The 72,089-nt window shown below is 39.7% G+C and overlaps 2 protein-coding genes, 1 non-coding gene and 1 pseudogene across 4 annotated transcripts; 2 read left to right on the top strand and 2 right to left on the bottom strand.

Moving 5' to 3' along the window:
* Positions 1 to 42,075: 42,075 nt before the first annotated feature.
* Positions 42,076 to 48,497, bottom strand: znf346 (zinc finger protein 346). 2 transcript variants are annotated; one of them, XM_022762488.1, is made up of 7 exons: positions 48,424 to 48,497; positions 46,497 to 46,600; positions 44,837 to 44,938; positions 44,138 to 44,288; positions 43,681 to 43,923; positions 43,453 to 43,552; positions 42,076 to 42,577 (listed from the first exon to the last, which is right to left on the bottom strand). In XM_022762488.1, the coding sequence occupies exons 1-7, from the start codon at positions 48,479 to 48,481 to the stop codon at positions 42,373 to 42,375; spliced, it is 963 nt and encodes a 320-aa protein (XP_022618209.1). In that variant the 5' UTR covers positions 48,482 to 48,497; the 3' UTR covers positions 42,076 to 42,372. The 2 variants fall into 2 exon arrangements, with proteins under 2 accessions (XP_022618209.1, XP_022618210.1); XM_022762489.1 differs by having other exon boundaries at positions 44,138 to 44,285.
* Positions 48,498 to 50,967: 2,470 nt separating this feature from the next.
* On the top strand, positions 50,968 to 51,040 carry trnav-aac. Its single transcript has one exon. It is a non-coding gene; the product is annotated as a tRNA-Val (tRNA).
* A 1,671-nt stretch (positions 51,041 to 52,711) lies between these two features.
* On the top strand, positions 52,712 to 56,457 carry LOC111234398 (annotated as a pseudogene).
* A 1,295-nt stretch (positions 56,458 to 57,752) lies between these two features.
* LOC111234399 (15-hydroxyprostaglandin dehydrogenase [NAD(+)]-like) lies at positions 57,753 to 63,847 on the bottom strand. Its single transcript, XM_022762473.1, has 7 exons — positions 63,447 to 63,847; positions 62,457 to 62,580; positions 61,476 to 61,582; positions 61,046 to 61,142; positions 60,209 to 60,285; positions 58,653 to 58,810; positions 57,753 to 58,454 (listed from the first exon to the last, which is right to left on the bottom strand). Exons 1-7 carry the CDS (start codon positions 63,537 to 63,539, stop codon positions 58,340 to 58,342), a joined length of 771 nt encoding a protein of 256 aa, XP_022618194.1. The 5' UTR covers positions 63,540 to 63,847; the 3' UTR covers positions 57,753 to 58,339.
* Between the last annotated feature and the right edge of the window lie 8,242 nt (positions 63,848 to 72,089).

Raw genomic sequence — 72,089 nt, 5'->3', positions numbered from 1 at the left:
AGAGCTTAAGTTGGATTTGCTTAAAAAAGTGAATCTCCAGGAGCCTCGATCCCTTGATCTCTCCGAATAAGAGCAGCCGCTAACGCTACGTCGTCAGGTGCCAGGGAGGAGGTCACGCAAACATTTGTCAAGCTGCCACAACCTCATCGTCTGTTGCATGTGTGTGTCGTGTTTCAGAAGCCGAAGAGAGAGAGAGCAAGGGACACAGTAAGCCTGCACAAGAAAATCAGCCTGAGGGAGTCTATAGTAGAGGGGAGAGAGAAATTAAAATATTGTGTGTGTCTCTCTGAGAAGGAAAGACCGAAGGAGACAGAAAAATGTGTGAATAATCCAATCCGACCCAAAACTAAACGGCTGCCTCCTTTTAATGGGGAAACATTTCTGGATCAGAACCCAGACGCACTGGTGTTGGCTAGACTGCTCCACCGGTCAGGCCAACATCTCTTTAAATGGAAAAATAAAGGATTTAATAACATAAGTGAAAAGTGCTTGACTAACTGGTTTTATTTTGTGAATGAAAGCCCTGACTGTGGAGCCTTAAAACAACTAAATGAGTTTGATTTGAAGTGTCCAAATGTTTCTTTTTCATGGGTAATTGAAAATGTCATTTTTTTTTTATCAGTGTGACATGAAAAGCTTTGATCTAGCCCCAACAAGAATTACTACTAAGATGAGTGCAGTGACAAGGACATGATCCCTCACTGGCTTCCCACCCATTTGTCAGATTGCACAGCCATGCCTAAGTTAAGAGGCCAAGTGCGTTCTGTCAGAACTGCTTATCAGATGGTGGAATGGGCGGATGGTTGTCATAGAGGCGTCTGGTTGCGATTAAGACACATAACACATAATTGCAACGACCCCAGTTCACTTCTGGAAAGCAACCTTTGTTGCATGTCATCTCCGTTTGTATCTTTCTTTCCCTTCATTTCCTGTCTGTATCTCCTCTATCACTGTCAAACAAAAGCCAAAATTTTAAAAATATAAATAAATTATCATGTCATATATTGTTATGTGAAAACCCTTTAACCCCAGATTTGGTCAGTACTATGCTCCAACATAAATTGCATGGTCAGATCATCTTCTGTGGTTTGAAAAACATCCACCTCTCCAAGGCTTAAAAAAAAAAAAAAAAAAAAAAAAACTTTTCAAAACTGGATAAATGTTCACGAGAGTTTTCAGCAAACGGCCATATATAATGTTGTGGCAGAGACAGGGAAGACAGAGAGCAGCGATGCCATTTCTTCAAGGTGTGAAAGAAAAATAGACAGCAGATGTCGTCCAGGCGGGGGGTCTGTCTCATCCCTCCCCATCCAGATGACTTACTACCTCTCACTGTGACGGCCTGTCTCTTTTCTCATGCTAACTGTGCCTGCGAAACATTTTAGATAACACAAGGAAGAAGAGCTCATGTCAGAGCTGCAGAAGCCTTTTGTGATTTTATTTCTTTTTTAACATGACACACGAAGTGTTCAGGGGTTCCCATCTGCAGGAAAAATGATATCTACGGTGTTGCTGCTTTTTTACTGGTTAACTGATGGCCCATCATGCCTCTGCCAGTCTCAGGTCAACTGTATGTTGGATAAGGTTGAATCATTTATTCTTGTTTTGTTTTGTTTTTGAAAATGATTACATCCAAATATATGTTCTCCGTATACTTATATATCCATGTATTATATAATCTCCATTGGGTTGTTTCAGATTGGGTCCAAAAAATTTGAAGAAACTTAAAATGTGTCTCCATTCTCACCTCTCTGCTTCGCTTCTTTTTATTTCACATATGTTATGTAGGCCGTCTGTCAGTTCAGAACGAGTATAAATACCGTTTTTCAGCACAATTTATTGCCTTATCACTGTGAATATGGATATATAAATGAAGACAAAAGCAGTAACCAAAAAGGAAAAGAGTTTAGAGTTGTTCATACAATATGTTGATGTTTCCAGCAACAGGTTTCTAGAAGATTTTCACACCTGAAAATATATAATCTGACATTAAAGTCTTCCTTTTAATGGTTAGTGATAAATTGGTTACAGTTAATATTACATAACTCCCCATACATTGTAAAGGTTTTCTTCCAATTCCCCTTAATTTTTGAACTCAGGAGCTTAAATAAACCGAGGGTGCATTTATTAAAACCCTCAATCATTAATCTAAGTGCAGATTGTAAGTAAAATTTATAGGACTTTACTTTAGGCTTTTAATAATTAAAGTCAGTTGTTGTAGCCTTTAAGGTTTCTTCTCCCATGCCAATTCCAATTTCCAATTAATATGAAAAGTCTTTAGGAGCTTTTCAGTATAAAAGTACAAAAACTTAATTGCACGAATGCAAAAAAAAAAAAAAGTGCAGCTTCAGGTTGATCCACACGTGGCTCTTCAGTCTTCGTGACGCCCTCGCTCAGCGGTTTTGAGGAACTCTGTGTCGTGTCTGTTAGTGCTTCAGCGACCACATCACAGGTCGATCCACACATGGCCGAGCGGGTTCTGAGCCACGACCATGTGTGAGCTGCAGTAATTGGTGGTGGGTGGTAATTGCCCAGGCGTCACCAAGTGGGTGTGTTTGTATGTATATAATGTGTGTGTGTATGTGCATGTGTCTGTATGTCTGTGTGTGTGTGCGTGTATGTCTCTGTGTGTGTGTGTGTGTGTCTGTGTGTGTCTGTGTATGTGCTGTGTCTCCACAGTGTCTCGAGGTCTCTGGTCTCTCCAAGCTGCTGACAGTTCCCCATTAGACACTTCATTACTGTCAAAACAGCAGAAACAATCCATCCAGCACTCGCCTTGTTCTCTCTGTCAAAAGTGGACATTAAAATTATTAAAGATGTGATTATAACGTGATGAAGACATCAATGGGAGGAAGGCAGAGCCTGCATGGACAGTTCACTGGAGGAATCATATTATTTTAAATAGCTATTCCTATCCCTGTATATTGCTGTCCCTGGTCTCTCCCTCTTATCTCTCCCTCTCTTTCTCCTCTCTCCTCCATTTCCCTGAGTACGGTTCTGTCAGAGGTTTCTCACTGTTTAAAGGGAGTTTCTCCTCCTCACTGTTGCCAAGTGCTTGCTCATGATGGTAACTGTCAGGTTTCTCTCTATAACATTGTAAGGTCGTGACCTTACAATATTATAGAGAGATAATACAATTGTGTGAAAGTCCTGTGTTCAAAATATGCAAAGTACATAAGTAATATCAGAACAATGTGCAGATTTATTTTACAGGTTTACAAAGGTACGAACTTTGGAATTATTTGTGAAAACCACTTTACAGGCTCAAAATTGTTTTGACCCTAATTTCAACCCATATAAAATTGGTTTTCAGTGATAAGGAAAACAAATCAAGTTTTCAATAATTTATCAATTTTGGCCCGGTTTTTATTGTGTTTTTACTGTCAGCTGGTGTGAAGCTCATACTGTCAGCCAAAAGTGAAAACAAAGAAACGCACTTGGCAAAAGTTTAACGTATCAACGAATATTCATACAACCACACATGGCCTCGTCTACACGGAAAGCACAGTGGGTGAGCAGTTTGTGGTGTACAGATATTTCTGTCTTCAGGAAATCCAAACCCACTTTAGGTCTGTTTTGTGATTAAACTGGATTGCTTGTCAGTGGGATCACGCAAAGTCAAAGTCGTTTATTCAATGGATGTGTTTCTATGACTGGTTAATATGCACTTCCATCCCTCATGAGCATGTTTGAGGTATTGAGGAAACTGAATATTGATTTCTGGTATTTCCTTTCACCTTTTCTAATTCAATAGACTATAATTCAGTCAATAACATTTAGAGCTATAGCTGTAATGTGCCAAAATATTTTCTGGAAGGAAATAAAGCAGCATTTAAAAAAAATATGTCTTTCAGTATAAAAATTAGCCCTTGCTCTAAGGTTACCCCTCTGCAGTCTTACCTCTTTGTTCACACCATGTCATTCTTCCTCCCACTGTAAATTTCCATTTGAAAGATTTATTTTAATGACATTTTCCTTCAGCGTAATTTAAAAATATTATAATATATTATAATTTGTTTTTGTTCAAAGCATAATCTTAAACTTCAACTGGCCATTACAAGTGCATGCATCAGAATTTTAAAGGTCTGTGAATGGATATTTCTTACCAAAGTGCACCTTTGATTCCTAGTTGAAAATGCCAATTTAAAATTCTCCCTTTCTAAATTATCTCTGCATGTTTAAGATAGATGGTTCAGACAGGTCTGTAAACGTGTCCATCACCCCGACCTCCACCAACCCTTACTTTCAGTCTAGCTACATGAAGGTCACATACCTTCCACAGTGTCATGGTTTGTGGCATTGGATGTACTGTAAATCATCTAATATTGATGTAATATCTGGGATGCCTGGCTAAAGTTAGAAGTGTTGCAGTTCTCTGTGTCTGTGCAGTAAATGAACAGCACCCCTAGTTTCTGAAAAGGGTTGATAAAAACAAAAACATTGCCCTGCATGACTTGAACACTGTCCTGTACATTCTCCTCCCTCTCTTCCAGGTAAACTGACTATATAACTGTTATCAGGCTAATTGTCTGATCGGCTCTTCCTCTCCGCCTCACTTCTCCTGCAGGAAAACAGGAAGGCAGGATTAGAGCGACGCGCTGCGCTCAAATCCGGAGAGACCGGACGAGTTGCCGGGTGGAATGCACACACGCACGCGCGCACGCACACACACACACACACACACACACACACACACACACACACACACACACACACACACACACACACACACACACACACAGAAAGAGAACGGGGGGGGGGTGAGTCAATCTGAACACAGTCTACACACAAACACACTTTCTCTCAATATCTACCACACCACACCGATATAAACACATAGACACACACTCACACTCACATCCCTATTAAATCCATTAAGTGATCATGAGCAAACAAATAGCACAAACAGCTCGAGGAAAACTCACTGGATCGTGGATCTAATAAAAAAAGTCACGGGGCGAGGACGACGAGGAAAGAGCCAAGAAACAATAAGGGCCTCAGACTGCAGCCAAGAACACCACAGTAACGTTTACGACCCGCATTAGGGTTCAGACCCAGTCATTATGAGGAAGAGGTGCTCATTATAGCCTTTTATGGGAGGAAACAAATAGTCTCCTGTGCCTAGCATTTTAGTTGAAATGCAAAGATGCAAAACAACGTAAAAAAAAACAAAAAAAAAAACTGTGGCTGCACTTGGCCAAGAAAACACGCAAAGTTATCTTGGACAGATATCTGTGACCTTGAGAGGCGGTAATTGAGCGGAAAGGGGATGTAAAACATCCGCTGGTGGGGTTTAGAGTTGTGTGTGACTGTGCACGCGCGCGCGCCCACACACACACACACGCACGCACGCACGCACACACGTACGCACGCACGCACACGCACAGAGAGCAGCAGCAGCAGCAGTGGCAGCAGTGTTAGTCCCAGGCTGGCCTCTCTCTGGCATTATCTCATAGCCTGAGCACTCCCGCTCCCTCTGAGGCCGGCCAGCTCCACGCACAGAAGCATTACGCGCATCTGCCTCGCATTAATCGGCAAATTATGGAAAAACTGCGCGTCAAAAGACATTACTGAGGGTGGTGGGGGTCGAGTGCTGTGACCTACACACACACACACACACACACACACACACACACACACACACACACACACACACACACACACACAATACAACCTCACATTAATTTTTCTCTCTTGCACTCCTTTTGAAATAAACTGCACTTCCTCCATATGTATGTTCAACACAGAGAAAACATTTTGGTTAGATAATTTATTTCTAATTTTTATTGTTTGTTTTATGTTAGTTTTCCTTATTTTAAGTCTCAAGGAAAAACAACAGAACACAATTTCTTATGTTTATTTCTGTGCTTTGTTATTTCACAACTGAACACTGATAACAGTATAGGTCACATGAACAGCCACCTATTTTGCTGTGGTGGCCCACCCCCAACACTTGTTGCCGTGGATACCATTCACCACCACAACCACCACATCCACCGGCAGCTGATAACAAATTCACATGACCTCATCCCGGTGCAGGTGGTTTCTGTTTTATCTCTTTACACCGACTGCAGAGTGACAACAATCAGCAGGAAGATGCAGATTCAGATTAGTGCTGACTAACACTGATATCAATACATTCAGTAAAAATTACGTTTTGTAGCAAGAGAAACCTGCACCATCAACCAAGTGATTCCATGTTGTAAAAACACACCCACTGTATGGGATTCCCTTTTTCTCCCCTGTGGCTGTTTCCAGGGGAACTCCCTTCTGTGGTTTTTAAAATTAAAAGTTTTTAAAATCAAGTTATTAATTTTCTCAGTCCTGCACCCCAAACTCACTTTTAAGTGATCAAATATTTTCTACAGCTTACTTTGTCGAGTCTGGTACGTGCTGGATCAGCTCTGATACTTTCTTCCAGGGAATAGCCATAGCCTCGTACATTGTGTCACTGCCACTACATTCAAACTTTCTGGCAATGTTCCACATTGACCCCCATTCGACCCCATCTCATCCCATCTCTTGACCCCTCTCATCCAGCCATCCCTGAATCTCATTACGTTTCCTACCACCTCACTCGCCATTCTCAGAAACTGTTTTGGATAAACGTAAATCTTTGTTGGGAGGCCCGTGCTCTTGACCCCCGATCAGTGCTGTTCTTACCATGTTCCCAAATATCTACATGGAAGTGATGAGTGAAAGGTTTCTATTACAAATAGTCTCAGAAAAAAAGTGACAATAACACCAAAGTTGACAAAACCTGGAAATTCTCTTTAATTGTTTTTTTTTCTTATATTTAACTTGAGATCTGAAATTGCTGAGAAACCTCGCTGCCTGCCTGACTACTTATTATCTGTCATTCTCATTTTGTGATGCATGTTTAGTTAAATTTGATGTTCATGCAGCGGTTTGGTTTTTTCCCACAATGCATCTTGAAGTATATGAAACTTGTCTTGTGTATGAAAATAATAATTTTCTACAAATCATGCAAAGTCTCACGGTGGTGACATTCTCCAAAGTCTTTGTCAAATGTCAGAATTTCCCAGCCTTTTATTCAGGCACCAGGACTTAGTCTTGGCTCAGGAGGAACCAGCATCAGGCTTTGCCACTGCTCTGTCGTCAGGACAAACATCCACTGTCTCTGTCCAACCACTGAATATTCTCTGTGGTCACCCCCCCCCATCTCTCAGATATTTCTGTAATGAATAAACCTTCTCGCCTCTGACATCCACTCTCCAAAAGTTTGGGCTTTTGTCAGCACTTATGGTTTACCCAGCATCCCCCTCTGGGTGGTGACTCATTCTCTGACTCTCATTCTCATTTAAGTTTGGACGCATGCAGTTGACCCGAGAGAGATGCTAAACAGTTTGTTTGTTTGCTGGGATGTCAAAGTGGAAGACAAAAAACTGTGAGTCACTCACAGTAAATGCCACCAGTATCAGGTGGATAATCTTTATAATCTCATGTCAGAGCGGTATTAATTTCAATTTAATTCATATAAAGAAATTAAAGCTGCACTACGTGATGTTTTTTGGCCACATCAGCTCATAAAGTTGAAATATTGGATATCGTGACAACCTGTTTAATCAGTAGCTGATATGACTGTTACAGGAACGACCCACGCAGCTCACTATTTTTAAGTAGCCCCACCTTTGCAGTCTATTTGCCCACACAGTCAGTGGCTTTCCATCAGCACATACCGCTGTGGAGCTGGAGGTCAGTGTCTCTCCCACTGTGTCTCTCAGCTGCTGTCCTCACTTGCTCTCTCTCTCTCTCTCTCTCTCTCTCTATAAAATATGAAAAAATTACTTCAAATTAATGTTAACGAATGCATAAAAATAACATTTCAGCACAATATTTCCCTCGCCCTTTAGGCCCATGAAAACTTTGGTGCTTTTCTTAACATCATTGTGGATTCACTGTCAGAAATGTCTGCTCCATCTGTTTGTGTTAACACTTTATACTTCTCCATCTTTTTATTTTCCATATTTTTCCACCTGTCTCTCAGTGATACTCTCATCCACATGTAGCGTCAAATTTTTAATTTAATGGCTTTTTCAAAATACGTCAGTTGTATTTTTGCAAATATTTTATTTTGCAAAATAAAATCCCCTGTTCTGTATCTTTTTCTTAGAGTGTAACTCTGCTGGGGAACAAACATCCTGACTGGATGAGGTACTTTGTTGCTTCTAGCTTTAGCACTAAGTCTTATTATGCAGTTGTATAAAGTGTACAGTGCAGTGTGCAATGGTGTGAGATGTGAACAACCGGTGTCAAATCACACAAATGAAAACACAATCTGGCAATTACTTAGAAATAAGATCCTCCAGTTTTAAAGTGACATTAACATCAGTCATTTTAACTAGTTATAATTAATTGAACTGTATAGTGATATAATCGAAGCTTTCTATGAAAAAAATAACATAACTAACTGAGCCAGATTAATAATATGAATATGAGTCTGAATAGCTATCAGGGGTGAGGTTTGATGATGCAGCAGTCAAAGCAGCTAATTACTGGTAACTAGTTGGTGTTGTGAATGTTGACATAATGCAAACTGGTCTGAGGCGCGTGTCTGATTTATGTCTCAATACTTTGTGCTAATCTGAACATCCAGGTTGCAGCAGCAGAGCAAAGACAGCAGGAGATAGTCCGATCCTGCAGGAGCTAAGTGATGAATATCAATACAGATATAGTGGTTGATAGGATTTAGTTTGGATTCTGCTCTCGTCTCTCATTCTCGGATGTCTTAAACCCCTTTTTCTCGCCTTTTCTCTTTCCCTGTCTCTCTCTCTCCCTCTCTGTTTCCTCAGATCTCTGAAGGTTATAAATCTGGACCTGCTTGGCTTCATCTCTCGCAATCTCATTTACTCCCCAACATCACAACACTCATTTCCAGCTGAATCAAAAACACAATTTAATTTGCCTCATTAAGGCTTAATGTGGAATGTGTGTAATGTGTGTGTGTGTGTGTGTGTGTGTGTGTGTGTGCGGGCACGTTTGGATGTTTTCATGCCAGAACCGCAATATACACAAGCAGCAATAATAAGAGACAGACAGACAGAGAAAGAGAGGGAGAGCGATACACAGAGAGAAAGTGAGAGGAGAATAGAATAACGCAGATGGATGGTAGACTGGTAGAGGGAGATAGACAGATGTGGAGGGAGACAGAAAGCGAGAGAGAGCTGGAGAGCAGCCAAAATTTATGGCCCTAACATTGAATTTCACACTCTTTAACTTTTCCTGATGGTGTTCTGCTGGCAGGGAAATACCTGATTAGTCAAGTTGTGTAATATGACTTCCTCCGCAGTAACCTTCAAAACCGCTCACCGAGTGAACGTGCAGAATAAAACCAGACAACAAAAATCAGAGATTGCACTAAACAAATTATTTATCAGTCTTTGAACTCAACGATACAGAGCCTAACAGTTTTTTTACGCTGTCACAGCTGAATGTTAAAGCAAACATGGAGGATAAGTTTGGATTTTTTTTATGACGATACCCCTCAGGTGTGGATTAATACAACAGTCACATGCCCATGTATATGTTTCAAGAGTTATTGCTCAGTATAATCGTTCCTCATGTTCACAGTGGCTGCGAAGAGATCCTTTCTAAAATTTTCAATGCCAATATAAGTGATGGGAGACCAAGGCAGTAAAAATGCATTTTTAAGTTTAGCCAAAGCTAATGTGAGACTTCAGCAGTCTGAGTTAGACAAAACAAGCAGATGCCTTCCAAAGTTCCAGTGTTTCCCTCTTTGCTTTACTGCCCCTCCGCTGCAGCTCGGCAATGAAACGCTGTCCAAGGGAAACACATTTTGTACTAAAAAGACTGTAACATTGAAACATGGCCACTTGATCTGACTGCTGAAGCCTTATATTAGCTTCAAGTGGATGTTAATGCATTTTTGCATTAAAGAGTTCTGTGGATTTTGTCCCCCATCACTTCCACTGGAGACAGGTAGGTTCTCTTCATGGCCAGTGAGATACACTTGAAAAAAAAAGTGAATTTATCCTTTAAAACCTAAATCTGTAACTCTGATTACTTAACACTGCCTCACTTATCTTTCATTTTATATTAAAAGAAAAAAAAATTATATTAAATGTATCTTTCCAAAATCTTTTTCACTTGCTATATAAGTTTCCTCGGTCTTCATTCGGTTCTGACTGCAGACAAACACAGCAATACATACGGTACAAACCCACACACATTTGCACACACAAAACCATCTTTCATGGCTGAATCATCCAGCGGTGTGAACTGATTCCCACCCAGATACAGTCAGCTTTTCAGCCACGCAGGAGGAATCTGACAGGAGTGTGTGAGTCGCTGTGTGAGGTTTAACGTCGGATGAAGAAGATTACTCAAGGGGAAAAGAATAAAATAAGCACTGAAACACACTGTACTACTGACTGACTGTACTACTGTTTGAGTGTGTGTGTGTGTGTGTGTGTGTACGTGTGTGTGTGTGTGTTGTGTGTGTGTGTGTGTATGACACAAAATACCACACATTTACTTCTCAGATGTGAGAATTTGGTTTGGGCTCCAGTAACTTATTTTTAACACTTTAACGACTAACCCATAAATTCACTGGATTGATTGATGCTCAGATTACTGAAGCTGCAGCTGTAGTTTACAGTGTGCATATTCAACAAGGTAATCACTGCCCAAAATCATTAGATATGTATTGAAATGCACGGTGTGTGTATGAATAAGAACTCTGTGTAATAGATGTCGAACACGTCAGAGAGTAACGGTTAATTCAGCTGCTTTCTCAGTGAGATGGAGATGTGTAAAAAAAAAAAAAAAAAGCTTTAAAAATGCAGCTTTATTGCTTTATGAGTGCACACATGCATCCTTTATAACAGAATCTCTATGCTGTGAATTGGAATGAAATAAGCTTGACTCAACTTGTTTCTGAAGGTTTAATTGTGCTTTGACTGCTTTATTACCTCCTGAGCTCCAGGTACTTGGCTCTCCTTAATTCTCTCAAGTGGTGTGTTGACAGTGAAAACAAGCCGGGGGAACAAACGCCAGGAGGGATCCAAGGATCTGATTGCAGAGCTTCAAACCCCCTACTTGGCTCCGGCTACAATGGGGGCTTGGAGGGAAAGATGGACACTCGTACAAAGGGTTCGGAGTTTTGTAAATGTGTAAGTGCGCCGGAGGTTTCTTTAGCTATGCTGGAATGCCACCACAGTGAGAGCATTTTCACTTTTATAAGGAAGCGTGGTTTGATTTTGTTCCAAATGAGAGCATGAAGGAGGAACGGACTTGAGCTAGTGTGAAAGTAAAATTCTTCATTCTGAAATGTTTTACAATTAGATCGCACACACCACAGACATGTTGAATATGGGTTGTTGTTATTTTTTTCCAATTGAAAGGATAAGTCTGGTGATATTCTATATTTTTCTTATTGTCAACTCATTCCATAAAAAGACCAACACCAACAATGATTCAGTCCTGCTAATAAGTTTGTCTGTGTATCCGAGGCCTGATGTAAATTAGACTATGTCTGCACAAAGTCATGTACTTTTTAAAATGCTGTTTTCCCAGCAAAAGACAAGCACCCACACCAGCATCTCCAGGTCACCTTTGTATAAGTCCTGCTCTCTGTGATGATGTATGCTGTGTTTTCACTATATTTTACCTAATTTTCCTGTTTCTGTCACCATAAATACTACCTGCTAACCAGGCAGTCATTCCTCAGCTGTCTAATCATTATTTACGGATTGTGGCTTCGTCTGACGAAGCATGTTGATGAAAATGGCTGTGCTGTGTATTCAGCCATATTGACACTTACAATTAGTGATCAGACAAGATGAAACAAAATTCTTCTTAACTTTACTGCCACACAGCCGGTGTAGCTCAGAGGACTGGCTTATGTAATTGTTTTGGAAAAGCTCTGTGTTTCCTATACACACTGAAACACAAATTCAGCGTTTGGATATTTATCCAGATCATTTTTACAAAAGCTCAGTTTTTTTTTTTTGTTTTTTTTTGTTTTTTTTTTTGGGGGGGGGGGGGGGGGGGGGGCAAACCCAGCTTTGTGAGGACAGACGACTGCAACCACAAGAAAAAGATGCATTTTTAAATCTAACCAGCTTAGTATGGACTTGTTCTTGTTTGTGTCACTGTTGTCACATCACTGTTAAACTGGGTGACAAGTTCCTTCCTCATCACGAACTGTAACACTCAACAACTGTGTCTTCAATTTGAGTCAATCCTACTTAACCTCGCTGCAGCTGTAAATACTCAATTAAGCACCAAATGTGTATTAATCCACCTTTGAAAATAGTCCCCTACAATTGCATCATTTAATCACATTACTGAGCCTTTTTAAAATAAAACTATACATTTGTCCAGTTTCAGTAGGATCCAATGGACCAGGGTAGGGAAGTCAGAAAATTCTGAGAACGCATTATTGGGTTTGTTATTTTTATGGGATTTTTTGACAACAATAAAAATATATATCATCGACCTAATCATTTAAATATCACAGCAGGAACTGATTGACTGACTGTTTTGTTGTGTGTGTGTTTATCAGTCGATTGTGGATCATCTCTTTATCTGTGCTTTAACTGAGATGATTTCTCACTGGCTGACTGAGTTTTGACAAATGCAGTTTTGAGTGACGATGAAAACATATATTTCACAAAGAGACACTGATCATCTTTAATCCCCTAATTATGTACAGTATAATATCCACTGATTTACACCACTGATATGAAACAGCTTGGGGCATCTCACCACTCCATCATTTGTGAAATCAGTCTGATAATGCCATGTCAGTACAGGTCACAACGAGGTCACATTTTTACCAGTTGCATCATCTTTTGATTTGAAAAGGGTACTCCAAAGTACCGTAAAATACAGCCCAGATGGAGGACTGGTGAAGCCAAGACCTGCAGGGGATTCAAATGATTATTTAGTAAAGACATTTTATTTTGACAGGGGGAAGCTAGCGAAGGAGGAGGGGTTAGGAAGACGGGGAGGAGAAGGGTGAGGTGTGCTGAAGGTTAGAGGCAGAGGTATGGATGTAGGTAGGCATGATGTGACGGAGGGTAAAATGCGTGATAGAGAGGTGGTAGGGGGGAGGTAATAGGGGAGGAAAAAGGGGGAAGGGGCAGAAGCCCAAAGCTCTTAGGGAACAAAGAGGCACTTATACAACTAGCAGCAACAGCTGAAAACATCTTTAAGCTGAGCCGGGCTGGCTGAGAGTTTGGTGTTTGTGTGCGTGTGCGTGTGCGTGTGCGTGTGTGTGTGTGTGTGTGTGTGTGTGTGTGTGTGTGTGTGTGTGTGTGTGTGTGTGCGTGTGTGTGTGTGTGTGTGTGTGTGTGCGCGTGTGTGTGTGTGTGTGCGTGCGTGCACGCGTGTGTACGTGTGTGTCCGAGAAGAACCCTGAACCTGCACTGGTCCTGTTTTTTGATAAAGGTTTCATTGATTCATTCATATACGAAACTGTGGGACAAACAACACACAGAAAATTTTGTTTTTTTACACTTTTACATTTTGATCTCCCGGGCAGCAAGAACATGCTCGCCAAATTTCAGGACAATCTGCCTCATAGAATATAAGATATATGTTGTGTAAAGTTGATGTGCATGAATGTGTTCAGTAAATTTAATGCTCCCCAATAAATGTGACCATTTCTTGTGTGAAAGTGGACATTTGCTACATGCTACAAGTATAGCAAAGATCCTGGGGGGTGGGGGGTGGGGGGGGTCATCGAAAAATTATCTGGGGACCACGAATAGTCATAGAAAATATTGTCACAATCCGGACGTTAGCTTTAAGAAACCTTGTCATGGACCTCAGCGTTGGTCAAGAGTAAAGCTGGGACACTCACACAAGGTCAAGAGGGTCGCTAAAACTACCAGGAATCATCTGCATGTTCATTTAGTCACATTTCATGCCAATCCAGCCTGCAGTTGTCGAGGGATCTTAATGTGAAAGTCTGATATTACCATCGACAGAGCTGAACCAACCATTACTCTCATGTAGAGCTGATTTTTATTCCCTCTGTTATTTAAAGTCCACCTCCACTCAACAATATGCGTGTTGTTTTTTTTTACCACACTCGAATGTTTGAGCGTCACTGTACAGAAAGGCGTATGTTCAGTGGCTGTTTCCATATTCATCTGCTGAAATAGGAAAGTTAAAGATGTTCTCATATTATAATCTGAGTGAAACACCTAGTTTAGTCTAGTTTGTTTGCAGAAAACCCATGAAAGACCAATTATTTTTCAATGCAGTTTTTTTCATATGTCTTAAAACATGATCTGAACACCACCTGGTCAACAAACTCTCAGCAGACGTCTGTGAGACCCCCACTGGCTTCATCCCCTGTTCCTCTCCCCATCCTCCCCGGCGTCTCCATCCTCCTCCACTCTACTCCTCCTCCCCTATCTTTTTCCCTCCCTCCCTTCTTCACACTCCCTTCCTCTCCTCCCATCCTGGCCTCCCTTATCTCCCACCCTTCCTCCATGCCAGCTGTTGTTTTGAAGGCTATGAGTGGAAGGTCTGAAGGTCAGGACCCGGGCAGGACCTCTACAGTGCTCAGTCCGGATCAATGCAGGCATTGTAAAGAGAGGAGAAAGTGCATGAGGCATTTTGAAACATCACTTGTTTATTATTACATGCTTATTATTTTCACTGCTTTATGTGAATTCTTAGCGAACCGTAACGAGGGACTGAATGGACGAGGAGAAAATCTTATCCAAAGCTTGGATTAATAGAGAGTGATTCATTATTATAATTTCATATTTGGGTTTATGTTCATTTAAAAATCAGTAATTCTACTTTTTTCTTAGAAGGATTTGTAAAGGTTTTTACGCTGCGGAAAAGCGAGAGTATTAGATCAGCACACACTCTGGCTCAAGTTCAGTTTGCCCCATAAGGCAATCTGTAGATAAGCCCTCTGATAAAGATAATACAATCACCACTCAATTCACAGTTTGATGGATCATGACTAAGGGTTTTTAAGCTGACTCACATATAAGAACTAATTTTCAGGTGCAAATGGTTTCCTCTCTCAGAGCTATGATGAAAAAAAGGTGATATACATACATGATTGTAGATGAGAACATGCAGGTTCCTGAGAAATCAATATGTTCTGCTGGTGTAATTATCTGATAATCTGATCAAAACTGATCAAAAATGCCAGATTCCTTGTGTGTGTGTGTGTGTGTGTGTGTGTGTGTGTGTGTGTGTGTGTGTGTGTGTTTAGATCTGTGCCACATGTAAATAAAGAATTTGGTCACCTATACCAGGAGTTGTAAACGTAGCCATTAAATCCTAAAAAAAGACACTTTCAGGGCCTCACAGCCTTCAGAGCTTCGACTCGCTCAATGTGAGCTTTGTCCTCAGCATCAGGGAGGGGAAGGTGAGTCTGGGCTGTGTGAATCTTGACCTTTGAACCCAGAGGTCACATGTCCCTGGAAGCCATTTTTGAGGCCCAAAACTACACACGGCAGCTGGGAGGTCTCAATCTCGAACAACAGTGAGAGTACAGAACTGCTGCGAAAATGTTCCTTGGAGGTCTAAAATTGAACAGTACAATGACCTGTTCCCACTTAACAGGCAGCGTTTCAGTTTGAAATGATCCCAAAGTTCCCACCCATCCGCTCTCTGCTCTAGGCTTTCTTCCTCTCAACATCTCACATTCAGTTTGAAACACGTTACCATGTAACTGGCCTTAAATGTCTGTAAATATTTATGTGTCTGGCCAGTTAGAGATCTACAGGAGGCCTATGTAGTTCTACAGTGTGGCTCGCAACCGTCTGGGTCCCGCTCTGTCTGCGCACCGGTTCCATTTACACTGAAATATCTAAACAACCTTTGGGTGAATTGTCAGGAAACTTTGCACAAACATTCATGTCCCCCAGAAGATGAATCCTATATGTGATCCCTTGATTTTTCTTCTACCTCCACTATTAGGTTTATATTTGTGGTACACATTCATTTTCCCCATAAGTCTGGTTATCCCTTTATTTTTTTATCTTTTTTGTGTGTGTGTTTAGTGCTAATCAGCGAATGTTATCATGCTAACATTCCAAACTAAAATAATAGATATTATACCTGATAAACATTAGCATGTTAGCACTGTCATTGTTAGCACGTTTACATGTTGAGGCCCAAAGCACAGCTGTTCCTTTTGCTATAAGAGGTTTTGTATTTCATACTGTTATGGTTATTTAAAATGGGTTAACACTGGTGAACATGGTGTCATTATTAAGCAGTAAAGACATAAAAAATAAAAAAAAAACTCTCTTGAGAGATTACCCCAGCAAGCCCAGTGATGGATGCATTGTTTCTCAAACTGCAGTCTCTGCAATAAAAGTGGCATGACTGTATAAAGTAATTCATTTTTCACTTTCCAGACTCACAAAATGAAATCACATCAGGAGGGGAAACAAGGAAGCACAGATATGTGATTGTCTGTTCATGGTTAATGTCCATGAAACATTCAGCTGTGGCCAGCTTTGCTTGGCTAACAGGCTTGTTGAACACATCATGAGTTTTCCTCCTCAGCTCTATAGAAAATAAGTGGACGTCCTGTGATGTAACTTGCAGCGTGAACACACTAATGTAAAAACTGCAACAGTTTCAGACCAGGAATGGGAAACATTGCTTTTTGTCATTCAGACATGGATGTCTTTTACGTAAAAAAAAATTTTTCAGCTTTATTCGGACATGATAGGACATTTATACTAAACTGCTTTCTACTCTGTCAGAGTATAAACTTATCCACAAAAGAGGACTGGAAATGCTTCATCGGAATTTGCACGGTCTCACCACGTATCATATCACGTGATTTCTGTCAGGAGCGCTCAAAAGAAAGCACTTTGAAGAGATCTTGAAGAAATGAGTTCGGATGTCAAATTTATAAAATCTTCATCTGCCAGAGTTGGTTCTAACACGACTCTCCTCTCCTTTTCTTGCTGTTGACACCATCGTCCCTGTGAAGCAGACAGAGGTGAGTGTGGTGTGTTTGACCTTTGACATACACAGAGGTCACATGTCCCCCAAGGCCAAGAACCGAGCCGTGTACAGCAGGTTCAACTAAATGGACATTTTTGGTTGCACACATTTATACATACAGTATGTATTCAGTCCGGCTACAAAACACAACTTTTTCCCCTAATTTTTCTACCAACTGTTTGTGAACCTATGTTTTTATAATATCCATCATCTGAAACATAACATTAAACATAAACATTTGTTTAACCTCGAGAATTATAATGCCTTAATCTGAATGTACGTATGGAGTTTAAATATGTTACTGAAAGTTGAAAATAAAAGAATAGAATAAAAGCTAATGTTAAATTAATAATTAATTCTGTTCACCAAATCAGTGTGATATGCAACATGGCTGCCAATTTACTTTATTGTAAATTTATTGTCCTTCTCTTTGACTGTCACATCCCAGTGACTCCCATCGTTTAAGCAATTTCTTTTTTGACTTCAAGGTTTTTAATTGCATGTCAAATCATTCCTTCTCTTTTGTCCCCCCCCACCCCACCCCCTCCCCAGGACTTTTTATACCACTACTGATAAATTCGTCATGTTTTCCTCTGGTGATTTCTGACAGGACTTCAACCTTCACAACGTGAGCTTTTTCTTCTTGGGGGGATATTTTTGTGAATGGAACTGGCGCACAAGTGAAGCATAACATGCAGCTTCATATTGTACTTTGGAGACTTCTGTTAATGTTGATGATCAAATCTCACAGATGCTCACCTGCTCCTGAACAGGTGGCATTAATCAAGTTGAAACGAGCAGTTTACAACAGGTGTGCGCAGCTGAAAGACAATCTGACTGAATCTGACCTTAAACAGGAAAGACAGAGAGATTAGACAAGAATACAAAATTGTTCTTGAATCAGGTCCATTGTGTGATGAAATGGTCAAAAAGTCTACTTCCATATGTTTTGATCAACAGAAATTTTGATTCCTGTGTTGCACCTGTTCATTTACCTGATTATTTTCATCAGGTTTCATTATCGCTGCTTTTTAGTCCACAGACAGTCCATTAGACGTATTGGCTCTGGTGAACCGTATCAGTCCCAGTGTGATCCTGTTCGCAGGAGAGTGGATTATAATCTTGAGCTGCGAGGTCAGTCGTGTCAGTCTGGCAGAGGGATCTGAACCTCAATCTTTAACCTCTGTCGTAGACCTTAGTCACATGTCTTCATCGGCTGAGGTACGCCGAAAAAAGGTTTACCCTTGTCTGCAGACACCTGCATTCAGAGCAGTTTGGTGATTTTTTGTTCATTTAGAGAATGTGTAAATAGATAGTTGAAGGGTTAAGATTTGATATTACCTTTTAGCTTGTACTTATTTAATGCTGTTGTAATTGGCTCATACTCTGAGTAGGCATTTTAGCAGCTAATAGATTGATTTCATTTCTACATTTGAACCTAAATACCTTTGTTGATTAAAGAGACCCTGCTGCATGTTTTTAAGCATTGTTACTTCATGTTCAAATTATTTCACACATCTAAACCCAAAGCCGCCCACTGAGACTGTCTTCACCGGAAAAAAAAGCAGATGAGATTTTAGTGCCTTGCTCAATAGAAAATTAATGCTCACTTTCTCACTTGGCCCATAAACCTTTGGAGTTTTGAAATGAAATGACATAGCACAGCCTATGCAGGATAACTAGTCTAACGTGTGGGTGGTCCAGGCATCACTGGTAGGAAGTAACCAGCAGCTAACGACAAAGTTCAACTCAAGCAGTTAAGTCAAGCCACGGGGCTCTAAGTGAACAATGAACAAAACCAAATCCCTCACGGATCCTCGTAATGTTTTAGTTCTGTGATGCAACTTTCCTTTGCTTCGGGCCTTTCAGTCAGGATACGGCCAAGTCGAGCAGCAAAACCACACCACTGTGCCCAGTGAGTTAAGTCTAAGCCCCATTCACAAACTCCAAGCCTGCAGTCACAAAAGTGAGATCTTCCCAGTTCTGTGGTGGAAGCTTCCTCTCTCTTTGCATCTGTGCAAATACAGAGTTAAAGTGCTTCCACTGCTGCATACACCTGCTGCCCTCTCAACACAGAACACTAATGTAACTAATAAAGCTACAGCTACATGCTCCCTCTGATCTAAATGACAACCTGTACCATAGTCTACAGGCTGCTGCTGTCCACCTACTCTGATCTCATCATCATTCAGCTACATAGAGCAGGTTGTAACTTAACTGAAACACGCTTAGCTACATAACTAATATCATTAACATTGTTTATGAGCCCAGACTGACTTCTCAAACTTCCTATACCTCAGTGTTGTGACTGCCATTGTATTTACATTTGCCCCATGTAGGTGACGGTCGCAACAGTTTGTTGTCTAAAAGTACTTTTAAAAAAACACAACTAATCTGCAACAGCAAATGCGCTTTCTGGAAAATGTGATTGTGATTGGATTCCATATTTACAAAATGAAAGTATGTTGTTTATTAAAGTATTTGGCAAGTCACATATTTTGGTACTGAATGTAAAAATAAAAATGTTCAAAGGTTATTTGTAGTATTTATTCGTATAAATGAAAATTAAATAAATTCGTATTTGCTGACTGCCAGAATATCTGACCGTGCTGTATAATATCCCCTTAAAGTGACTACTCACTGGTCGAGCTGTATTGTGGGTAATGTAGGTGTCAGGTTGCGGCTAGGAATAAGAAAATAAAAAAAGACAAAAACTTGCATCAGTTTTGATCCTGTTTTTGAAAATTGACCTGATTGATAGTTTCACATCAGTTTGCTGGCGTTTGAAGCTTTTGTTTCATACAAACATATTCAGAGATACACAAAATATGTACTCGTTTAACTGGATTTTTTGCAGTGAAGTAACAATTTCAGCACTGTGACACATCTGTCTTCATTGCGTGCTCCTGCAGCTTCATTTTTCACATTTTTCACCCTTTAGCCTGAAGCAAAACTGTGACTCCCTTTACATGGTGACATGAATTCTCTTCTTAATTCAATAACTGGGGCTGTTTTTAAAAGATTGCACTGTAATAGATTCTTTAGATGGTCGGCTCACGCCTGTATTTTAAAATGTTTTTTGTTGTATAGAAAAATCTTTCATTTTGGATTTTATGACTGAAAACTGAGACTGAGTGTCATCGACCCATTTTCATGTCAATACAAACACGATAGTAAAAAGCATGATGTCATCATCTTGCTTGAATAAACTCAATGTCTGAATTTCCATAGAACATTTTACTCTGCATTAAATCAAAGCTTTGTTGCAGCACACCTATAAAAGTCAAACTTTAACGGCTTCATCTCTGTTTCTTTGCTATAAGCTTTCACGTGTTGGATCCTCTGGTTTTCTCGGCATGTCATATATTTTCACCTCCCTGTTCACTGATCATTTTATCAGGCAACACAAACACTCTGAGGCGAGATGCCAAGAGGCCGTCGGTTTCTTCCAGATGACCATAAAACAGTATAGACGTCGTAGCTCATGCTGAAACACGAGGTTGACATCCTGCTGTGAATAATGTGCTAATTAGATTTGGCCTGTGGTTGTTGCCATAATCAAATCTATCCGGTGCTGCAGGGCCGAGAGGCTGAAACCTGATCTGAAATCCCAAGTATGCACTTGAACCGTCTCTCCAATATGTTTCCTCTCAAGTCCTGGCACGCTGCACTATCTGTCCACCTCAAGTGTGTGTGTGTGTGTGTGTGTGTGTGTGTGTGTGTGTGTGTGTGTGTGTGAGAGAGAGAGAGAGAGAGAGAGAGAGAGAGAGAGAGAGGGAGAGTACATGTGTGTATTTATTATTGTGAACATATGGGACCGTGAAGCGTCTCTTTTCTTTTCTTATTTTCTTTTTATATCCTACTGTGCTCTGCTCTGCTCTATTGTCTTCAATGCACAGCTGAAACTATTCTACTTTGCTCCACTCATTTCCTTTCTACTCAGCTCTATTCTACACAGCTTTACTTCCACTTCCATGTTTACTAAATTGAGCTTGAATAAAGCTCAAGCATCTTGATCAGACTCACAATGAAAATGCTAACATGCTGATGTTTAGCAGGTATAATGTCTCATTCGTAGTCATCATGTTCGTCATCATTTAGCATTTTAGCATGCTAACATTTGCTAAGCGCAATAAAACAGCTGCTGATGATGGAAACTCATTAGTTTGGTCATAAACCAAAGTATTAAACTTTTTTTTGTAAATTCTGAGCTGAAGACAAATCAAAATCAGTAGGCGTCATCCTCCGAGGAACATGAATGTTTGTACAAAATTGAATGGCAATTCATCCAGTAGTTGCTGAGATATTTCAGTCTGGACAGAAGTGGTGTACTAGGACTAGTGGAGTAGGGTCAAGTAGAACAGAGCAGAGAAAATAAGAGTTTAGTGGAGTGGAAGCTAAAAGAAGAGTAAAACAGAAGAGAGTTAGTGGACCACAGTAGATTGAAGTGGAGCTGAGAAGTCTACTTCATGCTCAGTAGGCTACACTACAGCAGAGGCCTTCCCATGCTTAGAGACTGTATCAGAGCGTCCAGCTGACTGCGCTGTGGATCCACCTGTTCCTTGTGCTCAGAGCTGCTTCCTGGTCCGGATGTGGGAACATGAGAATATGGATGACTCCACAAGCAAAACAAGCAAAGTTTTTTTTTCTTTTTTTATAAATCGGAAGAGGTCGGTCTTATTATCCTCCGGATGGGTTTTGTGGTGGAATGTGGCAGAGCTGAAATTTTGAAAAAGTTTTGATCTGCCTCAAATATCCCGGAACAAGGGACGTGCTCACTTCTTGTGTTTTTGTTGGCTTCTTTTTCTTGTGTTTTGCTGTTAAATGTGGTTTCAGGTTTAGAGCTTGGTGGCTGAAAAAAACCCAAAAAAACAGAGACAGAGAAACATTCTACAAACAATTCCTTTCCTCTGCTGCTGCACAACTGTAAGTGCTTTGGTCTGTTAATATTACAGTAACAGTAACATCTCTTTTTCCTGTAATTCTCCTCAGTCATTGTTTTAACAGCAGACAACACAAACACAGGCGGGCTGCTTCATTTGACTTGTTTCTGTTGCATGTAGAGCTACAGTGAAACTTTCCAATGATAATTTCCTATTTGCATAGATCTAGGGGATCTGTAATGGCACTGAGATACATTATGCAATTTTATGGCATTATAACCTGGGAACATTTTAAACACATCGAATTACATTGTATATTGTTAGATTATTTGCGTATTTATAGGTGAACAATGCACATTAATCAACACTGACATTTAACGTCAGCAGTGTGCTAGAGTTAGCTCAACAGCTAATCTGCGCCCATAGTCCCAACACTGACATTAGAAACTGATAAATGATAATAAAAAAAAAAGCATTTGTCAAAGCAATGAAAACAGGGGAGGAAAAAACTAAGAAATCACACATCAAACCTTAAACAATTGGACACTTTACACAAGTTAATCTATAAGAAATCAGATTCATTCATGAGAACATGCTGCATGTAGTGCAGCTCTTTATTTCCTTTGCTCTGTGTAGATTTACCTTTTCTCAAAGGATAATTCTAGTTTCATCAGAGCTCAGGTCTGATCTGGGAAACACCATCTCTACAAAGACGTCTGATGGGGTAAAAAAAAAAGATGAGCAGTCAGACAGTGAAACAGGTTGTAAATAAAACCCCGGGTTAGTTCAACTTTCTGTCTGATACAAACATCCATGACAGTTTGCAAATCGACTTCCTGGTCCAACTTCGACCGTACAGCCACCAAGATTTAGTTGTGCCTTCAGACAGTTTACCTGTGCAATATTGCAGACATTTCAGGTGTACTCACTTTTGCTTATCTGCAAATAAAGTGGTTTGGATGATCCATATAAACTGTTGGCTTCTTTACAACCAGTCTAATTATTGTTGCCCGTTCAGATGTTCCCAGATCTCAGTAATTACTTTGGTGAGTACAGTGTTATCGCAACTGATAGAAATGATGGACAAAGAAAATAAGAACCGTGCTTTAAAGGACTACACAGTTCTGCATGTCAAGTATGTGTCAGGCCAGATGTTGCAGCGCCTTCAGACTGAGAGACAAAGAGGGATGGACAGATAAAGAGGGAGACAGAGAGAGAGAGAGAGAGAGAGAGAGAGAGAGAGAGGGACGGACTGGTGTTAGTTTTTTCTACACTGGGGTTGGGGGGTGGGGGGAACAGATTATGCAGAAAACCACTTCCAGAGGAAGTGTGTTTTAATGCTGACAGGGTTCCTGCGGAGGCTGTTATGCTAATCTGCCCCCCTTGTTAAACACTGCAGAACGTCCGCGGTGGAAGAGGGGAAATGCACCATGAAAACCTATGGGTCCGGTGAGGGAGAGAAAGAGAGAGGGAGAGAGGGAGAGAGGGAGAGAGAGGATACAGTGCAGGGGAAGCGCACAGGAAGCAAACACGGCAGGTTTTTTATCCCTCCAATGCCAACGCTGCTGCACTCTTACCCTGCTCTGACCCATCTGAGAGGGTAGGGTGGGTGGGGGTGGGGGTGGGGGTGGTGGGGGGGTGCGAGAGGGGGGGGGGGGTGGTGACATCTTGTTTTGAGAGTGGACTGCATCCGCCCCCACAACCCCCACACGCACCTGCATCGCGGACACCAGCACAGCGGAGCACACACACACACAAACACATACACACTTCACCACCCCACCAGATTTTACAGCTGGATGAAGAGCATCAATGGGAGCAGTGAGCGAGCGGCCAGACAATGGACACGGCGTCCAGGCCCGCACGCCAACCCAGGATTTCCTGGCTTACACCACAAAAAAAAAAAAAAAAAGTTAGACCCTTCCGGCTGCACAATAAAGAATGAAACTCTTGTATGTACCACAAAAAACAGCATGTTGGGTAATCTCACAATTCAGACAAGTGGTGTTGGTATCAGTTTGCGGGTTGAAACGGGCAGTTAGTGGGCAGATATCAGGTGGTTTGTTTTTTGACTGCCATTGTGAATTTACTGGAAGACTCTGGCCGCCGCAGCGCCGGGCAGCTCGGCCAGTCTGACACAACAGGGCTTAAAAAAGCAAACAGAGGCGAAATAAGCGGTGCCTTCAAACACGGGTGCCACCCCGACATCAAACACTCTGAATCTAACCCGATCCTCCCTTTCACTGTCGCATGAGCCTGCATGGAAGCTGTCAGGCCTCGTTAAGGGAGAGACGCCCACCGCCAGCTTGTCTGCCGTCCCAACTGTCGGCTGGTCTGTGCAGCTTTCTGTCTGACATCTCAACCCCTTCCGTCTGACTGTCTGTCGCCGGCTTTCTGTTTGTCTGCCCCTCAACACACAACCTGTCCCCGAGGTTTTTTTTTCGGAAGAGTGGGGTGAAGGGAGCGTGAAGGTCAGCACAACAGTGAGAGCCGAAGGGCAGAATGTAGGGGTGAGAGGAAGTGGGGAGGATGGAGGGGAACTACGTAACAACTGCAAGGTTAAAGGTGCTGCCTGAAGTTTTTTTCAGTTTGTAGAAATACAGTACATCAAGCTTGATCTGGGATTGGCTGTTGGTGCAAACGTTAATCAACAATATCTATATTAGATTTTTAATATGCAACATGCAAATGTCTGGGTTCATCGGTTCTTGAAGAATTAGCTACAGCCTCACTGTAGTTTGCTTTATTGCATCAGGATGATTTCGCACTCATCTTGAACATCTGAACAAGACTTAAACTGGGCAGATGCTATTCGGATTAAATCTGATTGGTCACCACCGGATCAGTTCTGCCAGATCAGTTGGTGTTGGACAAGCAGTTTGAGGAGGAGATACCTGCCTTGACGATACCAGAGTCCGACTTCCCTCACGGCTCCTGCCAAAAGATCCACTTCCACTTCACTTGCAGGAGAGACAAACCATAGTGTCTGCATCTTCCAACCATTTGCAGCTCCATATTCTTCTTTTTTTCTTCTTCTTTCTTTCCTTTCATAGTGTAATTACACAAGTTATGCTTGTTTTCTTTTTGTTTTTTTGTTTTTGTTTGAGTAAGATTTGTTAGAAGTGTCACAACCAACCGTATGTACGAAAAGAAGTGACGTGCTAACATGTTAATCTTAGCCAGGTATCACGTTTACCATATAAGCATGCAAAAAAAAAAAAAAAAAAGCTAATTAGCAGTAGACACAAAGTGCAGCTGAGGCTGATGGGAAAGTCGTTAATTTTGCAAAGGGAAGGTCGAATATAAATTTTGACCTGACGATGGCGCTAAATGAAAAGCCTGAGGATCAATATATATATTAATACATCCAAATGTCATGACAATCCATCCAATAGTAGATAGAGATATTTCAGCCTGGACCAACGTAGCGGAGCGACCGACTGACAGAACAACATTGCCATCCATAGAACCGTGCTGCGAGCATGGCCAATAAAAACATATTTCTTTGTAAGACGGGTTTGTGCACATTTTTCTGCGTTCCGAACGTCAGCACAACCCACTCAAATATTGCTCTCTCAGCATGGCTCCGTGACGTATAGCCTCATACAAAAACTCACTTAAGTGGGAGTCACTGTTCCACTCACCTTTGATTTCCTGTAAACCCACTCGGAGTCCTGTGATCTCCTGAGGAGCAGAGCATCAGGGTTTCCCTCATCCTTCCTGCCCTCCCTTCCTCTCTCCATCCCCTCATCCTTCACTTCCTCCTCCTCTTTGCAGGGGGACATAAGCCTCTTATCGACAGGCTTCAGGGAAGCTGAGTGGCTCACAAACTGTTTAAAATGTATTGCTTTCACACATCTGGCTTTGAAGGGAGGGGGCTGCTTTTTGGTTCCGTACACAAGATTAATTTGGATGCGAATTTACATTAGTTGTGTGGAAACTTCAAAATCCAGAATTCTATCCCCAAAATTTTGAGCCACAAAAATCCAAACAGGTATTATTTAAGATCAGTGATAAAGAAACAGAGCAGTTTCTTCCTCCTGGAGCATAAACCCAGCCTTACAGGTGGCTCAGTCTCACCCCAGGGCGGTGAAACCTCTCCCTCGGACGGTAATGGAGGCAGACAGAGGAGGTTTTTGTGCTGAAGGGAAATGAGAGAAGCTGCCGATTATCAGCACCAAAAGCCAAGAGATCCCTTCATTCTTAAAACCCCCGAGCAAGTCTCTGAAGCCTAACATGCTCTTTTATCCCTCCTGATTTGAAACACAAAAGCTCCTCATGAGCGTGACTCTGAGGGAGAGGCCGAGATGTGGAGTAAGTTGTGAAAAAAAAAATCTCTCCTTTAATTAGTCAAAGTACAAAAAAAATACATGAAAGCAGTGCCAACAATACAAGACGTCGTTCTTCGTGAAAGACGAGCAACTTAGAGACATTTTGGGGTGAACGTGAAGAAGCACGATGCAAAACACATTCATTGTTTCCTACATTCAGAGAAACTTGCTTTTGAGGAAATGTCAAGACCAAAAACAAGATGAATACAAAAATACAAAATGAGTTCTTATTCTGGTTTTGATAAAATTAGGACATGTTCACATGGAGCATAAACGGATGATAAAATGTTATGACTGAAAAAAGTCTGCCTGCAGATTCCTCTCAGAATCAGCTGTATGTGTGAGCAGTGAAATATGATTATTGGAAACAAACTTTCAGGCCATCTGAGGTGAAAGAAGAAAGACTCCTCTTCAATTTGTACCAGTGTTGTGTTGAAGTCTGTTTCCCCATCGAGTGCATTTCCTTTGAAACCCTGAGCCCAACTTATCCATAACACTGTTTTCGTTTTAGGCTTTATGTTTAATCCAAACTCAGCCCTATCTTAACCTCAGACATGTATCTATAGAACAGCTCAGCATAACAGCTCTAACCCCAGCCGTGGTCAACAATATGAAAAACACCCAGTGAAGGAAGGGAATGGAAACACAGTTTGAGGCGGAAACAGACATGGACAAAAATGTATTCTTACAGATGTGAAAGAAGATCAATGGAAATGTCAGCACCACTTCTTCTACTGTCCCACGGCTGCGTACTTCACCCACCTACCAAACACAGAACCTTTATAATAGCCTAAAGCTGAAACATCCTGCTTTGTAACAGACAGTAAAAGTGCAATAGTAATCTGAGCCAAAGCATCAAAAGGTTCTCAAAATGTCAGGTTATGAGCAGCCCCAAGTTACGGGTGGAAAAGGGCAATGTGTGGCTGGAACCGGAGACCACCAGCAGGCTCCCGAATAAGCAAATTGCAAATTATTGGTGCTGGGTAAAACCCACATGTGACTTCATATTTCTAGGAACCAAGAAAAACATCCTGTCTTATTTAGACTTACTGGGCTTTTATTGAATAATTGTCATCAAAATGGTTTTGAAACTATTTTATGACCCTACACTTAGTCTCAACCCATGGAGAAATATGTCATCCTTCCATATACTTAAAAGCATGAACAATGCCCCAAATTAGATTAAACATGGTTTTCCAATGACCAACTTTAAAGTCTGGTATTTTGTTTGTCTTTTTTTTCCACTTACCAGGTTTTGAAAAAAGCTGAATTTTCTTTAACCTAATAATAAACCTGGATGTTTTGTTTCCTCAGTGTTTTCTCCAGGTATTTGGTAAACTGTATAATCCTTCTTCCTGTATCCTTGTACCCTCCCACCCCCAGGTGAAGGAGAGATGCCCAGCACAGCGAGCGGACATCCGCAGACTATCATCCTGCGAGGGGGGAGGGCGGTGACCCGTTTCTCCTTAAACGCCCAGAGGTCAGCCAAAACAGAGGTGTTGGATTTAGATGGGGGTTCATTTCAACACGGTGTTTTCAGGGCTCCACTGAGCTCTGACCTGCAGCCTCCTGAAAGGAAGCCATTGTACTGGAGGACTCTGGAAATCTCCCTGTCTGTCTCACTGTTTTCACTTTCATTTGAGGCTACTTGTCTTCTGAGGAAAAGAAATTAAAAAAGCTGCAGAGCTGCCTCTTGCAGATCAGTCGGGGTCCCTCCAAGTAATTAAAGAAAAGTGTGAAACTACATTCCTGCTGCAAATACTATTATCTGTTTAAATCTGGATTTTCATATTATTGATTTTATTATTTTTACACAGGTTTTGAGACATTAAAATGGACCCCTGCTTAAAAGCCGTGGGCAGACAGTTTTGAAACGTAAGGAATTGTTTTTATTCTGTTTAATGCACTGCAGGTGACTTTAGCTAATTAGCTATCGATCCTGCAAACTGACATTAACAGTGCAGTTTTTTTCCAGTGAATGTTTGTTTGGTCGCTCATTTGGTAACCAAGTCTACAGGACAACACGTTTCCATGTTTGAAAGTGGACTTCAAGTAAAAGTAGCAAAATACTCCACTACAAGTAAAAATGTTAAACCAAAATTAAGAGTACTCACTGTGCAGAGTGTTATAATATTATATACAGTGTAATTAGACTATTGGATTATCATTTGTAAGCAGCTTTTTAATGTAGCCGATTAAGTGGAGCTCATTTTAACTAACTCCGTTGGCAGTTTTTTGGGTTCAAAACCAACACAGTCTAATCCAATAGTCCTGCAATAAATCCTCTTCCATGAAGATTACAATGTTCAGAGAGAGGCTGAATCAACATTATGTTCATTTTGGAGACTGCAGTTTGTGCTGCCATTGAATTGTATTGCGTTGTATGGACTGGTGTTTTCTATTATTTTGCACACACATTTATATCAATGAGGGTAGGCTAAATAACAGAAAGACCTCCTCCGTAGCCTACCCTTATTGATGCACTTACAGTAGTTGAGTAAATGTAATTAGCTTGTTTCCACCACTGCTCACTTAACTGTTTTTATTGACTATTTTCTATTGAATTGTGGCATATACTAAAAAAAACTAAACAGTCAGCAACAGAGACCTCAAAATAAAATAAAACTAAAACTATCTGCATGACTAGGTATCCTGACGAAAAGGGGAAAGTAAGAAAATGTTTTTTTTTATTTATTATTATTTGGGTGAACCGACCCTTTAAAATTAAACACATGTTGATTAAGTTAGTACCTCCACTCACTCTCAAACTTCCACAGATACCTTCACATATCTCTCCTGTGAGCCACGCCAGTCGTATTAACTCCCATCCAGCCTCGCCTGAGATCTGCTTCACATTGAGAGGATCAAAGCCTGGAGGGGCGAGCTATAAGGCAGTAATGTGTTTCCACAGGGGAGTCCTCTCCCTGGGAAAGTGCAATAGGTTAGAATATCAATGAGACGTGCCTGAGAGCGTAACCGCTCACCTGTTGTCTGACTGCGGCTTTGGCACTGCTTCTCTGCGGTCAGGAGGCCGCCTCTTGCTTCCTCTGAACTCCGTCTGTCCCGTGTTTCCCAGCAAACATTTTGACACTGAATAAATCATGAAGACGACCTGCACCAACACTAAAGACCAGAGTACAGAGTTCATCTGCTTGTCTGGGGGTCTCCAATGAAGCTCTGACATATTACCATGTTCCACTAAACAGTGACTGCATACAGACTCCATTTAATAGCTCACAAACTAGAGAGATTACAACATTTGGTTCAGAAAATACTGACTGGAGTCTGGCCAATAGTGGATGTTTTAAGCTGACATGGATAATTGAGAATCAAAAAAATGGGCTGTAGAGCTGTAACAGCTAGTCCATTAAAGGATTTTTCTTTTCCATATGTGACAGTAAACTGAATACCTTTGGGTTTGGACTGTTAGTCAGACAAATCAAGCAACTTGAAGATGTGACCATGTGGTTTAGGGAACGTTGATGGGTATTTATCAGTATTTTCTGACATTTTGTTGACAAACCCATTAGTCATTTAATTGAGCATACCATCACCACATTAAGTGATCATGAATATAATTAGTTGTAGCCCTGGTAGTCTCATTTACATAAACATATGACATGAACAAATTTGTGAAGACATTTTTGAAACAGTCTTTTAAATTGAAATTGTTTTAAATAATAACAGCAAATCAAAACACTTAAAAAAAGCACTACCAACAAGGTCTGCTACTACACCTTATTTTCAGTATCAGTTAATCTGTTGATTATTTTCTTGATTAATGGGTTAATCGTTTGGTCTATAAAATGTCACACAAAGATGTTCACTATATAATACAAGGCTTAGAAAACCAGAAAATAAAAACAATTTGAGAGGCATGAACAAGAAGAATTTGGTGTTTATTTTGTTTTTAAAAAATTACCCAATGTAACTATCAATTATCAAAATGGTGGCCAATTAATATTGTGTCCATTTTCCAGTTCATTGATTACTTGTTGCATCTCTAAATTCATTTCTGCACTTTGCTGTTCTGAAATTTCCATTGGTTTATCTGCCAACACCAAAACCTGATGATGTTTGTTGTACAATGATTTGTTGGGCTATGGACAATGGATACGGCCACGATGGACAGACAACCTGGCTTCATATAAATGTCCACTGATTGAACTGTGCCGTTTGTACATATTCAGTTACTTAAGTTTCCTTTTTTGATTGTAAGGGTTTCAGTGAAAATCTAAAGCCTCAACATCTGGGGAAAAAAATTAAACAATCACAGCATGTCAGTGTTAATCATTAACCGCTTTGAGGTGGACAAAAGTTAAAATGTTTCTGATTTACCCCTTTAAGACTCTTGGGTCGCTGCTAAAAACAGTCCTGACAAATCTGAGACAGGAAACAGAAAACGGAAACATTCAGTTGATCCAGCTGTTTTCTCCCTTTCTCCCCTTCCTCCTCTATCTGTTTCTGTCTCATTCCCTTCTCCCCTCTCACCCCCTCTCACTCTTTCCCTCTCCCACATATCAGGTTTCTGGGGGAGAAAAGAGAGAGGAGGAGGAGGAGGAGGGGGAGGGGGTTCAAACAGGTGTCTGCTGAGTGTCCCAGCAGCCTGTTGGATACAGGTTTTACCTCGTGCGCCCAGCTGCTCTCTCATGCACGCACACATGCACACGCGCGCGCACGCATACACACACACACACACACACACACACACACACACACACACACACCTCTCCTTCCATGACATCTGAAAATTCCTATGGATTAGGGTTAGGACAAATGGTGGTGGTGGTGGTGGTGGTGGTGGTGGTGTGTGTGTGTGTGTGTGTGTGTGTGTGTGTGTGTGTGTGTGTACTTTCACTGGGGTTGTAACCCGACCACCCAGCCACCTGCAGCAGACGGCTGAGAAACCCAGGGAAAAAGAGGACGCGCGCTCTCTCCCACTTTCTTTCTATGTCTCTCGCCCTCGCTCTCTCTACGTTATTGACACGCCTGCCAAAGCAATGTACAGAATGTGCAGGGGATAGTCAAAATAATGTAAACACCTCATGGGAAAAGACATCCGCCGGCATACCTTCTTTACAGTCTCAAACACTGACACAAATGTGAGTCGTGGGAAGTTAAAGGGCCGTTATCTGTCAGCTTTAACACAGAGACCAGCAGGTTGATTCGTAAGAGATACGTGTGTTTAATCTGAGTTATGAAAGAAATGTAAAAGCACTCTTTGCAACTTTGTCTACTTTTTCTGCAGCTGCCAAACACTTGTCTTCCCTTCTTCTTTTTCTTATTGTCCATTCCAAGTTCAGCTTGGCTCATTCATGAAAATTGTGGTCCAAATATTTGTCGTACAGCTGCACAGTCGCGGTTATTATTAGTCCTGTAATATCTGAAAACAGACAGGCTTACTGTGCCTGCAGCCTTTTCACAAAGAGCATCTATAGCCGTTTTATTGCTCCCTCATGTTTTATTGTTCTTTCAGTAAGAAATATATTTGAATTTTCTATTGGTGTTATTTCAACCAGTCACACTCTGTGATGCCCTGATGATGTAGTTACTGTGAAAGACAACTCATTCTTCATATGGACACCTAACAAAACCCAGACACAAAGTTGGGGTTTGACAACTTGTCTTCAGACATCAGGCTTTTGTCATTCCTGCCTCTGTAGAGTCCGAGCAATGGCTAAATGAAGTATAATAAAAAACAGTGCACAAACTCCCTGTGCACAGACGACAGTGAATATGTTATGTAATTCCACAGACCTCAAACTGACAAGCTAGGCTACACAGTGGAAGGAGCCTCACCACAGCTCCGCTCACCTGTCACACAAGTCCCAGATGGCACCGCATCTGAGGCTGGATCCAGTCCAGGCGGTAGCCCTGTAAGCAAGCACATGCTGGTAAATGTACTAAACTGTCAAACTGAGGTCATTTCATATACTACACAATAAATGACTGATGTTTCTCATCTGAATGATTAACTGAAGGACTTGAGGTTGTTGTCTTCAAGACAGACATTGACCATGCTGACAGATAGTCTTAACTATTTGTTGCTATTTTCAGTACAAAGAGACATTGAACTCATAATAATGAGATGATTTAACTTAAATAACTGAGTGCCACCAAATTATGTACAAGACTCACCCATCACAATATTTCTGGCCAAGCCACATAACAGCTCAGCTATGATGGGTTAGCTTCATTTTGCAATTACCACAAGGAGCATATCATTATTATATCAGGCTAACAACTGTTTGTACAGCAAAACAAACATACCTCAACTCTTAGAAACACACATTCTTACACATGCACACACACACACACACCACAGAGACAAAATATCAACCCACACACACTGACATGAGTGATGAGACAAAGTGATGAAATTATCAATGAACAGACAAAATACACACACACTAACCAAGCGCTGCCTCTCTTCACCTAGCGCACACCTGCAGCCATCAGGGAGTGCAGGAGGCAGATGTTGGTGTTTCCTACCTGGCCAAGTGTCAGTAACAGAGTGGCTTGCTGACTGATGGTTGATGGGAAATGGGCCTGCTGAATGCTAGGGAATGAGCTGATGACAGCCTCATCCTCCTGCCTGCTTTGATTGGCTGATTCTGCTGCAGTCAGCTTTGTTAAGGCCCTGTTCACTGACAATGTTATAGAATAAAATGAAAAACTGAGTTTTCAGTAAGTAATAATAATTGGCAAAGATGTTGTTACAAAAGCTTGTAGAAAGCATTTGGCTTTATTCTGCTAATTTGCTAAACACTTAATCAACATCAAGATGAAGGAGAATCTTATTACTGTGTTGATCAAAGCAATATTAGTTGATTTATTCAGTCATCTGGGGTCAGTGGAACAAGCTGTAATCACAACAGTGACATATACCATTTTGGCAAATGTTGTGTATTTACACATCCAGGAGACATCTTTCATTTGGATTTGCTCTGTTTTGCTCTACACCAACTCCTGAAGGAATTATCTGGCTCTTACACTGCTAATGCTCCATTATGTTCGCCATTTATCTCCTACACTGTGTGGGAGACAGTCAGTGAGGGACAGAGCTCAGGAAATCAGCTGTGCACTTCACTTTAAAGGAGCTATTTGTGTTGTACAATTGCTACATGGCTAATGTTAGAAATGAAAAGGTTTTTACTTACCACTTTTACCAACAGCTTCGTTGCATTTACAATACGAGAGGTTATAATGTGCCCTCTGAGCAGTGCAACTTCTTCTAGACTAGATTCTACAGTGACTCGGTATCGGGAAGTGATGAGACGGTCCAGCCCAACCAGAGCTAGCTGGCTAACTTCTGTAGAAGAAGAGTTAACATCGATGTTGCTTTGCACATCTGGAGACAGCTCTTGGTGAGTAAAGGAATTAAGTTTGATGCTGAACTTGCAACATTTCTTCTAGACTGGAAAAAAACAGCTGTTAATGCTAACATTGGTTATGTAGTTACAGCAAAACTTAGAAATAGCTCCTTTAACAGCAGTGTGGAAGTAACCAAGACATACTGCCAAAGCAACCAGTTGTCACCTGTTCAGCTTTTTGTCCTATAAAACTCAAACATGTTTTGATAATTTAATGATTAAGTCAATTCATTAATTAATGATTCCTGACTAATTTCTTAAGAATTTAACCAATGCTTCAACCAACAATGTTTTGTGTGCTATTTCTGTGGAGCTCAAGATCTATTAGGTTTTATACCACTAGAGGGCGGACTTTGAGGTACTGGCACAACACAGGAAGAGATGGCCCCCTTTTTTGGTTGAAAACAGCTGAAAAAAGTCTGAAGAGAGAGCCAAAACAGAATCAGAACAAGTTAAAAGTCACTCCCTATAGATCGGAGGGGAAGTGTTTGTGATAATTCTCTGTGAGATTGTCACTAAGGTGATTACATCACCTTACAAACTGGAAAATTAGATGTGTCAGGGTTTAATTTAATCAACTTCCTGCATGTAGAATCAGATTTGCCTTACCATTCAATTCATTGCAGTGTTGGATAAAACCAAAAACATACTCAGAGCCTTCGCTGTTAGTGGGGCAATAAATATAAAGTTTGTCCCAAGGATAGTGCATGAGGAGAGACCATGCAGCCATGAAATTCATTAGGGTTCATCACTCCGGGAGCATGAAAATTGTGGTCTGCAAAGTGCTTGGTTAATGACCATTATTCTTTGCAGTGTGCAGCTCAGCCACCTGTGCCTCCATTTAAGGAGAGGAGGAGAGGTCTGGACGGTAGCAGGGGGAGGAGGAGGAGGAGGAGGAGGTGGTAGGGAGATTGTTTTGTTCCTTGCTCAAATACAGCGATGCCTTGGCCTCAGGATGTCTCCATTTCAAGACAATGATCTCCCCCGAAAGCTGTCTCAGACTGAAAGCCTAAAACACCATGCATGGTCTCTCTCAGTCTATCATTATCTGTGTTCATCATTCATTCTGTTCATCTTTTCTTCCCTTATCTTATTCATTTTCACATTCTCTCTAGCTGTTTCATTTCCCTGATCTCCACATACCAACAGAAATTTAAGGAATATCTTTAGATTTAAATCAAGTGAAAATAAACCCCTCCATATCACAACAGCAAACATTTTTACAGGAAACTCACATGCCTCCCTCCTCACTTTCGCAGCATGCAAACAGTAGAGTACATGCAAAATATGCAACGTGACACCTCCCCACATCATACAAACAGACATCAGCTGAGGGTTTAAGTCACGGAGACAGAAGCCTGATACAGTGAAAAATAAAAACGCTCAGCACAGGCACAATCAATTACATAATTACAAATTAGATCTAAGTTTAGATGCTGGAAGTGAAACATGATTGTGCAGGTTTGATGTGATAGGACACTGAAGGCTAAAAGTGGTTAGTTAAATGAATTTTTAATGATCTCTTAGAGGAAATTAGGTATTTTAATTAAAGCAAATGATGTTGGTGAGGAAGAAAACTGTACTGTGCTGCTTCCTAAAATACTCCACAGTAATGCTGGATACAAAGCAGCTGCACTTATTAATTTTCCAACATAACTCTTTCAAAAAAAAAAAAAAAAAGGAACCTGTTTCAAATGTCCTCAGTTGCATCAGGCATTTGCAGTGTTTTGTTCTGTGCGATTAAATAAAGCTGAGTCAGACACTGTGATGTTTTCTTTTAGATCTAAGATGTGAGTCAGAAACCCTTTTTTTTTTTTTTTTTTATCTGCAGACAGATGAAGCAAAGATCAGATGCCATAAAACCTTCAGCAGTTTCATGGGATTGATCTTTCTGATCCTTTGAACACATGGGCTACACAGTACAGGAAGTGGAACAAGACACCAAAGTCAAGAAAAGCTGTGGACTTTTCTGTGTTTCCTGTGAAGTTGTTCTTAACTGGATGTTTTAGGGGAAATTATATGGCTTCAAAAGGACAGTGCTCGACTGCCCACTGTACTGTACTGTATTTGTAGTTGTGTACCACTGGAAGCTGAAATCATTTTTTTTAATGAATCAACAACTAGCGCTGTGGGTCACCAATGCAGTGTTTATATCCTGCCGGAAAGTGACTTGAGGCTGCTGTTTGAGCATCTTAAAAACATATGGTTTGCTTTGGAAAGTGATCAGTGGCAAATTAAAGTTAAAGTGAGTCTGTGTCACTTTTGCTATATTTATTGCCTGTGTTGTAATGACTTACTATCATTTCCCCAGTTGCTCTCATCATGTCTCCAGCAGCCAGACGAACAGCAAGTGGGAACAGGATCAAAGGTTAGTAACAAATGTGTCTTCTGGAGAGGTACAACATGTTTACCTTCTGTTATTCCTCTTATAAAACACTGAGGTGTTCATCTGCAGCTACATGCTAACCCTGCATCAGATAAAGCGTCTCCACGTGGCACCTTTGTAGCCATAGCCCCGATCATATAGTTGCATTTTTGAGGAGCCCAACGAAGCCATGGAGTAGATTCATGCGTAAGCTATGTAGGTAAGCTGTAAGCCCTCAACACACAACTATAAACCTGTCTTTATTTTATCATGAGGAGAGGAAGGGCCGACTTATCGGAATGTAGTTTAATAATTTTGTGGGAAAACCCTGAACGGTGCAAAACCCCCCTCAATGAAATAAAAAGCACGACTGTTCGGAAAACTGCGCAATCCGACAAAAGTGATGGTATTAAATTAACTAGTTGTACCAATGAAGGTATAAACATTTGAAAATTGTCTCTGGTGCTACACTAGCTCGTGCACATGAAAAGTGGCAGAAGTAGTTGTGTGAAGAATGAAAAAAGAGAGATGTTCAAACTAATCGTTTTCACACTCTTGCACATCTGGCCAAACATCACACGAAGTGGACGAGCTTGCTGGATTGTTGGTTTTGAAAAAGGTGTGGGTGGAGGGATCCAACACGCGCTTCATTTGAAGCGTACTGATGCTTTTACCAACTGAATCATAGAATGCGTCTGTTTTCCTCTGAGGACAAGGAAAGCAGAAAAGAACATCTGGATACAATGGATCTTCTGTATTTATGACACATATCATTATAAACCAGCTGTAGGTTTACACACAGACAATAAGAAATATAGAGATCCGTGAGCTTCTCAGCAGTTTCTCACAAACACTGTCTGGCAACCAAAGCATTTTTCAAGGCAAGTAGGCAAATTTAACTGACAATAAAAGACAATTTATTCAGGCTCATCCTTTAGTGGACACTGGAAGATGATACTGTTTGTGCATAAACCCAGACTGGGAGCATTTTAATGCTGACATTCCTCTTTTAATTGAATTACAATAACGGTGAAGCCCATTCAACCTGTAGGGGACCAAGACAAATTGTCTTGTCTGGCTGCTCTTACAGACTCTCCTGATGTCACCCTGTGTGCTCCACATACTACAGTCCTGCACAACTGCACACACTGGATATACACACAGCTGCAATGCTACACGGTGAATGTCTTTTTGAGCAGGAGGCTGGACAGTTTCCAAAATGGACTCATTACGGATCTTTTACTGTTAAAGTACTAAATGGTGAATGTTTTGTGCTTAGTTTGGATGGCATTGACCTTGAAATTTTTTTTTTTTAAATAGTATTTCTATTAAATGCTATTCTATTATTACCTTTAATTTAGTTTAATTTTCATTTCTTCACCCCTGCAAGTTTTGTTAAAGCATTACAATTCTTTTTTTATTTTGCATTTTAAAATCCCAAATCTGTCTCAAAAAACTATTAAAAATTCCAAGTTTGAAAACTGGTTTTCCCTCAAATTCAAGGACAGGAACATACCTGTGCTCACACACACATGAACATACTTGTGCACACACAACTTTTATTTATGCCAAACTGGGCTCACTGACCTCCACTTTGGGGCCAGGAGAAAGATAAAGAGGGAACAAGCTGTCTTTGTGTCTGACAAACTACTTTCTGCACATTACACACACACACACACACATTCACACACACACACACACACACACACACACACACACACACACACACACAATGAAGTATTCACTGTGCATCCAAGAGTGTGTTCAAAATATAAGCATATGCATCAATCCTGAGATGTAACCTGGACGTTTTAAGGCTGTCTGGGAGTTCGGGGGTTTGGTGGGGGGTCAACGGCAGTGAAACCTCGGCCAGGAAATTCACAGCGACTGACTCGACACCGTGTCGACTTTAGAACAGTCTGTGTGTGTTTCATTTGCATTCATCTTTGTATTAGCTGTGGATAAACACTCAAGCCGCGCACACTGAACACCGTTTGTGTGTTTCAGATGAAGTGCTTGCCTGATTGTCGAATGTCTGAAACCCAGACCTCCACATCCTGAAAACACATTCAGCTTCTGACTAAAAGCAACAGAATGCTTATAGACAATGTTTCTGCGTGAACACAAAATCGGCTGTAGAAGAAACGGTTTCAGTTGTTTCGCATTGGGAGATTTGTGTATTTGACTTTTTGTCTTTTCTGTTTTCACTGGTTTTCTGTGGACTGGTCTCAGCTGAAGAAGGCGATGTCATTTTTGCACCAGTCAGGATTTAGCAACACTTAAATTGAAGTCTGACAGCAGTTGGGGGTTGTTTGCTTGATTTTCTAATGTTAATAAAGAAATATTTAATATTTGAGGCTAAGATATTACGGGCTCTAAGACATCACTGTTTCTGAAGAGACAATTTGAAGTTTGAGGTTTTGCCCATCCATTTTTCCTCTAGTTCTTCTATTTTCTTAAGTGTCATTTTCTCAAAAGTCAAGTGGATTTAGAATGTAGTGATTATTCTAGAGGCCAGGATGCACGCTGAAGAAGAAATACTGTGTGATTACTGAATCGGGATACATCTAGAAAATTAGAAATTGTACACTAAAGGCGGATATGAGGTTGAATGAGCAAGTGGGAACCAAATGGGATAAACCGGCACCAGTCAGTCAAGGCAAACTTGGCCTCAAGCATACCTCACTGTAAGCCTTGACATCTCCATACTGGACATCCAGAGGGTTTTCCATTCCACAGGTATTTTCAGGATTCACCTAGAAAAAAATAATCAAAATGAATCAGCAGAAAATCAGTTAGAAGAGGTCGAAGTTCCACCCACACATTGTGTTTGTCTAACAGGCGATGGAAAGTGCAGTGAAGATAGATGGAGATTCAGTAAAAAAAAAAAAAAAAAAGGAAATAAAATGGATTGGTTTGTCTTTGTGCTGAACTCACTGTTGACAGGTCGTGTGAGGTGCCACTTGAGCTTAAAGAAGCCTTTGTCATGAGCTGATCTGGCACTAGCAAAGAGTAAGTGCTCCACCATGTGGACTCAAAGATATCAGCCCGCATGAAGCTCACAGGGATGATTGAGGCTAATTTTCTCTCAAGCTGAGGTTTGAAAGTTTGACAAATGTTCCTTTTGCATTTGTATTGTCCTTTTGTGGTCAGAGCTCAAGCTTTGTCTTGTTAATGTGCAATTTTACTCTGGTCTGTGGTCAGACAGTAATGTCACTTTCTTCCTCATTTTTTTCTTTTTCTAACCAAATAAGTTGAGACACATTTCCCCCATGTGTGATCACTGAACATTTCATTCCACAACTATGGTCATTAATCTGCTGCTACAACAGCTTTAACAATGCTGGGAAGGATTTCAACATGATTTTGGACCGTTTGGTGAGTTCAGCCAGTGATGTCTGGTCATTAGGCCTGACTCACAGTTGGCATTGCACTTGATACCAGAGGTCACCAATGGAGTTAAGGTCTGTGCAGTTCTACACCAGAATGGGAAAAACATTTCTTTAAGGGCCTGGCTTCATGCATGGAGGCATTGTCATATTGAATCGGGAGAGGCTCTTGCCCAAACTCAAAGTTGGAAACACACCTATCGTCTTAAACAGACCGGACCAAAACCGTGGAAAATGCAGGTGACGATCTTATAGCAAAACCCAGATTCATCGACCTGACAGCAGCTGGATTCATCACTCCAAGCAACACCCTTCCACTGCTCCAGATTCTAACGGTGGTGTGCTTTACTCCAACAGGCACCTGTCAATGAGAATGGTGATGGTGAGTACAGCTGGTGTATTTGCACAGAAACATGACTAAAGTGACTTACTGGAACGACAGCACTCGGCCTTTTGGAGCACTGCTCAAGAGTATAGCCTAGCCTTGAGATTAAAAAAATCTAATATATCACCCAATATTAATTTATTTTAAATAGACACAATATGTACCAATGGGACTTTTTAGAGTTGAAAAATAATGTCGTCTGTGCTATCTAGTGGACAAACATTGTAAAGTTTGTCACTTTCTAAACAACCTCAGACGCACTGTTGGTGTTTCTGCACATTGATTTCTTTTTGCTTATCAGCTGATATATTCATTGATAATGATCTATATCTGTAATACGCTACTATCAACCAATTAATCAGATCTTCTCAGGAGAGCCCTTCTTTTTACACTGGAAAACATGTTTACAGTCTTGAAACAATAAGCCAGGGTCCAGACAGGGTCCATATCTTCTGTTAAAGGAAAAACAAATAAACAAAACAAGCTCTCTTAAAACATTTCTTTACTTAACGCACATCTTCACTTCATGTTTTTCCCTCAAGTATACATAACTTATATTGAAAGTAAATCTTAATCACAAAAACACCTAACACACAAAGACCGAGGATGAAAAACAAAAAGGCCATTTGTCTTGTATACACCATGTACTATACAGTATGTATGAGCCCTCTTCGTATAAATTACATCCAAAAAAATTTTTTTTTTCGTTAGCCAGAAAGTTGAAGACATTCAATACTAAAATAGTCAACCAATCATCTCTTATGAGGACAAATGGACTAAAAAATGTTTTTTGTTATTCTAATATTGACATCACTTTCTATTTTGACATCACTCTTGAAAATCTCTGCAGTAAATATTGTAATCTCTGCTATGGACAGTAATTACATCAGTCTCCCTATGGAGTTTATAAAGCCCCATTTTGGACCTCTCAAATGGAAAGTATTTAAAAATCTTTCACCCTTCAGTAAACCAAGAATATAACTTAAAAGTAGAAAAAAGCTTATATTTTCATGAGCCCACAGCTGTAATACATCCACTACGTTTGAAATGTGAGGACAGTATTAGTGTTTTCCATTATAATCCCTTTCCTCTCCATCCTGTAACTGAAACTGTCCTGACTCCTGAAAAATTAAAATAATTTCTTTTTATAAAAATGACATCAACCTCTACAAAATACTTAGTGTTGACAATGATTAACAGCAGCGGTTTCTGGTACTTTTTGAAGAAGCAGAGGATGTAATTTAGGCTCTGAACATCTGGATATTTCATCAATTAATGATGAGCATCTGATAAAGCTGTGCCTTGTCACAATGTTATTTAAGTGTCCTATAATAAAAATATTTTATTCCTTTCTTATGCATCCTATGAAAATAAAATGAACAGGAACAGGAAAACAACACATGGTTAAATAATTAGAAAAGATTGCTCGTAAATCCTTTGAGTTTTACCAAGCTTTAGGTTGTCTTCTTACAGTGAAAAATCACTGTGCTTAAGAATAAGCAAATAAGAAACTGTTGAACTCAGAGGAATTCTGTACCACCACAAGTATCATCTTGTCCAGATTACCACATTAAAAAAAATCTAATGAATTCACCATCTGGACTCTGATTTACACAGAACAAGCAAATATTTCCATGAAAAACAACAACAAACAACTTCGAGATATTTCAGCTTTAAATAAAAATAAAAAAGGAGGAAAAGAAAAACTGTTAAAGCAATTTCTCTAAAAATTCAACTAACAACAGATTTATCTGGGCAGAAAGCCTTAGACTGTTTTTTTTTTTTTTTAAATCTGTATAGGCAGCAAAGATATTATCAAAACTGGCTACAGTGACTGATCTGGCTCTGCTAAGGTTCGACTTCACTTCTTTTCCTATGTCTGCATCTTCAACATCACATTTAGAAATAATCAAACATGGAGAAAGTAGAGAAATGAGGTGAGGACATGTTTAGAATACATTCACTGGAGATGCAAACTAACTATATTCAGATGAATGGCGGAACAAGAGGTGTGAAGTGGAGAGCAGCTTAGCTTTGAATTGTCCTTGGTTATATGTGACTGGTACTAGATGTTAGTACTGGTTAGATGTTAGTACAGGTTAAACAATTAAATTGGCTTACTGTATGTGACTGATGCATTAAACCAGACTTTAAATAATGATTAATATGCTTTAGACTTTCTATTAGAATGGTTTTCAGTCAGTAAACAAATATGTAACGGAAGTAGCAGGCAGTTGAACTCTCACAGACATTCTTGATTGTGACTGTAGGTAAAGCTGCATCACCGCTGAACCTATGATCACACGTTGAAGGGTATAACTGCTGACCATCATTTCATCTCACGCACACGTGCACGCACGCACGCACGCACGCACACGCACACACACACACACACGGAAAAAAACAAAACTTTTTTTCCATTAGAGGAGAAAAAACATTCTTTAGCCGTTTCAGCTGGGAACCCAAAATGACAAACTAACGCGTTGGGGTTCAAACCTGTGGTTTAGATGATTCTGTTCCAGGGGAACACCTACTGACGAGAGACTCTGACAGGAGCTGAAGGTCCATGGAGGTTGATGGTTTGTTAATGTGTTAAAGGGGCTGGTTGTTGTGTGTCATTCCAAGTCCTGACTGAAACCTCTGCAGTCCCTCCCTGTCCAGCCTCAAGTATACTGGTACTCCTCTGAGTACTCTGTGTCCTCGGGAGTGTACTGGTTTTCTCCGGCTGTGTACTGGTCATCCCCAGGGGCGTACTGGTCATCTGCAGCTGTGTACTGGTTGTCTTCGCTGGTGCACTGGTTGTCACTCCCATATGATTGTTCTGCTGCTTGTTGGTTCTCTGTAGTGTTCATGCCTGATTTCTTCATTCTTAAGAGAAAAAATAAAGACACATTTTGTTGCTAGTAATAAGATGGGACACATTGACACAAAGCATTTCTTTTTAAGTTTAGAATATTCCCTCCTTTATTTAGTTTTTTCAAGTGAGATCAAACTGACAGAACTGTGGCGAGGGTTAAAGAAAGCAACACTAAAACATGAGTAAGAGATGGTATCGGATGACATCTGACATCATAAATATCACAAAGAACAAAGTGGCTGCGGCAGCCATCTACGGAACATTCAGTACACACATTCTTTGTTTTTGGTTGTGTTAGAAATTCAAGCAGCACTGTTTTAATTTAAACGCACAGATTCATGAACTTAAAAAATCACCAGCAGGGGGCTCCAATGGGGAGCATTCCTAAAATGCACTGATAGCTGACTTTGTGAAATGCAACTGTTTGTCACATTTGGTTATCTCTGATGTGCCAGCGGAGGCACAGCAAATAAACAGAACACGGTCAGGACAGGAGTTCGCCTTCGTCAGATGCACTCTGTTCAGGCAAGCAGCCCCCCCTCCTTCTACGCTGCTTGTGTTACTTTGCCATGTAGTTACATCACATCTCCTTGTTGCATGGGTTGCTATAAGCACACTTGTCATCCACTGCTCCTAGTGACCAACACTGCAGCTTCCACTTCACCTGAAGATTAGGTTAGTGCAGCGCACACCTGACTAGCTCCTGATTTTGAGGTCAAAACTAAATAAAATAGCCGCCATCCCAAACAGAAAAAGACTAATGTGAACACAGTGTTGGGCTGAATAATGAGGTGAAACAATACAGCAATTCAGTGTAATTATCAGGTTGACAAAATCTATTCTTCTCCTTAAAAAAAAAAAAAAAAAAGGAGATGCTTGTACTTACTGGTTCTTATGTTTGGCACCACTGATATGAGACTGGTACTGCTCCACAGAGTTTAGTTCAATGTTGCAGACAGTACATGGGTAGCCCTTAAGTGTAGATGCTGTAGACACATACAAAGGGAGAGAAGTTAGACTTTTTGAAGTCTGTAAGACTAAATTCTTAAAGTACAGTGATTAAAATGGCAGTTCTCCACATACAATACGAGAATTCCCGATTCTGTGGTCTGACCTGGTGCTGTGGAGGGACCGTACGTCTCCATCAGTTTGAGCTTGGTCATCTGTTTTCTATGCTTCTTGCCAACGTAGTGCTGCTGGGCCATGAGCGGGTTGTTGAAGGAGGCCTGGCAGATGGAGCAGAAACGGTCTGGGTTGTTGTTGTTGTTGTTGTTGTTGCCCATTACTGGCACACTGCTCAAATCATCTGCAGGTTTCTTCTTCGGCTGAACTGTTGGTGCCGTTTGGCAGGCTACCGCTGAAGAGGAGATACAATGAAAGCAAATGTTATTCAATGTAATTTGTACAGCGTTTCAGAAAAAAAAAATCAGGTTTGACCAAAACTAAGACACAAATTGAAAAAATGTAAATCATACACTCATTCCGGAAAATAAGATAAAAGCAATAGAGAAAATTCAATAAAGATAATGGAAGGTAAAAAGCTGCAGATTTTGAATACAGTCCAACAATACCTGGGGTCTGGGGACCGACCGTCTTCAGTCTCAGGTTCTTGGCATGAACTTTCCCCTGGTAGTGAGACTCGGCCACCACAGGAGAGGAGAAGGTCATGTTACATACATGACACACCTTAGACCGGTCAGTGTCTCCATTGTTACAGTCCTGCTGAAAAGGACACACGCAGGAACATAGATCATTTGTCCGTTAAAAAAGAAAGGGCTTTACAGTATGTGATTCCTAAAACTGAATAAAAATGGCTTTTCTCTGACATTTGAGATGTTAACCAGGGCATTAATTATGTGCTGGAACAATAGGCCTTTCTCAATAAAGACTATGCAACATTCAAACACTCCTAGAAGTTGACAGCAGAAACAAAACTCCACAGAACAACACATCTCAATATGCTCAATTTTCACTTAACAATTTTTACTTTTTCGAAGTACTGTTGTTTTTGATTCAAACGTGGCAAATGAAAAGCGACAGAGCATTTGGCGTCACACAGAGTACAGTTTTTAAGTTGATGAGATAAAAAGTAAGAGAGCATTCACATTTGAAGACACGCTCATTCTTTAATATGTCACTTCAAAAATCAACAAAATATGTAACTTGCCCATGTATGCCCAAACCTTTGCATTGAACTGTAACTTTTATTCATTTTGGGTGACTTATGCTGTTCAGGTTCAGATTACATTAACTGAGTGCTTTTTACTCACACTGTCAGATGATGATGATGATGTCTTTAACTTTTTGAACGCTGGCTCCTTCTCATTTTGGATGGAAATATATCGCCGCACTTTGTTGGCATGTTTCTTGCTCTGAAAGGAGAAGCACAAAATGTTAATCACAAAGTGAACAACCAATATCAACACAGTCCCATTAAACACATTTTCAAGAAGCAGCTTGTGCATTTTCATGGCTGGTGTGTTTCTTCTGAATGACTTTAAGTGAACAATCATTTTTGCATTTAGTCCTGAACAAAAAAACTCATCTTAATTATGGCTGCACAGTTTCATGTATATACACTTCTGGTAAAATGATGAATCTATTAAATTTAACCTGACCATCTATCAATAGTTTCTGTCATCTGTCTACTACTAATATACTACTATATCTACTATAAATGTCAAATGTGTTTTGGTTACAACTTCTTAATGTAAAGATTTGCTGCTTTTCTTTGTTTCATATCACTACAAATGATTAAATGAATGTATGAAATAAATGATAAAATAACTTTCTTGACTACTGTTCAGACACAAAGATTTAGGAATCATGTTGGCCTCTTCTAACTTGTGGTCAGCACTTAATCTTAGCTGCTGAAATTTCATCGGCAAAAAGGTATAAAGAAAGAAAATAAATACAATAAAGTAAAAGCCCTAGTACTCAAACATTTAGACTTTGTCCTCGCTAAGCTAAGTCGTTAACTGTTTACCTGTGAAAACAACATTTTGTCAACACTAGAGTTTCCAGGAAATGCCTGAACTATAGGAAAACAGATACATTTCTTCTTCGTCATCCTCTTTTCAGTCTGCAAACTACATAAAATGTGGATTGCAGCCAACATCTGGTGAGCAGTGGGGCCGCAAGTCTCCTTACTCTACTGAATCTCAGCTGGTTAAACTTCTGCTCTGTCCCCTTCTGCTCTCTGTGATCATCTATGATGTGATTTCATACAACCAAACTCAGATTCCTGACTTTTCTAATGTCACATAGGATTCAGTTTAATACCTGTCACAATCAAACCGACCAAAGTGGGAAAATATCAATGACAACCAGTAAGGATGATGAGGCCTAGAATTATTTGCAAAGTGCCAACTTCCTAATATGATTAATTAATCATCAAACATGACCTGGACCTGGATAAGCAGCAGGATATGGATGGATCAATGGATTTATCTAAGGTCCACATATGAGTTTTACATAAGGTGTGGAACAATTGCACTGGGGATTTTCCAGACAGTGTTCGCGAAAAATCACATACAAAAATATTTTTTAATAAATTTACTGCCAATGGCAGGAGAGGAAAAATATCCAAGACCACTGTAAATGAAATTTAAGGTTGAAATTCAAGATTTAATACCTTCAAGATTTGCAGATACCACACAGTTGCTCTCATTTACATAATTTTCTGTTATACTTAGTATAAAGAAGTTATTTGATGAAGATTCATAAATACTTCCTACAAAACCAGCTTAATGTAGATATACTCCTATATCAATAATAAAGCCATTTATATGCTGTTAAGTATATTCAATAATTACACCTTTTAGCTAATAATTATGCACCTTTCCCCTCATATCACTGAGCATAGTAGCACCGTCAAAAAAACTGTCCCTTGACATGAACACAGCCGCAGCAGACTGTGGGCTCACTGACCTGATAATGAGTCAACTTCTGAGACTCAGAAATTAGGACAGCACTGCAGACTTTACACTGGGAGTCAGAAAACAGGTCACTGTGCTCCTTTATCATCTTATTTACTGCAGGAAGGGTAAGAAAAACAGGAGATTTCAAATCAGGTTACATCTTCTGGGAATATGTAACTATAACACATTGTGAAAAAAAAAAAAAAAAAAACCTATCCATGGCGACAGTTCAAAAAAGAATTCGGCTCAATAACTACTCAACATGCTCTTTCATTTATCAAGGGCATGAGACCGTTGTGTCCAATTCCTGCCTGGTAAATGTGAGACGTTTACCTTGTGCACGTTAATGCCTATGCAGACATCTGTGAGCAACATACTCACAGAAACAGAAGCATGTTTTAGGCCCAACTATGAGTCTGAGTCATTATTCTTGGCTCATACAATCTGGAAAATTAATTTATCTTAATGCGTCAAATACATACACCAAAAATAACTGGTGATATATTATACAGATATGATTAGGCCAAGGAGAATATATTGGTTAGATAGGACATTGTTGGAGTAAGACAAGTCATAATGTCTTTTATAGAAAGTCCATAACATAACTGAGCCTCCACCATGTTTCACAGTTCTATTTTTGAAAGCTTCCTTTTTTCTTCTTCTTTGAACACAGAGCTGATGCAACTCTAAAACTATAATTTCATTGCATCTGGCCAAAGGACACTATCCCAAAGGCTTTGCAGCTTTTCAACATGCATTTTAGCAACTGTTGTCCCAGGCACATCAAGCTGTTTGGTGATTTTGTAACCTTTACCTAGACCATGCTTGGCAATTATAGTCATCCTTGTCTCCTCAGACAATTCTACCCTTTTCTTTCTCTTGTGCATGTTAAATAAATAATAAAAAGTTTGATGAGCACATTTCACCATTTAAATAAACTGAATAACTGATTAGAAGACTGACACCTATGATCCTAACTGAAGACAATCTGCTTGGAATAGGAGTGCAATCTACTTATTTACCAACACATGTTAGGGGCACCAATAATTTTGTCCAGGCCATTTTATAAGGTCTTTAAAAAAATAAACATGAATTTGGCTCTTTTCGCAGCTTCTTTATTTTGCTCTATGGCAACCAGGGCATATAGGTATGTATGACAAAAGAGCTTTTAATTTCTGTAGCTGTATTGTAGCCTCTACATCAGGGAGGGAAAACATCTTTATACTGCGATAATCCAGAATTCAAGATAATACTACTTTATCAAATCATCTCAAACCACAGACCCTTTATTAGCTGCTGAGACTGCATTTCTTACTGATGTGCTTTTTGTTTTGGCATCACTGTCACCATCGCATCAGTAGTACGCCATGGAAGATACATAAATAAACGATAGTAGCAACGGTGGTCCACGCAAACAGAGCTGACAGCACTACTGTGAGGAGCAACAATCAGTACACGTGTCAGATATTAGACACGTTTGCATTTACAAATTACATTCAGACAACTCATACAAAGTTTAGCTCCTGTGGTGTCCATTCAAAAGTTCAGGAGTAATAACTAACGCTAAGTACAAGAGCAAACCTGGATTATAGTGCAACCCGCATTTGACCTCAACCATGCACGTCTGTGGAACCAAACCTAAAAACGCCTCTCTCAGTCTCCACTGGTCCGCAGGCAGACGCACAGTCACTCTGAAGCTGTATCGGATGCAGACTTGCTCTCATCGACCTTGGGAGCCGAAACGGCTACAGCTAGCTCAGTTTAGCTCAGTTTAGCACAGTGAAGCAAACCCGCTCCGCTCAACCTGCACTGGCGGCTAACGTTAGCTTCCAGGCAACACTGGTATTTTAAGACAGATTCGTCTCGACTGTGACCGGGTGCACTGACATGGGGCTCTGTTGCAATAAAGGTCAAATTAGTAAAGAAACAGGTCATACCCTCCGCCGGCCCCGAAGGTAAGTAAGGAAAGTCTTCCGTCTGCATCACGACAGCCATAATATTTCTACTTACAACCAGCGGCGTCGTAATACGCATGCGTAGCAGATGGACACAGCTTCTTCTTCTTTCTCCTTCTTCTGTCCCGCACAATAGGTATGGTTTAGTGCACTGCTGCCTCTCACTGGTGTGGTAACGTCATTGATACTTTTGCCTCTGAGACCTACATTTGTGGTCCTGAGGAAGTGTACTACTTCCCTAGTTCTATTGAAACACCCCATCGCTCAGTAGTACTGTAAGGGAAACATTTTAATTTACAGTTTGCCTAATTCCATGAACAAAATCCTCCTTTACCAGCACAGAGTGAGAATACATCAAGACATGTTGTACTGACTCCAGGAGTCCTCAGTATTCACAATTGCCATCTCTGTGCTTCCCCGCCAGCACCAACCCACTTGCTTGTCTGCAATATTCAAGCCCTAGCCTTTTCAATTTGATCTCATCTTTCAAAGTCATGTTCACTCCGTTGCCAGGTTTAACTCATGGTTGGATGTTGTATGTCTTTGTCCCTATCTGCATCCCACTGTTGCTACCATTGATGATTCAGTCTCTCACTGATGATGCTGCGACACTCCATCCTGCCAAATCCTGCGGTACTCCATCCTGCCATCTACACTATCCCTGCCTAAACTTGCCCTAGCTAACCTATTCACCACCTCATTGTCCACAACCTCAACATGTGCTGGCACCCATAGAAAACCCACATTACATCCCTGCCTCTCCAGTGTCAAAACCATCATTTGGATCACCGTAACAATATCTGTTTACCCAAACCGACTTCTTCCACCCACCACAGTGCCCACAATAAAGCGACTAATTCTTCTACTATTTTATTGATAAGTTGACATCAGCCTCAGCCCACAGCCATCAAGGGATAGGAGGTCAACATACGGACCCCACCTTTATTATACCAAATCCCAGTTCGTCTGAGAATTTTCTTGCAGAGCTGCCCCTACCCCTCTCCAACTCCCAACACTTCACTAGCATATAGATTGATGGAAGAGCTTGTTAGATCATTTTTTATTGTACTTGTTGTTGACATTATTAACTGTATTTAATGAGTTTGATTTTGAAGATTATTGTACCCTGTTTATATAAAATGCTTCAGAGGCTTATAATGTGTCAAGTGTTAGAAATCAATATCGACTGTTTTGTCAGAAGTGTGATGATGAATTGGTAACTGTACTTACCATAAAGGCTATTTGGCCCATGGAAGCATTCTGGGTGTTAAGATACAACCCAGAGGAGGTGAATGCACATATAAACAATGATTGGTCAATTTCTTTCAAGTAGAAGAGGAGTGTCATGATGTGCCCCTATAAGAAGAATGCAGAATTGGATTGAGGCAATACAAGTGAATGGGAATATAGATTGTGAGAGCACAGATGAACTTATGAAGTTGGATGGAAAAGAGACAACATGGCAAATAAACATTTTTATAGCAATATATCCTTTAACTGAAGCATACAGCACAAGGCACAACTGAAGGCAATGCCAGTCAAGGTGGTGTGTCTCTTGACTGGTCTCCTAGCAGCAGTGCTGGTGTGGCACTTTCTGAGGCTGCTGTGCTGCAATCCAGCACCTCCCTGTGTGCTGATGCTGCATTGTCTGACATTGAACAAAAATATCTTAATGAGATGCAGAGTTCTGTTTAGAAAAATGCAGAGGACAAATATGAAGGCTTTCTTAGCCAGACTTTCTTAGACAATAAGTGAAATCATTGACTTAACTTACAGTAACAAAGTTAGCAGTGCACCTTTAAAAGGTGTTGTGTTGCAGCCAGGCACCTCTCTGCCTGCTGATTCTGCTATTTCAGAGAGAGAGAGAGAGGCAGAGCTGTCACAAGGCACATACACAGGGACAATGTGAGGACATGACTGGCCCAAAATCTGTTTACCTTGGATTTAAAGATGCAGCAGCTTCTCCGCTTTGTCCTACAGAGCCCAGTTTCACTCTGGCTACATTGCATCAACATAATTCCACAGGCATGTCAGTTATTTACTCCATCACATCCAATACTAAGTGAGAGGACACATTGTAAAGTGCCATATACTACAAATGCCTTGTCTCTCTGCTGCTTCTGAAGTTGCTTGCATATACTAAAGCCAGTCAGACATTTGCTGATCCTAGGAGATTTGTGTGACATTACTGAGTATTTGGCAGATAGGATGGTGAAAGATGGTTTTGGCGCTGACACCTTCGCAAGCAGCAGTTTGGCTCTGCAAAGGCCCTGCAGGCTGCAATGCTGGTAGCACATTATCAACCTTTTGACAACGCCATTGTCCACGCCTTGAAACATCACCTAATTCGCCCCACTGCTTTTAAGGGTGTCACCATGGGTGTCACCCACCAACATATTTCTTTTTGAAAACTGTCATTTTCAAACCTTTATTTTATATCGGCAATTTCCTAAGGTTGGCAAAAATTGTACTGTCTACCCACTGTCAATGGTATATATTTTATATAAACTACTTCTACCTCAACCAGTTTCCGTAGTGTAGTGGTTATCACGTTCGCCTAACACGCGAAAGGTCCCCGGTTCGAAACCGGGCGGAAACATTCTTTTCTTCCATAACAGACATTGAATCAAGCTACACAGTAAATACTGTACAATTGAGATATTTAACACAAGCATGCATAATGCGATGGTTAAATAATTATATTTTCACGTTAATAAATTTAATGTTATATCTATTTTATGAATATAAATGTAATGTAATCATTCCTCAGAGGAATTTGTAGTTATTCTTGATGAAGTATTTTAAGCACAGTGTTTAAAATAGAGATATTTTAAATATCAAATATATGTGTTCACAAAAATTGCTCTGCTTGTATTCAAACAGCATTAATCAACCGAAGAACAGTTTTTGCAAATGGAAACAATCTGTTGAAGTTGTTAAAACAACTGTTCAGTGGTCCACTTACCGTAATGCCATACCATTACAGCCAAGGGTAGATCTGGTCTGCATGATTAAACCGGACTTGTTGTAAACTACACCTGGCTGCAGCGATGGACATAGGTTGGGCGCTAAAACAAAACTTAGCTGGATTAATAGCAGTTGGAATGTATCGTGTAAAAGTTTTCCGGTACTTTGGCAGTCATGTCAACCTAAAGGTAAATATAGTTTTTGTAACTTTATGTAAAGCTCTGAGGGTTGCTAGTTAGTAAGGTGTTGCGGTAGTTAATTTTAACGTTAGCTAGTTTGTGTGCTTGGTTGTGAACAATGTTGTTGTGCTTAACTTGAGTGTTAGCTTAGCTACTCCACTGCAAGTCTATCATTGCTGCTCGTGATAATAATTAGCAGAGGCTAATTAAATAGCTTTAATCAACCGATATAACAATTAGGGGGGCTAATTATTATGACTGACTTGTGGATGCTGAAATTTTGACAAACTATATAAAGTGTAAATTAGCATTTTGGACAGCTTCAACACTAGCTATCAGCATTGCTGTTACTGTGGCTGTGTTATGGCAATAGTTGTAACGTTAGCTTACTGTGACTGTTATGAATAACGAGGCTGTGACACATTAGCGTTAGTTAGGATTTAATATGTTAAGTATATTGATTTAATCCTATTTTAGATGTTGTAAACAGTAGCGAGCCAATATTACAATTAGCTATAGCATCTACAGTTATGCATCCGCTGGCTTTGACCATTGCATTCAACGCAAAAAGTTGAAAGAGGGAAAAAGAAGGCCTCCCCGTCGGGGAATCGAACCCCGGTCTCCCGCGCGGCAGGCGGGGATACTCACACACACTATTAACTAAAAGAGGATTGGCCCTGCACATGCATGCAATACCGTCTTTAACCACTATGTGGCGTGATTTGAATATCTGTATTGCTGTTTGGATTTTTTTTGGCGAAGGGGGAATGAAAATATATAAAAATATGGGGGTACCAAGTTTTACATTTAAGCCTTCAACTCCCTGGTATAGGTAAGTGTATAGGGTCGAGTGCATTTTTTCATATGATGCTGTGTGGAAGTTATTGGGGGTAATTTAGACCTCACGATGGCGCTGTTGGCACCTGGGCTACAGGTTCGGTGCAGAACAGCATTTTCTTTGATATTGGAGGCTTTTGATATAGCAGATGGGCTACTCTGATCCTCTTTGGACCCCATGGAAGTGAGCCACTGAAAACATGTTACCTGGTTGATGTTTACTCACTTCGGTTTGACCAATAACTGTATATAAACTGGTGGTTTAATATAAACTGGGAATGTGCTCCTGGGTTCGTGTAAAAGCACACCAACTTCTCTAGATTCAACAGTTTTATATTTCTTGCAGGGATCTTGCAGCTGACCTCCTCCTCTCTTCTTTGAACAACTGAAATGGCTTTAAATGGTAGAGTCGCAGTAGTGACTGGGGCAGCGCTGGGAATAGGAAAAGCAATAACAGAGATACTTCTTCAAAATGGTGCCAAGGTAAAGTTTTGACTCAGTTATTCATCATAGCCCGACATGTTGAGAGTATGTGTGTGTGTATGTTTATTGTGCATTGCTGCAGCTTTAGGGTGTAATAAACAAGCAAAGAGCCAACAGTTTTGTAATGAATGTGTCTTTGTTTATATCTCAAGTTGCACTGAAGCAAAATCCAGCCAGCAAAGTCAATAAATGCAGACCGGACAGTCCAGTATTTTTGCCCATTTCTGGTAACAGTCGAAAACTGCAGTCATGAAAAGCATGGAAATCCTCTAGCTCTCTGACAGACCTTCACCTCTACAGGTAGTCGTCCTGGATGTGAATGAAACCGCAGGCAAGAGTTTAAAGGAAGACCTTGACAAACAGTATGGACAAGAGCGAACTCTGTTCCTGAACTGTGATGTTGAGTCACAGGAGCAGATCAAAGGTAACACAAGAACAAACACTTTGAAAACACAGGTGGAGTCTCATCTACTTACCCTGTTGCAAAACCACAGATTATGTTTAATGCCAAGATTTTTTTTCCAAAGGTTAGGGAAATGTGGTAATGGCAAATAAACTAGTTTAAGTGTAGCTAGGCCTGGGCCACTTGTTAAGGTTAGGGAAAGAGCATGATTTATCAGTTTCTCTCACTGAGATCAGGATTTCTCATACAAGAGAGACCTGAGCATAGCAGAGAGAACAAGGATAGGACACAACTAAATACAACCAGTCACACACAAACACATACAAACAGCATCAGAAAGACTCAGACATCTTTTAAAAAAAAAAAAAAAAGGCCGAAAAGGCTTTTATGTTTTAATGTCCTTAAATTCACGAATTACAATTCATTCATTTTTATGGTGCAAAGTACTGGAAGGCAGTCTTCCCAAGTTTAATATTTACTTGTGGGGTATTGCAAGTTAGCCATTCCTTGGATCTGGTCTGATGCACAGTAGTTATATATTTGAGAAGAGATGTGAGAAACTAAGACAGCTTTAAAAGGATACATTTCAAAATAACAATAGTAGTGTGTCCAGTCAACTTCAACATACAGTATATTACACAGTGATCAGTATGATATTTATGTCCAGTAATGAAATACAGGGCACACTGTGAGTAAACTGTATCAAGGTGGAATGAGTAGAATTACAGAAAGTTTTAAATCAGTGCATGTATTTGCCACAATAAAAAAACAAAAAGAAAAGTTCTGCGGCTGCCTAAATGGTCTACTGAGCTGAACAAGTTGGTTGCAAAATGAAAAGTTAACATCTAACTGACATTTTCTGCTCTAAAGCTGCCTTTCAGAAAACTGCAGAAACCTTCGGAGGAATAGACATCCTGTGCAACAATGCCGGCATCTTGAATGAGAGCGAGTGGGAGAAAACTGTCTCCGTAAACCTGGTAAGAATTTACAGATGTCCTCCAGGTTGCTATTTATTATCTCTAACAATCTTCATGGACTAACACCTCCTTACCTGGCAAAACTCCTCAGTCCTCAGATCACCCCATGTGCACTTATAACAAGGAATGCATGCTGTCTCATTACTATTACTTATCTATTGAGGACAGAAAAAACATGTTTTGCTATGTTTTCTGCTGTAACAATCAAAATAACTCTCTGATGTAGACTGGTGTAATGAAGGTAGCCTACTTGGCCCTGGAGCACATGAACAAGTTGACTTGAGGTTGGGGACGTGTCATCGTCAACACAGCATCCATTGCAGGTATGGCCCACAATGCATTGTGTTATGGTTTATTTCAAAAAACAGAAATGGCAAGGAGTACTTTCCTTCTATCTCCTCAAGCACTCAGCACAGAGACGGAAGGATTTTTATATGTGTATGGATTTGTGCATTCGTTTTCACTGCATCTATGATTGAACATTTTTTAATAAACTCAAGGAGCCCAAACATTATACACTAAATCATAATGACATTAACATTTAGAAATATAAAGGAAAGTGTAATAAAGAAAACTGTCAGCCAAAGTACATGACATCAATGTGTTTGGACAAAGCTCTCTGCAGTGGGTGAGATCTGTCATCTCTCTGTTCCACCTCAGATATGAAGTGTAAAGGCTTATACTGTATATTGTTATTACTCTCCAAAAAATTAAATAGTTCTTCAACAATACCCTGAGGTAGTAGTTATTAGGACAAGCATCCACAAGCTTTTCATTTGCAATAAGAAATGTGGTGAAAATGAAATCTCACAGTCAAAGCCACAGATGGGAGATTTAACAAATGCCATCGGGTCTTTACATTATAATATTAAAAGGGAAATTGCTGCATAAAGATGAGAGAAAATTTAGACAGGGGTTTTGTTCATCCCTACTACTTAGGAATTTGAAGTGTCTGAGAAACGTTTAACCCTGATGTGGACCGATATAACCCACATCTTACAGGTCTTGCCCCAGTATTGTGCTGTCCTGTCTATACAGCCGCCAAGCACGGAGTGATTGGCTTCACTCGAGCCATGGCGGTAAGGAAGGTTATCTTATGATAAAGAAATGAAAACATCATCTTTACTTTCTTTCCATTTTATTGCTTATGGTTTCCACTGTGCCTCCAAGCAGCTGGAGTCTAATTGTGTGTATTTGTGTATCTTTTACTAGGCTGTTTCTGCTGCCTCAGGCTATGGTATACGGTTCAACGCCATTTGCCCAGGTTTGGTCCAAACTGACCTCCTCTCCACCATTTTAGACAGATTGGGACAATTCTCCCACTTGGCTGATGAAATCAAAAAATATGCAGTCATGGGGGTGTTAAAGTAAGTCTTCTTTGTGAAAGTTATAGTCCTTAAGAATTTCATGAAAGTAGTGTTATATCCTGCATTTTTTACTTTCAGTAATTATCTATATATCTGTATAGTAGTTTTTATTCCGAGTGGCAGAGTCTGCCATTCCCTCACTTGATTCAGATTGCTTACCTAAGCACAAGGGACTCACAGGAAAACAATGCATGCATGTAATTCATACCTTGTCAGAGCTAAGTTACTGCTAATGCTAAGGGAACATGCTCCTGTTAAATTACTGTACCTCTTTGTTTCAGCATGTCTGAGGTAGCCGAGTGCCTGCTCGAGCTGGTGACAGATGAGACAAAGAATGGAGAGGCCCTCATTGTGAAACCTAATATAAAGAAATACATGACATTTCCCACCTTAATCGAGTAGCTCTTGGCAATGACAAACTACATCATCGTACAGAACCAAGTAACCTAACTGAATCCAGTAATTAAACTGAATGCCAAGTTTCTTACTGCTTTATTGTGCAGAAAAAGAAATAAACAATCATAAAGTTTTAATAGTTGCTCATTGCATCATACTCGATATTTGTACCACTCAGGGGGAGGCAGACCAGGTGACCAGAAGCTGTAATACAGATTAAATATTGTTCTGCATTATGTGGCTGAAACATTTGATTATGTCCATCTTGAAATAATCAGTTGACTTGTCAATCAAATACTTAAGATATCTGTCATCTGGTTTTATACCCCATTACATGTATCATCCATATTTAAAAAAATCAGACATAACTGTTAATAAACAAGTAATTTCTATTTACACAAACAACCCCAAATTGCAATGGTTTGTGGTTATTAGTGCATACTGTGCTCATATTATGTTTCTCATGTTGTTAACTGATATGAACACTAGAGAAGAAGAGGCAGACAGTGGTTGATCCTGAGTTAAAGTTAGAGCAGTTGAAATCTGATTGTTGTTTACCTCCCAAAGTTCAGATCTTGAGCTTGAAGAAATTCAGATACTTTTGTAAAATAACCCTTGTTCCAACATAGCCAAGTATAAACTGTATAAACACATGTACAGATAAACTTATAAACATACAGACATCCACATATGTACACAGGTGGGATGGGATGAGAATTCATAAGACTACGACTATATGATTACTGTTGGCTGAGCTCAGTTCAGCAGAAATACAGCACTTGGGATACAGACCCCACATGTCAATAATCAGCCAGCTCAATTGTAAAACCTGTGTCTTGGAAAAGAGTATTGTTAGTAGTATTAACCAACGCATTCACATGGGGGCTGGACTGGGGTTTGAACCCATTCTGGTTGGGATCTGGCTATTTGACAGCTAAGCTACATTTAGATAATAGTTGCCTAAACCTGCTGCGATTTCATTATTATTTTTATCATCACTTCTTAAACTGTTTTATAGTTATTAAGCTATTTAAGTCCTCATCTTCAGTGGCAGTGGATGGGAGTTTGAAGATGCTCTTAGCAGTAAGTAATCCAAAAGTTGTTCTCAAAAACCCAAGCCTGAAGTCTTTGACCCACAGACATCACCAGATGTGTTGGATCTTACCTGTTGATGCTCTCCCATTCTTATGCAGCCACCTTCAGCTCTTGCTTGTTGTTGGGTCTCTCTGCCTTTATTCCGATCTTTAGCAAGTGGAATACAGCTCGGTCAGACTGAGATCATATAATTATCTTGGCATTTATAAAGATGTTTTATTTTTTTTAATTCTTTTTTTTACAAAATCCTGATATTTAAACACTACACAAAATGGACTCAATGTTTTGTAGCTGCTCTGTAACTTACTGTTGTTGACCAAAATGTCTTGAGGGCAACACAAAAGATACTAAGCTTGGAAGCAGGTACACCATGATCCAAGCCCCTGATTTAACTCGAAACCAAATGCACACTGAATCAGTGTTTGTAAGTTTTGATCAGGATCAGCTCCAGTCTTGGACCACAAGAGTCATGGTGTCTGTGTCTGCCCTGAAACCTTTCTCTAATACACTTAAAACCTAAAAGACAAAAATCAAAATTCATGTTGTAAGGTCTTTTTTCATATTATTGTTATACACTGTGTAAAGGAACATCAGAACCAACAACATGTATGTGTATGTGTATGTATGTGTATATTTATTATATACAAACTACAACTTCATGACATTATATGCAGAATGACGTGATCATGAAATAAAAAGACCAGGAATTAAACTAAGTGTTGAGAAAAACGGTGTCATCTAGATTTAACAGACCCTTAAAGATGGACACGTTTTCCAGTGAAACAGCGACACCCGGTGGTCATCACACAAAATTACATTCTACGTTTTCTGGATTTCAAATGTATATCTCATATATTTCAATAAATGTTGACATGCTTGAGGAAACACACAATTATGGTAGTTAAGACATGCAATGATTATAATTTATCATTAGTTAAACTACAAGCAAAATTAATGAAAACCAGGACAAGGTGCAAATTATTGATGCTCAATATAACATGGCGAAAAGCCGACAGTTTAGACCTTTCTATGTATAATGTATTGACTATTTCTATTTCCTTGTCTGCTGTACCCAAAGTACTTATCTGATATTTTTTGTACATTAAAGTACAGAGAAACACTGCAACTTTGATGACATGTTCCAGTCGAGGCCGGTTGGTACTGTATGATGTGGTTTGTCACTGCCAAAAGCTACTAGACTGAAGGGAACGTTGCGTATTTCTTAACTTTTGGAATGACCAGGAGAGCCTCTCCGTTCTTTGTCTCATCTGTTACCAGCTCAAGGAAGCACTCAGCTACCTCAGACACACTGAAACAAAAATGTACAGTGACATCAATGAATATACATGGACATGGTATCATACAGGATCATGATAATGTACCTTAACATGTATAACATGATGTCACAGAACAAGCAGTGGAAATTATTTAATGGAGCAGAGAACAGAGTGTAGATTTTGTTAGGCTTTGTACCAACTTTAATAAAGGGACATAATCAAAGACTCACCTTAACATCCCAAGCTTTTCTACTAATTGTTCGGTTTTATCAACCAGGTGGGAGAATCGTCCCATTTTGGATGTGATGGTGGAGAGGAGCTCAGTTTGGACGAAACTTGGGCAAAGAGCGTTAACCCGTATACCATAGCCTGATGCAGTAGAGGCAGCCTTGGAAAAGACACACACACAATTAGGCTTCAGCTGTTCGTGTATGTGTAATACAAGCACTAAAAGAAAAAAGTGGCACTATTATTTTCTTTTGTCTGTTCATTTGTAACCTTCACACATTCATGACACCTTAAATCTGCATTAATTGTTTCTTTATGGCTTCTTGGGGGCAGAAGAACTCACTAACAAACTGACTGTGATTATGGCTGAAATACAGTTCCTAAAGTTCATTTTACATTGGTCAAAAAACCATCGAAGAGCCGCTGACATCTGTTTTTGTCAGCAGTGGGAAAGAGTACAATCTGCATTCACTCGAGGGTCAAATGACTCAGCAGTAGACGCGGATACTTATCAGTTCCGGCTCCAATTGGCAGTGATGCAAACACAACACAACAAATTTTTGCCTGTTTTCTTTGCTGTGACATTTTTCAGAGCACAAACACTGTGCACAGACTGTTACTGGCCCAGCACGGTGCTGTTAAACCACACTGTGGCTACACTGCGCTCAGGGATGAAAGAGTGAGCGCAGCCCAGAAATAAGTTTCAAAAACACACAATCACCGATCAAAGTGTGTCTCACAGAGGCTCTGTCACTTACAGAAGCTCCAACCCGGGGATGCAACACGACAGATCCATTTTACGAGTCTGCACAGCAGCTACCAGCTAACTCTCTCCCTGGCGTTTGTATCTGTGTGTGAACTAACTGCATGTTGTTCAGTCTGAACAGAAAGGTAGACTTAGCTGGCAGTGTAGAAAGAGTCAAAAATTAACTTGTTTACCTGCATTTAAAAAAATGTTGGTGTCAAAGGTTATTATTTACACATTCAACAGACACATAGCAACGTTCTCTCCACATTCTAGTAATTTTTGTGTCCACTTGATGTTTACTTGTAGCTCCATTTTTGTTCTTCACCATCTCCTGCTCTTTAGTTGCTAAATGTTCCACTTTCTTCACCAGCTAGTCGCTAATTTTGTTAATTTTGCTCCTGGGCAGGTTGTGTCCAGTGGGTTTAGCAGAGCTTGTCTGCTGAAAACAGCTGCCTCCTGCTGCAGGACACAGGGCGGGCCACTGAGAGCAATGAGCAGTGGTGGCGAGTAGCCACACTACTGGTTTAACTACATTTACAAGTAGCACCCTGGTAAATAACCATAGCACTGTAAACAGCTACATCCCATCACACAAATGATTAATTCAAAAATATTGATATTAAAAAGTAATTCAACAAATTTGACTGAGAGAGAGCATACAGAGAAATTTAACAAAAACCTGTCTGTGTTCCTTTTTGGCACATTACAACAAATGACAGTTGAGCTTGTCTTTGACACAAATGTTACATAATTGTGCAAAAACCCAATAAAAAAGGCATAAAAAAATAATGTGAAGAAAATCTTCTTTACCGCCATGGCTCGAGTGAAGCCAACCACTCCATTCTTAGTGGCTGTATAGACAGGACAGCTCAGTAAGGGACTGATACCTGTAGGACAGGGGTTATATCAGTCAATATTAGGGTTAAAAAATTTAGGTTGTTGAAATCCTGATTCACAGGACTGCACAAAATTCCTGTTTATGTTCTCTCTTATTTACATGCAACAAGTTGCTGTGAAACAAAATAACATCAAGACCTGATGGCATTTTTAAATGTACCATCTGTGTGCTGTGACTGTGACTATTCAAGGCCAACACAATACTGTAATAATATCATAATAATACATAACCAATATTCCAATATTTGCCTCATGTCATCATCTTATTTATATTTAGACATATATTTTTTTTATTCTGACCTGTTAGAAGTATATTAATTCATTTTACCAGCTTTGTGCAGATAAAAATAAGTTAACAGAGACAAAACATCAAACAACTGTGAAGACTGGATATAAAGTAATTGTGTCATGATTATGTCACAAGTGAGAGGAATCCAGTGGAGTTCTGATAGGCAGGTTTACAAATCTGTGATTAAATAAGTGTCAAGTTGCTGTTTAAAACTTGAGTTACAAGTACAGTTACAAGTACAGCATTCAGTTACAGTACCTAACTGTTCCAGCTAGGCTCATTAAACAACAGGTGTATTCAAAACCATGTACTCTACTCACAATATGGAAAAAAAATATATAAAATCACAGTTAGACTGCTAATTTTTAGAAACACAAAAATGAGATGAAAGAAATGAAGAAAATTTCTGCCTTTTTACTAAAAAAAAGAAAGTGTTTTCTTTGGTTGAAAACGTGCTTTACCTGCCATAGATGCTGTGTTGATGATGACCCCTCCCCGACCTCCATTCAACTTGCTCATGTGCTCCAGAGCCTGGTAAGTGCCCCTGATAACACCCATCTACAATGCAAAATTTATTTTGGTGTCTGTTCATTAATACATGGTGCTTTGTGTACCAAATGTTGTGAAATTAAACAGAGGAAGCATGAAGCCATGTAAAATTTGCTTAATTTAACTCAAGTTGCAAAATAATTTCTTCACACTCCTTTATTTAAAAGGAGGAAATGTCAATGTTCCTGTTATCTGCAGTCAGACAACAATTTGTGAAACACTGAACACAGAATAACGTGCTATGGTGTAATTTCCCCTGTGGGAGTAGTGCAGCTGAGTACAAGTGAGTAAATGAAGCAAAATCAGAACCAGATGAAGGATGTTGCTCTGTCTCGTTCTTACAAGGTTTATGGAGACAGCTTGCTCCCACGCACTCTCATTCATGATGCCAGCATTGTTGCACAGGATGTCCATTCCTCCGAAGGTTTCTGTGGTTTTCTGAAAGGCAGCTTAGAGAGAAGAAGAAGAAAAAAACAGTTTGCAGTGAACTTCTCATTTCACAACCAAGCAACCAACAAAGCAAAAAACAAATTTCTTGTTTTGTGGTTTATTTGAATTTATATGGGAACTTATTTTAAAACATGTTATAGACCAAATAATCAATAGATGTAAATAATGTGAAAATAATCAATGGACATGTTGATAATGTTAGTTGCAGCCCTGATTCACTGACATTAAATTATGAGTTAGTTATTTGAGACTAGGGCTGGATAACATGGCGAAAAATATTGCCATAGCATTTCTCTCATATTGATCAATATTGATAATTATCAATATAAACATTTAATACTACTAATAAGGAAGGAAACATGTTCAACATGTTAAACAGTTTGAGACTAGATAGATAGATGCCATTTTCACCTATCAAGTTCAAATTTATTGTCACATACAGTAACAGGATGTTCAACAAAAAGCTTGTGCTCTGGTAATGCTCTGATTGCACATAAAAAAACTTAAATTCATTGTGAGCACATTAAGGCCTTGGGGTGTTTGTCATCTCTCTATTGTGTTTGTGAATGATTTCCTCAATCGAACTATAATTAAAGTAACTGTGCACCACAAATGAATCCGGGGTGTGGTTCTGGACCTGCAATTTAAATACCACGTCTAAGCTTAATTCAAAACAAAATGTCCCTGAGTTTGTGAGTTTCCTGGTATCTGTACAGACAACCATCTACTGATGTTACTTTTTGGTTCCAAAACAAATTAGCCATGCTTATTACAGTAAATGTGAGTCCAGCTGACTTCCTCTATCCAGTACTTCCTTCACTTCCAAACTTTGTTTTTCAAGTGTGTGTGTGCATGTGTGCATGTGTGTAATACCTTTGATCTGCTCCTCTGACTCAACGTTACATTTCAGGAACAAAGTTCTCTCTTGTCCATATTGTTTATTGAGGGCTTCCATCAAACTCTCTGCTGCAGTTTCATTCACATCCAAGAGAGCTACCTGTACAGGTGAGGGACCATGATATTTATACTGGTTTATTAGGTCATCTTATATAAAGCTATCATAGTCTAATCTAACCAGACCTACAATAAGGGTTATAATATTCAGTTTTGCTTGAAAATCTTTTGATTCAACTTTATGATCACTTTGGAGGCTGTAGTTTGTGGTGCTGGTGAATGTGTTATACTGAGAGGTATAACTAATATTTGATCTACCTTCAACACCATTTAATGTACCCTACTCTACACGTCAAGAAGAAAGTAAGACAGTAGGAAAATCCTTAAATTGTCTAGCAAATCCAATAAAGAGATACTCCAGCATTTTTGTATTGCACTTCCATATCATTTTTTTCACATGAAACAACACCCTGCTCTGGGTGCAGATGATATACCAGCCTGAGTTTATTCAAAACTAAGTCTTTGCACACTAACAAGGCTGAGAGCCATCTTGCAATTGGAATAGTACGATCTATCCTTATGTGGTAAAAAGATTCCTCATCAGGGCGAGAAATATTTCAAACATAATGATTACAACATTGTACTCTACATAGAAAATACACCTGTGTGTCATCTTTTAACGATGAAACATTTTCTCAAATCGGATGGCTGGATGTTTTGTTGCAGTTGGTCAAGGTGGAGTTGTGTTGAGCACTTAAATCTGCAAAACATTTAATCCTCTGAGGATATTTCTATCTATAACTGGGTTCTTAAAACCTTTTATTATTATTATTAAATTAATGTTCTAAAACAGAATAATTCAGGTTGAACAGGTTGAAGCAGTTTTTTCACTTATTATTAATATAATTATTGTATGTTGATGTACAACTGACTTCTGCTTTAAAGTAAACAACTGAGACAAAACTTTACCTTGGCACCGTTCTGCAGAAGTATCTCCGTTATTGCTTTTCCTATTCCCATTGCTGCTCCGGTCACTACTGCGATTTTACCATTTAAATCCATTTTAGATGTTAGGTCTAAAAGAGCATGAGATCAACTGTAGGATCCTTGCGGGAAATATGACCGTGTTGAGTTGAGTCAGTTTCTTTTAAAACGGAGTCCGCCCATAAGAGAGAAAGCGTAACGTGTCAAAACATGCTGGTCAGGAGGGCGCAAAATACCGGTATAGACTATTAAACGCCGTCACAGCAGGACACACTTGAGAAGGAAAGTTAAAAGCAAATCAAGTAGGACCCGGGTGAATTGTGTTGAAAATGATTTTAAATGCGTATTGAGCAATGTCGATTGTGGAATAATCTTGTGCTACGAGAAACCACATGTCTGTGGCGATACTGGTCAACCCATTGTTTGATCCCGAAGGACCAGTTCTCACGTGATTTTGGCACTTAATTTACAGAGATTAAAGCACCGCGTAACAAGTCACAAACTTTGGGACTAACGTTCACACTGGACCAGAGACAGTGGTGAAACCGAGGGTTTATTTCTGATTATTTCCATCTTTGTCACTTGGGTTTCCCCACCTCCCCGCCCCTTTAGGAGACCTTTGGCACGTCTGAGTGTATTCATTCCAATGGGAGAAGTGAACGAGATCACAAATTATGACAGATTCTTTCGCTCCATAGTCACTGAAATAAATATTGGACAATTTTTCACAAGCCACGTGTCTTCAGAACATTCTGACATCGAAATGATATTTTTCAGATCAAAAGATCAGGAGAAAATTAACTTTATTGGAGATCTGCCTCTGTCTCAGCACCATACTCTCGCGAGATTTGGCAACTGACATTGTTTGCCAACCGATAACTGGGTGTTTAAATGGACCAGAGTTATGTTTGGATTGAGTTACTTATACGTGAAACCATTGATTAAACTTTAAAACTTAAATAAAACTTCTTTCATTGCTTAACAATTGGTATCGTTGTATGTCGTCATTATTTAAGTATCTGGAAGGAAAAAAGAGAGTATTAGCCTCTTAAGCTGATATGACTTACTGGGTTGATCAGATGTGGTTAGTTGATAAAAACAGCGGAAAAAGGCGCAAATGTGTCAGTTCCTGTTAAAAATGCTCAAGCTTTGTGCAGCAATTGGCTGTAATAACAATTCAAACGTATCTGTTTTTACTTTCCCTAATGATGCTGAGTCTAAACAGGGATATATTTTAATATTAGCTACTGTCACATGTCATGTCAGTTGCCTTTACTTGAGGAAGGGTTGGGGGACAACGCTCACTTAGGAGATGGGAACTGTATCCCATTTCATACCATTGGTGCTGCCTGTAATGCGGTGTCTTTAGACATCGCTTGAAGGTGAATTAAGTAAAATGACCAACTAGCTTTTTGACACCCTCTTCAATTCTGCATACGCACCTTTAGACAAGTAATGGGTAGTTTAAAAAAAAAAAAAAAAAAAGACATTGAATTACGTCTTTTACTTCCTAATACCCAAACTAAGCATGTGAGCGATATGGAGCAGGACTGACCCAGTAAAAAAAAGTTGAATATTTAGTGTTTAAAAGCTAATGTTGGTTAATTATATGAATGAAATTTTGTTAACTTTTTAGTTATTATTTAAATTGAACAATTGAAACTGACACATTTTCAATGGAGTTTGGAGTGACTGTTATAAGAAAAACGTTTCCTAGAGTCCAAACACGTTCTACATTCATATATATGGTCACTAGATGGAGGTAGAGGGCTGTGTAAACTGATAGCTCATATTCATCAACCTCTCCTCAATCTCTCCTCATCCGTAGGACAATGCAAAAAAAAAAAAAAGTAATATAAGTGGGGGACTTCATATGTTAAAGCAGCACAGAGGCTAAGACACAAAGGATAAAAGTACGATTTCAATGACATAAATGAAAATACAAGAATAAATTAAGGAAATTAGAGAGGCGACAATAAAATGATATGTCTCCAGTATATACATTTCAATACCTTTAGACTATATTAACTACACCTATAATTACACCTGTGTTCTAGGTATATAGGTGTAAGCTTGGATGATAAATATAGTACATGCATAGGGTATACGGTATTGTATATATATGGCTGTATAACACCTAAGCCAAAGGAAGTGGCTCATGAACTGGACTAAACTAAACTATTCTGGTTTTATGTATTATTGTTAACTATTATTATTATTGATAATAATAATGAGCTACTGGACACTTTAATTTCCCCAATGGGATAAATAAAGTATCAATCTATCTATCTATCTATCTATCTATCTATCTATCTATCTATCTATCTATCTATCTATCTATCTATCTATCTATCTATCTATCTATCTATCTAGTGTTGTAAGTATTATAAAATATAATACAATTTCACAATACTGTGAAATATATGTAATAGAATCAGAAAATAATACCATGATAAAGAACATAATGCAATATTGAAAATACAATAATAATAATAATAATAATAATACAGTTGAAATATTGTGTTATAACTATTTCCATAGTTATGATAAATATTATAATATATAAAGGAGCACACTTTGCAGTCACTTCCTGTGTCTTTCAGGCTTCATTTGTTCAAATACTTTAAACCAGTTCTTCCCATCCCAGGACTTCCTCAAGGGGTCCCAAGATAAATCTAAAGGATTACGAGATGATTATGAGGAATAAGAAACAAACTTGTTCTGCCACTTAAAAAGGAGTTCTTTTCCTTTGAAGTTCAATATGAGGGCAATATGACAATATGAGGGAAAATAACTCTGTGGTAGAAGTGCTTATTCATACAACTCATACACAAATACACCTTATGATGGGGTGTCACAAGAAAACATTTTTACTTTATGACAACTAACAATCTAAGTTATCAAAAGGTAAAAATGTTAGGAACCACTACTAACTACAAACTGAATACTTTTGTGTACTTTTTAGTACACAAATGTACTCCTCCTGTAGCTCTATGTCAGACACACAGCTGCTGAACTGTGCCTGTCACATGATTGTTATTTTCACAAATAAGCATAGAAACATTTTCTGATCTGTTTGATTTAGTGCTAATCAGGAAGAGCAGGATCATCTGTGTTCCCTCAGTGCTTCCTGCAGCATTTTATGTAAGTGCACATACAATAAGTTATATCCACAATGCATGTACAGTATATGTGTCACTGTTTGAGGGGGAGAGTTGTGTATAAAAGGTTTACAGGTGTGTGTGTGTGTGTGTGTGTGTGTGTGTGTGTGTGTGTGTGTGTGTGTGTGTGTGTGTGTTCAGAACGGCTGTTGCTTAAAGGGTTTTGATGAGCATTCTTTGCATGACTGTGCATGCTGCTGTAACTCTAGAGCTCACTGAAGGAAATACAGTGTGGGACTCTGCCCAGAGGTCTGTTACAACCACTAGAAATATGCCCAAAACTGTTGCAACAGAAGTGACAACATAGTTGACACATGATGATGATGCCGAATACTCAGATTATTGTCTCTTTTTGTTCAGCCTGTTCAAGGCCAGAGGTCAGCACACTGTGATGCACCTCTGTAAATGTATGTAATGTTTGTTTGATGTAACAAGGACCACAACTGTAAATGCATTTTTTCGTGGGAAGTTGGGGCTGTGGCCTTGAACCTGGAACATAAAAACACACAAACTTCATTGTAGCTGTGGCAGGATGGGAACCTCCTCCTGTCATAAATGTGAGGTGATTTGACTTTTGAAGAGACTTATGACCATGTCTGAACAGTGGCTCACTAGAAAGATTTTGCATGGACATCCTTAATTTTTCTTTTCTTTCTTCATAACTTGAGTCTTTATTTAGTTTAACAATGTGACATTATATAATAATACACATGACATGCTATAGAAACAAAAAAAACACTGGCACTCCAATATTCTTTTATATTCTGTTAACACATACCCTCTCTAAGATGTTGCACACTTCATGTGTGTCAGGAAATTGTGACAGTTTGCTTGTATTGCTTTAAACATTATTTACCCTGGAAATCCGCTTTTCAAAAGAAGGAGTCTCCGTCATGAGTTTAGTTCACTCTATACACTCAACATCCTTATTTTAATTATTTATTTTAACCCTGATTAGCTCTGGGGTCCATGCAAAAAAACAAAAAAAAACAATAAAAACAACAATTAGAAATCACACATTATCAATAAAACAAGTAAAGGCAAACATAAAGCTCAGGAGATAAATGAATAACTTTACATTTGAAAAGGTAGATGATAGAAACTTACATTGAAAACAAGAACTTGTCAAAATAAATAATAACAAAATAAATAAACATCCTAAAGGTTCCAAAACAGCAATAACTAAAAGTAACATCTGTGTGAAATTCATTGGCTTTTGTTTTAGTGACTTTTTGAAAGAAAATCTAAAAACAAGTATTCATTAGTTTTCCACGAAAAAAGCATGGTATATTATTCCAAGTGACACTTTGATATTTGCTTTGCTATGAAGCAGCTGAAAACAATAGCTGCTCCGTTTTATTTATTGCTTTTACTGAGGTATTTGCTCGTCTGTGTTCAGAACGTCTGCACTTGTTTATGTGTCTCTGTCCTTAGTAGGTTGTTGTTGCTGTGGTTTTTACTCATCAGCCCTGTGCTGTTTGTTGTCATTGCTATATTTAGTATTGTTTTAATAGTGGCTTTTTCTCAGCACTTTGTGATTTTGCATCTGTGAAATGTGCTATACAAATGAACTTACTTATTTGCAAGAATAACAGGAGATCAGCTCTTAATGCAAACTCCTCTGTTAACCATGATGATTGTTTGTGCATCACACACACATTAACAGGAGAACAATGAAAAACCTACCTCGATTAGTGAGTGAAACCTTTATTTTGAATAATTAGTCTATTTTTTTTAAAGCAAGTTATAGGGTGATATTCACTCAGTAAAAAGTATTCCTGATGTAAAAGGAAAGATGTTCTGTTGATGGCCCTCATTTTCATGAGTTCCTCTGGATGGAGGATTATAATAAACTTTATTTGCCAGGCTCTGGATAGAAGACAGCCATTTGTTTGCCATGTGATTTTGAAGAGGAAGTTGATCATGACCATGATGATCATGTCTTACATGTTTCACTACCATGGTGGATGTTTTGGTGTCTTGGTATCTAGTCCATGTGAATTTGGAAAGTGCATGCCACAGTAACCCTAACTAAGTGTGGGAAATTATTCCTTTACTACAGTTGCATTCACCATAAGTAGATGCAAACAAATTACTATAATATAGTATATGTTTTTTTTATATTGCTGTGGAGACGTGTACAGAGCTGTGAGTCCTAAACTGCTACTAGGTGGAGTGTAGAGTTGCCACAGGATGATTTATTGCCTGTTCGACTGTGTCTGTTACATCATAGTTTCTCAGATGCAACAAGTGTAAACACATGGATGCAGAAAGAGGAGAGTTCATTTTCATCATGTCGCCTTCCACCTTTGTAACAGAAGCTGTAATCAGTTTATCTTTGTCAGAGTAGTTCTGGTTTTTCTTTTTGGAAGGACATACTTTGCCCACCCTTTCATGTTTGTCACACTGTTGCCTCCATGTTGTACCCAGTGGTGATGCCGTTCTGAAAGGAAAACTATTAGCAATAATCACTACGAAAACAGCAACCGATGTGAAGAAAACATACCATTTTGCCAAAATCTTGCCTTGTTTTTTGAAACAATACAAAAAAAAATTGCAGTATTACAGCAGCCATGTCATTTAAATCCCCAAAACAACTGAGGAAGGTAGTTTCCAACCAATGCCAGCATAAAACTGTGACTCATATCTTGAATTTGAATTGTTTTCAGTTTGGCAGATAGTCAGCTCATGTCTAATCGTTTTGATTGAAATATGTTTTTTTTTTTTTTTTACCTGTCAGAGATTTTAGATCCATCTTAAACCAAGTCTGAAATTAACTACAAATTGTAAGTTTTTGTCATTAGAACATATATAATTCAGAGGACTTTTTTTGGACAAGTTATGACTCTAAACGATATAAAATGGTTATGAAAAAATTCTCTCCTTCCAACTCTGTGCGCTAACAAACTGGGTCCACAAAGGCCCCCCGAGCTTGTCCTGCTTACGGGGCAGATCTACCATTTAACGGCTTTCAACTGTGATTTGCTGACCAGCTGCTGACTTGTGTTTTCATCCCGGTGGCCCATTGCCATTTCACTGGTGATTACACTGCTAAAGAGCTCCAGAGAGCTGGACAATGCCAGAGAGCTTTACATGTCACCAGTGTCATCGGCCGCAAAGAATAGGACGTCGCCATTGAACGAAATATCTGCCTGTTTACAGTGAGGGGCCACCATGGGCAAGCAAGGGGAGGGTGTGTGTGTGTGTGTGTGTGTGTGTGTGTGTGTGTATGTGTGCGTGAGGGTGTGTGTGTGTGCCTAATGTCAATACCTACAGGACACTGTGACTGTGAATGTAAAGGTTTCGGTGAGTGTATGTGCAGATATTATGTGGTCTGAGGGTGTGTGACAGGTACTACAACTTAGATAGAGAAGGGTGTTTGTTGGCAACAATGACATTGATACACCTCACCGCTCTGACACTCAGACACTCAGACATGATTGTGTGTCCGTAAGAGAAAGAGTTTCACTCAGTTACACAAAAGTGAACTCTGCTGTGTTTGCAATGAACAACCTATAAGACTACTAGTGAAGTCACACACTCACAACAAACCACATTTGGTTTGTCATCAACCCAAGACCAAAATTGTACTATTTCAGTGCTTCTGCTGCAGACACACACTGGTAATGACAGTTCAAACGTGTCACTTAAGTCTTGATTGATGAATGAAGATCTTTCACTTTGGAATGAGAGATGAAAGCAATAAACAACCAAATCACATCATGCTTTTCCCAACTTCATTATTTGTCACATAGCTTATAAATGTAATGCTAGACTCTCAAATCTCAGATGGCAGAGCCTCCTAAAAGCTTTTAAAAACAAGTTTTCAAAAATTGTCCCAAACGCATCACAGTGTGTCTGGAACATAACTTTTGAAAATTTCCAACATGTTGTTCACCTAAAAAGAGAGCACTGTCTTTGAATCTTCCAAAAGGACACTTTACATTTACATGCTCCGATTTACTGAACCAGGAAAAAGATGTTTTAACAAGTCACTGAGCACCCGAGGAGTCAGGTTCTTTGGGTTTTTCTGGATAAGTGTCATTTTAGCCTAACAGCACCTCTGAACCTCAGGAATAAATCAGAGAAACAACCAGATCATATGATCTTTATGGGCAAAAATCCTCAGTAAACCTCAAAATGAATCAGGAGACTACAAAAATCATATATTGGTGTTTTTCATCCTCCTGAACACAGAAACATCTTGATCTTGATTCCTCAGTGAGGAAACTGATCCAGCGTGAAATCGCCCCAACACAGACTGCCTCCCATTGTGTGTGCTGTATGTGTGCATGTCTTGTCAGCTGTGTGTTATGGTGAGGTTGTTATGAACAGGGCCAAACAGTAGCATGGCAGGGACAAAAGAGAGAGACATGCAGGACAGAGGGATTAGAAGGGTAGTATGGTATGGACACTGATGTGTCATGACTTTTGTTTTGTGTATATTTTCCATACAAGATGCATCAAGCGCTCCATGACAAAACACATTTTCTGTATTTCACTGTCGAAACCTGGCTGTTAAAATTGGAAATAATAATAACAGAATGGTAAGACGGTAACCATCTTTGGACAAAGGCATTACAACTTCAGATATTTCACACACTCATCCCCAATTGTCTTTCCAAATTTAAGACAGGCCCCTGTTCATTGTGTAAAATGGTGGTCACTGACTCTGGTCTGGTTCTAAATTACAACAATATTGTAAAGATGCATAGTGTGAAAAAAATCCCATTTCCTCTTTTTCACCCTATCCAAACTCATCATTATGTCTACAGATCTTCTTTGGTTTGAGTCGTACCTCACGGGTCGATTGTTCATAGTGGCATAGCAAGAAGTGTTCAAGTGTCTTTCCAGTAAAGTACCATAAGGATCTGTGCTTGGTCCCCTTCTCTTCTGAGTAAACATCACCTCCTTGGGTCTGATTTACTGCTCACATCCCTTTCTATTTCCACTGCTATGCTGATGATGCACAGCTCTATCTACAGAGCTCAGGCGACCACACTGATATCTCAAAACGGATGATGAAACACCGGCTTTAAGTCGGTCTCTCATAGACCCCGGACAGTCCTTCAACACAACATTGTTCCTCCTCAATCTTTCCAGATAAGTCTGCAAGAAATCTGGCCATCATGATTGATGATTAACAAATGCCCCATTACACATGATTTTTGGCTGTTCCAGACAAATATTTACAATCATGAGAGAAAACACTAAGACAGGCTGTGTATTTATATATTTACCTCTAACTTAACTTTGAAAAAACAGCATTTAAAATGACTCTCTGCTCCCTGGCTGAAACAAGCTTCACAATTTCCTCCTCCTCTTCTTTTGGGGTTTTAGTGCTAGCACTGAAACCAAAACGTGTTTAAAATGTTCTACTTTTTCAAAACATGAGATCTGCTTATATTTTACTATTTACATTGTAGCACTACAGTTCACCAGGTATTCATTTCACCATCTGACGGGC

The sequence above is a fragment of the Seriola dumerili genome, unplaced genomic scaffold, assembly GCF_002260705.1.
Source record: "Seriola dumerili isolate Sdu_G_001 unplaced genomic scaffold, Sdu_1.0 BDQW01000449.1, whole genome shotgun sequence".
Lineage (NCBI taxonomy): Eukaryota > Metazoa > Chordata > Actinopteri > Carangiformes > Carangidae > Seriola > Seriola dumerili.
This window is presented reverse-complemented; position numbering and strand designations above follow the sequence as displayed.

What these genes read in the sequence shown, in the direction of transcription:
- LOC111234399 (XM_022762473.1), bottom strand. Translation starts at nt 63,539, where the DNA reads ATGGATTTAAATGGTAAAATCGCAGTAGTGACCGGAGCAGCAATGGGA. An exon ending in CAACACAGCATCTATGGCAG is followed by an intron (nt 60,286 to 61,045) that starts GTAAAGCACGTT and finishes CCTGTCCTACAG; the next exon opens with GTATCAGTCCCTTACTGAGC. An exon ending in GCTTCACTCGAGCCATGGCG is followed by an intron (nt 58,811 to 60,208) that starts GTAAAGAAGATT and finishes GTCTTTTCCAAG; the next exon opens with GCTGCCTCTACTGCATCAGG.
- znf346 (XM_022762488.1), bottom strand. Translation starts at nt 48,481, where the DNA reads ATGGCTGTCGTGATGCAGACGGAAGACTTTCCTTACTTACCTTCGGGG. An exon ending in ACCTTCGGGGCCGGCGGAGG is followed by an intron (nt 46,601 to 48,423) that starts GTATGACCTGTT and finishes CCCTTCCTGCAG; the next exon opens with TAAATAAGATGATAAAGGAG. An exon ending in AGAAGTTGACTCATTATCAG is followed by an intron (nt 44,939 to 46,496) that starts GTCAGTGAGCCC and finishes TTCTCCTTTCAG; the next exon opens with AGCAAGAAACATGCCAACAA.